Source organism: Lepisosteus oculatus, chromosome 10 (assembly GCF_040954835.1).
Source record: "Lepisosteus oculatus isolate fLepOcu1 chromosome 10, fLepOcu1.hap2, whole genome shotgun sequence".
Lineage (NCBI taxonomy): Eukaryota > Metazoa > Chordata > Actinopteri > Semionotiformes > Lepisosteidae > Lepisosteus > Lepisosteus oculatus.
In genome coordinates, this window is record NC_090705.1 from 26860344 (window position 1) to 26932432 (window position 72089).

Here is a 72089-nt window from a genome sequence, read left to right on the forward strand (position 1 = left end):
TTGTCTTCATAAATGCCACAAGCCAATAGAGGCAGGGAGACTCATGTTTTCATGGCATTACTGTAAGAGGATAAGAGACAAGGAGACTTGTTCTGCCACTGGGGTGATCTGCACAGTTGGGCTTTGCAGTAAACACTGCCTTTAGGCAGTCTGATGCAGCTCATAAACATAAATCTGAAATGTCATGTTCCACCTGCTGATACTTCTATGCAATAAGATGGAGGGAAATTGTTTTAATATGATTTTTTTATAGTGGCTTCTTTAATCTGTTATTGATTTTTCAATAATAGAAATATATGAAATGTGCAATTATGTATTGAACTTGAGTTCTGCAATTGTGAATGGTTTATGTTAAACTTCCAAACACTTAAATTGTAACTGATATTTTATACAGTATTATTAGAAATAAATACTTCATGAAATCTCATTCAGACCCTTAATGAAGTGGAAAAATAAGGTTATGGACAATAAGTTGCATTAAAATAAAAAATCATTGACCTGTTTGTAGGTTAAAACCATACATTTTTATTACATACACACATGATTTGAAATTATAAATCATTTCTTTATGTCTTACCTCACGGCAACATACTGTACCCTGCACCCTTAGTGAAGAGTAGAGCTGCTAGACAGACATTTACCATCTGGTATATCCAAACTGGTGCAGTTAGGTGCGCACCCCAACTCCATCTCTACAAACATGCTTAAGAGAAGGAAATTAATGCAATGTGTGAGCATTAAGCATTGAGTAATTATTGAAGCTTACGATACTTTACGATACTGACCTTTATGACTTAAATCACAGGATATTATGCAGATATTACATACAGTATATATACAAATGTACTAAAATCAGGACCATTTCCACCAACTTAATTTAAAAAAACAGTTTACATGCCAACCAAAAAAACGAAAAAGTATTCCAAAAGTATCACCATCTTTAACTCTAAATTTTATGTTAGATTGAAAAATAAAGTCTTTACTGTACACCACCATGTATATTTCCAAATCATTGCCAATTCAAATTTTGCTCCATTTATACGGTATGCCCCTGTGCCTTTATTAATAATGTAGCACTTTCTAGCAATCAGAAATTATTACTTTCCATGCAGGGCCTTCATTAACATAACAAAATGTGATGTGGTAATGACCTCTACCAGTACTTTTTCCTGATTGTTCTTACTGTGAAACCTTGACAACTGCACCATGGTAGGGGTTGCATTATGGTAAAGGTGGAATTAGTTTGGGTGTAACAAATAAAACTAATCCCTATTAATTGGATGGAATATGCATCACTCTCAACATTGCGGCAAGCTTGCAGGCATCTGGAAAGATTCAGGGGTCAATGATCTTCCTACCTACTATCCCTACAAAACCAAATGTGGACCAGCATTGGGGGAATTCGGGGTCACAGTCATCTAAAGATAAGACCCAGACATCTCTAAGTCTAGATTACAGACTTCCACCTGTGCCAAGAGCAAGCCTTGATCTGGGATTCTGAACCATTTCTGTTCAGTGTTTTCTGGATGATGCAGACTATTTTTTGAGAAGACATGGCCATAATTCTTCAATGAATTTGGTTCACGGGCTTTAACTGGCATTCTGTCTGGTTTCCCATGATAAAGCTGGAAAGGACCGACTGATAAGAATCTAAACTTAAAGGAACATCTTACTCAAGTTCTTAAATCCTAGGGCTTACTTGTCAGATATTGTAAGGAATTTCAAGTTTTAAAACCCAGTCTACAACACTGTTAATCAACTTAACTCACCACCCTTAATTGAAATTGTGATCTTATACACTTAACTATTGGCTTTGATCAGCTCAGGTTGATTTTACTGAGCTTTGAAATTTTGACTAAAAAAATGTGGAACAAGGATTTCACTAAAGATCATCAGAAGTTTCTTCTCGAGACGATAAAGATGGATGAAAACTTTTGAGGCTCACAGAGGAAAATAATTATGGAAATAGCATTGTCTTAAGATATGTAAGCATTCTGGGATTCCTGTACATAAAAGATGGTATATAAACAGTGCTGGGATTTTTCATATCTGTGCAAGAGATTACTGTTTATCGTAAAGATGTTGGGAAGGAACTCATTTTAAAAACCCTGATAAGGTTCTGTGACCTATGTAGTCCAGTAGTTATCAATCCTGTTACCAGAGTATCATTGTGTCTGCTAGCCTTTGTTCCTACTGAGCCCATGATCACAATTGCTAATTTCCTGTAACTGATCCACTTGCTTAGACTTTTACTGCACTTGGTCTTTGGTATTTTGGTTTCAAAAATACCCTATAATGCATCGTGTCCCAACATCTTCAGGTCTCTCCCTTATTTCTGACTGAATATCTCAACATTTGATCACCTGATGATAGACTAAAATCAAGTATGGAACCAGACATGGGTGAGAATTACATTGTATCGGACACCTTCTAAAGCCAGTGTTTTCCTTTCCATCAAGTCCATCCATTTTCTACCACTTTATACAATTCAGGATTGTGGGGGAGCTGGAGCCTATCTTTGCAAGCAACAAGGCACACCCTGAATGGGATGCCAGTCCATAGAAGGGCACACAGACAAACACACACAGTCACATTAGGGCCAATTTTCTCTGAACCCAATTAACTTACCAGTATGTTATTGGACTGTAGGAGGAAACCAGAGCAACCAGAGGAAATCCACTTTAACATATAGAGAAAATACAAACTCCACACAGATAATACCCCAGGAACAGAACCAGGGCCCCAACTCTGCAAGGTAACAATGCTAACCACCGTGCAACTTAAATCCGTTTGGTTATATTTCAGATAGCAAATGTAAATTAGGGTAGTCCTCAAATTGAATCAAAAACTAGTCTGCGATTAATAATGCAACTGTAGCAAAAAAGCAGCACTGATCCAGGACCTGAATTGAAAGGGAATTATTTTAGGTAAATCTTGAAACCAAGGTCTCAGTGCAGAAAACGCCTATAAATGCAAGCAGATCAATTACCACTTCTGATTAAGGGCAAAAACAAAATCAGCAGACACAGGGGTATGTGAGGACAATGACCAAGAATCACTGGTGTAGTGTGTGTATAGTTACTATACAAATGGCACTTAAAAGCAATATTTCCTGCTGTTTATTAATTTTAAAAAGTAATGCCTTAAACAAGTAACTTGCAACTGTGGTTGAGTATTTAATATAAATTAGGAATACTCAAACACAGGACCCTCCTATCAATTGCAGTGCAGCACTTTGGTAAATCCACCTTCTTAGCTACTTAAATATAATATAAATTTCAGAAAATATCTGAATTTCCCTACTTTGGAAAACAGTGACATTTACAGTAAGGCACCTGTAGGTATTTATGCGAAAGGTATTTTTCCAGGTGGCTCTTAATTATCTAAATTGAACAATTAATGGCTTAATTGAAGCAGCTTGACAACTTTTCTAAGTTATTAATGTGTAATGATTTTTTTTAATCCTATAAAACCTACTGGATAATGACCTTCCATGACTGGAGTAAGGCATCCTGAGTAATATAGGCAAAGGTAAATAGTTAACATAAGGTATTGAACAACATATAATTATTTTCACATGTTCATGAAGAATTAACAGTGAGGAGATATGTGTAACATCTGTCAGTTAAGCATGCTACAGGAAGTGTGTGAATTCAACTATAACAGACCATCTTACTTGAATAAGCAGATATTAGCAGATAACCAACTAACTTGAAGAAGTAACAATATAATACCAGTCAGTATATTTTTAGTTCTTAGTTAATAGTTCTTGTCTGATTCTGTTAATTTTCAATAACAGAGATCTTACAGAGAACAGATGTTATTTTTCATCTTATCACAGTAGATACCAACAATTGTTAATATTAAAACCCTTATTTGCAAGAAGGTGAAATTCCACCCTTACACATGGATTAATACATGTACAGTATGTATTAAGATTCTCATACAAGGCTTCATTGCCTAAGCTACCATTTTAAAATGAAAATTACTATACAAGATTGTATCTGGAGATTCTGCCTAGTACTATATTGGCTTTAACTGCTTTGCTACTCCAAGTGAACACCAGAACTAAAGCCAAGTACTCAACTTAAAACTAATTTGGTTTATTGCAAGTTTGATTTACTTAGGGGAAACTATATACACATCTTGTTCTGATATGCTTAAAATATAAATTCTCTTTCATTACCAATTTGCATTGTCATCCATATCCTGCATTACAGCTAGATTAAACAAAAAACAAAATTGGCATGGTGCAGGGACATGTTGTGGCAACAAAGTGTCCTGACATTTGTAATGCAATTTTAAATGTGAACATATTTATTCTCAAACTCCTTTTGTTGAAAGTAGGAATTCTTTGACATTTAATGACATTTCAGACTAGAATAGGTATAATAAAACCTTGATCAGGGAAAAAAAGGTCTTCAAGGTACATATTGTGTCCTTATTCAGCTAGGATGGATTTGCCACTGTTTAATAAATCCTGGTAGGTTATTAATGTTTACTTTAGTTTCTAGTCATCACAAAAACTTCAAAGGTCCTTCTTTAATCACAGTTTCAACTGCTATTTTGGTTGGCTAAGCAAAATAATCTTCCTGCATATGCTGAACTTTTTGGCATGTCATTCAGGCAGTGACATGGTTTTAATTTTAAATTAAATCAATTAACGATATTGAAAAACTCTCTATTTCTGAAGGTGCCATTTAAAAGTTATAAAAGACAGCAACATTTCAGCATACCTGTATCCGAGAATACAGATGGTTCACTTCCACTTTTTTCAACTTTAGACTCCAATGTAATGTAAGTTCATGACCACAATTTCAGAAGGGTTTATCTTATGACTTCAAGAAACATTCTGTATTGCATTAGGGTTTATCCTGTTATATGTACACATTACACATCAATAACTGAAAAAAAAAGATCTCAAGTAAACCTCTATACCAGGGGTGTTCTAACCCAGTCCTGGAGGGCAAGTGTGTTAACAGGCTTTCATTCCAATAAATCTTTTAACAAACCAAATCAGTTTGTCAGCTTAACTGGACTAATTTATCAGTTTCTCCCAGTTCAGATGCTGCTGTTTTAAATACATCTAGAACACCTACAGACACACTGGCATTCCTGGATAAGACTGGGCACCCTTGCTCAACAATCACCTTTACCTTACACAAGAAAAAAAAATATTTTCTCTCCAACAAAATGGTTTATTATTGAAGCAACATTGTCAACACTGTATTGAGGATATAAAATATTCTGACTACCTACCCTTTGGAATCCTTTTTTCTGAACACCAATCACTTACTAAGCATTCAAATGATATATTTCAGAACATTCCAGTATTTTTAGTACTCTTCAAAAGAAAAGACTGAAGAAAATGTTTACCTTTAGTTTTGGTACAAGTGCCTGAAATGTGATTTAATGTGTAGTACAATATATATCACCAATACCTCCTTTTTCTGTATTCTGTGTGCTGTGTCATGTTAATGAAAAATTTCAATTAATAAAAAACATTTAGGAATATTTTTAAATCAGAAAGAGGACTCAAAATGCAGTATCACTGTTATAAAGTAAAAACATTCATTTGTGTATGAAAATAATTCGCTCCCTTGCACACTTCCTGGAAAACCCCTTCAAGAATATATTTCAAAAGCTGTTTTAGATATTATGTTTTAAAATTACAAATGACAGTCTAAGGAAAAAAATGAACATGAGATCACACGGAGCACACAAAGCAGGACATCCAGCAGGTACGACCTTGAAATAAGAAATATGATATACTAATCTTTTAATCAGCCACAAAATAAGAAAAAACCCTTAAGGATCAATCATAATTTGGTTAACAATAAATGTTATTTTAGATATATATACTTTTATTTACCTAGTGATTTACAAGGTTCTGATTGCAAGAGAAAACAATAGATACCCAACATACAGATTGAGGAAGGAAAAATAGACTGTAATCTGTATAACATAGTTCTTCCATGCCTTAGCCTGTCCCCAAAATAATTTTATATAACAAAAACATCTAAAGAGAACAAAGGATGTTTTTTTTAAATTACAGTATATACCGGCATTTATTATACAACTTATTTGCAAGGTGAAATTCTACAACAGATTAAGTCCGTCTTCCCTCCGTGAGGGATATGTATTAAATTCTCCTACAAGAAGGCATCCTATTTCCTAAGCCACCATTTTTATTTGAAAAATTAATATACGAGATTGTATCTGGAATTTCTACCTAGTGTCATTCTGGTAAAACAGTCAAGTTGACGTAGTGCTATGAGCAGAATTAACTTAGAAAAAGAAACAACAAAAAGAAATAATACAAGCACATTTGAAAATGTAACTAAATAAGGTAAGCATTAGAGAGTTATTTTCAATCCTGAAGAGGTAGCCTGCAAGGATGCATTACTGCTGGGGGTAATAAGGCTGCTGGGGTTGCTGTGGGTAGGGATAGGGATGTTGCTGGGGTGGTTGGGCACCAGGGAAACTGCCTTGTCCTGGGCCCTGGTACATGTATGGTATGTTATACTGCCCAAAAGCATACGGATTGTAGGCCATGGGCATCTGCATGTACCTGTAAAAGAAATTTAGATGTTAAGACCTGATTTTTTACAAGAAACATAGAGTAATGATACAAAACTGGTAAAAAAAAAAAGTCAGAGTAAGAATTTTAAGTTTTGAATCTGTGTGTACTGTACCTGGTCCCTACTGGAATAAAATGCCTGAAATGTTCGGTTATTCAAAAAATGTTAGTTTTTTTTAGCAACCATAGGCTCTTTTTAGACTTCTGCAGATTTAAAACCTCTACATACTACAGGAAGAACTCTATATAAAAAATTTTGTAAAGACTCTGTAGCATCAATACTGCTTAGAAATATGTTCTGTGCAACTACTGCACATTATGATTTGCAAGAAATAAAAACTTACCCCTGGTATCCAGGGTATGTTGGGTACGGAGGACCCTGAGCCTGTGATGGGGCACCAGGAGGCACCATGGAGAGAGTGGTACTGACAGATGGTGCATCAGTGCTGGCCACCACAGTAGTTGGAAGAGGTGTGCTAGTGCTGGTGGCTGCACTGCATATTACAGGAGGAGGTGGGCGCGCTGGGGGCTGGGGTTTGCTTTGCTGCAGAAGAAAGATGAGTATTTCAATTAATGTGATTATTTTTAACCTTATATACTCTTAAATGAAAAGGGTATATATACAGATAATGTCTGTGAGAGGCAAACTGTTCTTTCCAGATAGAGTTTTATACTAACATTATAGACCACATTACTGATTAAATTCAAATACAAAATTAAAAAAACTTCAGGTTCTGTGATAGGCCTAGTTACTGAAGTAACATCAGCTTGACACACATAGGTTGCACATTGCGCATTTGAGTCTTTTGAAACTTTCAATACTCTTCAAGTGACCACTACGCAAATGAAAAAACGAACAATGCACCAGCACATTACATTTTTTAGACAAAACACATTAGGCAAATGTGATGCTTAGTACCCCGCAGAACTTTAAAAGACCCTTATGTCACACGAATAAAAAATTGTTTTTAAACAAGGTACAGGTTCTACAGATGAGAGTGTCCAAACCTAATGACAATTAAAATACTCAATTAAAATATTTTGCTGTCACAGAATTGTTGGGCTGATTCTTGATATGCAGCCCAGGCAGGGCACTTACAAACACAGTTCTCGGTGCTGGAGTGGGTGCTCCAGGAGGACCAGAGGCAGTAACAGTAGGAGTGCTGGGGTTGCACTGGTATGCAGGCACAGTAGGGAAAGAGGGAGCACTGGGCTCTCGAGCAATACTCTGCTGTAACTCCCTGCAAGCAACAACCAACACTTACAAAAGACTTTAAAACACATGAAGCAGTTATCTCTTTAATTGAATACATATATAAAATATCTGAACAGTTATAGTTTTGCCATTTCTTCCATACAAGATAAATAGTACAACTGTAAATAAAGAAAATTCAGTATCCCAATTATTCTTGTGTATCCTGAAGGGAATATATTTCTACACGTCTTATTTTCTGTTTGGTAAAAGCACTTCAAATATATTTCCTGTAATTAACTGAGCCCTTAAAGAATTAACTGAAGGCTTTAGAAAAACACTATTTTTTCAACTAAATGTCTTATATTCCCAACCTAAAAACAAAAAATTCAGAAAAAAGTATTTGTTTTCAGGGTTGCAGTGTATACTTATGGATGTAAAAGTATTACAGACTGAGAGTATATCACAAAAATAAAAAATATTTTAAATGTAAAAAAAGTTTGCAGAATTCCAAAACACGTTTACATTGTGGAACAGGAGAACTTACTTGAGAAGTTCATCTCGCTCAGTTTTGCGTGCAAAAACAATGTCACTGCACTTGTTTTGGAACTTCAGGAGGATTTCAGTCAGATCATTATAAAACTAAAAGAAAACATCAATTAGAATCAAACATGATAAAATCCCTCTAAAATATTTTGATACTTTACAATTATGAATTTCACAATTTGAAACAAGTGTTTTACAGAAACTAAAGGGAAATAATGCAAGGTGACCAAACTGTTCAAAGTCTTTCTTGGAATTCTAATCTACAAAAACAAATCTTTCTACTTTTGACATATGATTCCTCTACGAAAGAATAATTATTAAAATAAGTCAAAGATTCTAATGCAAAACTAAATGCCTTTAACATTCATTAGACACTCTAGAATGTCTAAATGTTTGCAATGACTCATTACCATTTAAAGCCAGTCATTATGTCTGGTTAACTCTGTTGAGAGTTGTTAAGAAAACAACAATGATAGAAAAAAACTAAAGAAGAATGTGGACAAATCATATTCCATCAAAATTAACCAGGGCAGCTACAGCGTCATTAGTTCCACCTGACAAGCTGAAATTCCCAACCTTGGTGCCTTCTTTCAGATTGTTGGAGATCTCAACATAGCTGTCATGAGCAGAGGCCAGTTTCTTCAGCACTTCCTCTCTTTCCTTGGCATCTGTGTTTGACTGCTTCATTGCAGAAAACTCCTGGTGAGATGTCTATCAAAGACAATCAAAGACAAATTAATTCTCTTTGGAATGTTCAACAGATTTTATTGACAAACTGATAATAAGCTTAATGGCACAAGAGAAAAATTACTATACAAAAGCAGCTAAACATCATCCTGGAGTTTTATCCATAAAGCTGGGACAACAAGCACACATTTTTTCTGGTAAGGCTATAGTGAAATGTTAGCTTCAATCGAGCAGTTCTGTGTTTTACAGCTTCTGCACAATGAATTGATATCCTGTAGCCAAACAACATTTTCCATTTCTGTTTATTTATGCAATATAACAGAAAATCCTAAGGATTCAATCAACTGGGAAGTCCAAAAGCCATCCAAGTTCTTAGCTCAAAGTATACTAGCTCAGCAAAAGTAACAATATACAACACTCCCAGCACTATTTTTTTAAGATGATTACTGACCTGTATATTTCCTAGAATCTCCTCTTGGGTCTTCAAACTCTGCTGCACCTTCTGGGTGTATCCACCATAGATGTTATCAAGCTCTGTTACAGAGATAGCCTCCTCGTTAAGGGCACCATCCTGAGCCAGTGCAGTCAGAAACTTACTGGTCATGTCAAACTGGACTGACTTGACGTCATTCTCCAACTGCTCCCTCTCCCTTTTCACCTCATCAAGTTTGCTCAATTGAGACCGGAGTACTCCTACAACCTGAAATCAACATAGTTCCTACATTAAAAGAAGAATATTAGGACATAGAATTTTTATTAGCATGTCACTTACTGGTGTTACGTTTAAATAACAATGAGACCAGATGACATGGAATGCAAATCTTTTTGCTAGGATTTACGCAATTTCCAAGTAAGCCAGATGAAGTTTTCCAGGGCCAAAATTTCTCCTTAAAATAAAATCTACTATAGTGAACTTGGGAATCTAGACAATTTTCAAAAACATCCTATGTATGTGGGTTTGCACAGAAAAGCTAAAGTACTGAATTCCCCCCAAAATAATTTTATCATATAAACTCAAAACAATAGGAATTAAGTAATGTTCTTTAGGTTATATCGCCTTAACATTTCTGTAAATGCAAGCTCTGCAGATCTCAGGTTCTTGAACGCTAATTTTTAAGCTGATTTTAAATTCTATTAATTACAAATATAGAGGAAAAGGACTGAGCTGTTAATTTGATTATTCCTTTTAAGAATTCTTTCAAGAGTTTGGGTTGAATGAAAACAAATACACACTGTCCCTTGAGGTCAGTGTTATTTTGAAGAAAGTGTTCAATTTAACAAATCTCAACTTCTCAGTAGTAAAGTGATGTTATTTATGAGTTTAGTTTGACCTACCAGCCTTCTGTGCTTTCCTGTGTTGTTGCTATAGCATTTAAGCTGTATCGTGTTGCAGAAAGCCCTTTGATTAGGATGGTACTATTATAAGTGCTTACCAGCATACATATTTCTCTCCATGGAACTGACACCAGGACAGACACTGTTAGAACCTGACAAGAGCTCAGGTTATTTAGCAGCTTAAAGTTCGATAAGACCTTTTAGCCATCTGCACATTTTCTCCAGTTAGGTGCCTGCTTTTTTTTTTATCATATCAGCTCACCTCGCTGCCCTGCAGGGTTTTTGCTGGATTGGCAGAGGGAATTGCAGCATTGAGTTCAGGCTCGGGCTTGCAGAGAAGGGCAATCATATCACAGTGGGTGTGATAACGTTCTCTGACCACTTTGTCTGCCTGCACAGCTTTATCCAAAACATTGCGGAAATTTGATCCCTCTATGAATGAAGAAGAGATAGAAAAAACATGGTTGTTACAGCATACTATGAAGCAGACATACAAAAAGTACCAACTATAAAGGACATGACTAAAACCTGCCCACTCTCTTCCTAAATAAGCATACCACACAAAAAAGTGATAGCACAAAGACAGAAATAAGGTACAGATGCAGCCATTCAAAATGCGCGGTACAAACCCGCGGAACGGTAAACTACCCACAAGCCACCGCAGGGCACCGCAGTAAGTGATTGGCTGGCCAAAATGACCGACAGAGGCACTCGTGGTGCATTGGTTGGTAGTGAAAAGATTTAATTATTTAATGTCTTTACTGTGCACATTTTAATCCGCTTAGTTTTGAATATTTATATGGAATTTTACCACTAAAGTGAAATTTTAGTAGCCGAGCATAAAAAGAAGGGGAGCATAACGCATCTGAAGGTCATAAACGATATTAATTTAGGAACATAAACATGTATGTACTGTATGTACGTAAACTGTACTGTGTATGGCTGGTCTTGGTAGTTTAGAGAAAAAATACACACCAGTCTTCCATTTCTCCCTAAACATTTTAAGCATAAAAGTTTTATGAAACGGTACCCAAATATACGATTGCTGTATAGAATGAATTTTAATTTTAAAAAATCATTTAACACGAAAATTAAGCTGTTTACATCTTGCTGCCCAACGCAGAAACACAGCCACTAACTAGCAAAGAGAGGACATTAGCTAGCCAATATGATTAAGAAATAAATGATTATTTTGTTTATTTCTTTTGCACATTTATTTGAACATTTCCATTGATTGTACAAGCACTTGGAAACTGTCCAATCCCTAGTTCATCAGGCATTTTCTTTTACGCTGCGGGCATTCTCCCGGTCTGGCGCCAGTCTGTGTCTTCTAGGATATAATGCCAGCGAACTCTTGTTTTTATGTCCACTATAACAGACAATCTCCTTTGCTTTTAACCAAGCTTTTAATAATTTCCTAAAATGAAAATGATTTACTTTATTTCCCTCACGGGATCAATAAAAGTATCTATCATCAATCTAAACTATGGGACAGAATTCTGGGGTCTCCCCATACCAGAGATTATGGTAGGGCTTCAGAACGGTGATTGGCTGACACCATCTGACACCCCTCTGATTGGAGAAAAAAAGACATGCTGGTTTGCTATACATACTGTACCAGGAAGAGGATTTCTTTCTATTCGAAACGTGTATTTTAAAAGTTTAAGAAGTAAAAACCTTACAGCGTATACAGATTTCTAAACTGATCAGGATCGTTATCTTTGTCTTATGCATAATAATGTTCACAGCTCTGTCCAGAAAATTAATAATAAACTTTATTTTATATAGTGTTTTAAACGAATAAGTAATTAGATTGCTCATAAACCTAATCACTTATTCCACATAAACACAGCGTAATTGCTCTCTGAAAATGCTTTTTTTTTATTTAGGCTCAGATTTCAACTATAGATCGTATTATTTAAACTTTCTTGGAAAAATGTATTTTGTGTAAACCATGTTTGCTATTAATTCATTTAGGGCTAGAATATGTTCATTGTCTTCCAATGAAAGAAGGGTTCCTTTCACCGTAGTCGAGTTGACATTAGAAGCTTGCCACGCCCGGACTGTTACACCAACGCATTAGCATGTAAAAGCGATTTCATTCAGGAGCCTAGCTTTCTGAACTAGTAAGTACTGTACTTACTGGGTTTTTGAACGGGGGAGGTGTCTTTCGCTGGAAATCTCGCCCCCTTCTACTTTGAAAATACCTGTGAAACAGGTTTAATTCGTCACAGCCAGCACTCCCGCAGAGAGGGGGGTTGTATTTGCAGTGCATCGGTAATACAGTAGATGGGAAAGCCAGAGCCGACTGCTACGCTGCCACGTGTTATGCTCTTCGTTAATGTCTAAGCCGGAACACATCTCATTTTGTATTTCTTTTTTAAAAAAATCGTTTGCCCAGCCTAACAGTATTGCTGTTATTGTTTTTAACCTGTAAAGCGCTTTAATATACAATAAAGTTCATTATTATTACTATTGTTAATTTGCTGGACAGGGAGGTGAACATTATTACACAGAAGACAAAGACAGCGATTTACGTTGCATTGTGCATTGTGCTGCTGTAATACAGTTTTAAATAATTAAAAGTCTAAACAGTATCAGCTTTATTTATGGGTTTTAAATAAAGGCGATTTAAACGTGATTTAAATCAATATAAATGTTTATATTGTAACGCATAGGTGACTATTCATCGTTATTAAAATGACTTAAATTCGATCATGTTGTGATATTTAGAAATATACATTTGTTTGGTGCGAGTGAAGTTTTATTTAAGCTCTGAGCCATACTGATTCTTATGGAAGCCAGTTTCCACCAGGGAGTAAAAAAAAACATTATGGTATTCTCTCCGATGCAGTGCAGTTAAAAACATATCTCTGATGCTGTTCCTAAATGAATATCGTTTATGACCATCAGACGCTTTATGCTCCTTTTCTTTTTTCCAGTGGATTGAACAGGGAGAGGCATTTCATGATGTACTTTTCACTGATGAAACAACAGTGGCTCTGGAACAGTTTTCAACCATGTCGTTTTATAAAAAGGGGAGATATGTAGGCGTTACTGAAGCTAAAAGTTAAGCCTTTGTCACTAATGTAACCACTAAATAAAGACATACAGAAATCCCTACGTTACAGACTGTTTATGGCTGGTATTGGTAGTTCAAAGAAAAAATACACACCAGTATTCCACTTTCTCCCTAAACATTTTAAGCATCAGAGTCTTACATGTGGTTATTTCGGAAACGTTTGTACGTGCTCCTTCTGACCATGTTACTGTTTACTGTTACTGACCATATTAAGTTTAAGTGCCTGTGGGCACTTTTCCTGTCCGTGGAGGGTGGACTGTCTTTCATTAGAAGGTTAGTCTGTTCTACTCTGAGAATGTAGAGGGGGTGGAAAGTGCCCGCGGTCATTTAATTAGTATTAAAATTCGCACTGATTCCCTTGCGAAGATACGGACATAGGAATATTCGTGCGTGGTCAAAAAAATGGCATAAAAACGACAAAGTGAAGGCTGTGAAAACATTCACAATGTACTTTATACACAAAGCAAGTGTTCTCACAACTCTAGGAGGTTTCGTGAAAATGCTACAGGTGTGCCAAAATCATTTTTTTTTTAATTCAAGTTGACTTTACCGCGGTTTTCATTTTCAGATTGTGAATCAAAAAGTAATTTAATTAAACACGCGATTGCGATTTTAATCAATTACTGTATTGATTGAAACACACATTCTGTACAGATACAGTACAGTCACATTCTCCTGTCATCCAGTGGTGTAAAACGAATTAGCAGGTGACTGAGATAATGCACCGCCCACTGAATGGAATGTTCTCATTTGTTCTAAATTGTAAAAAGAGGTGATAATTCTTAATAATTCTGTCGCATTAATTAACCTCTTCAGTTTATTCCGCCAGACAGTACATGAATATAATTATATCGTTATTAATTTGTTTAGATACGCAATTCCATATTATATTCCCTGTTAATCAAATTCTAAAAGTATGCATTTGTTAGATAACAAGCGAATTCACAGAAAAGGTTAAAAGACTATCACTTCTCACAACGTATATAATCCTAATATAAGTCTAAACAGTATCAGTTTTATTTACGGGTTGCAATTTTTAAAAAGTCCAAAACCGCACTCAAAATGCAATTTAGAGCTTTCTGGCAAGAGGAGACACCCAAATTAATAATGTAACATGCCACTGTTTGTGCATGAACAAGGTTATACTGCTATTTAGATGCCTTAGATCTGCCTGTCTTAGATACGCGATGCCTGTCTGTCCTGGCTGCTCTCTCTCTCGCGCTCGCTCTCTCTTTAGATACGCGATTCCATATTATATTCCCTTTCAATTAAATTCTAAAAGTATGCTTGTTGACTCCGGTCTCACGTTAGTTAAAGACTTCGATGCTTAAAATGTTTAGGGAGAAATGGAATACTGGTGTGTATGTTTTCTTTAAAGTACCGAGACCAGCCATATACTGTATGTTTAAGTTCCAAAATTAATATCGTTTATGGCCTTCACACGCGTTACAGTATGCTCCTATTCTTTTTATGCTCAGGTACTAAGATTTCCCTTCAGTGGTAAAATTCCATATAAATATTCAATACTTAAACGGGCACAGTTAAGATATTAAATATACATATACATACTGTATACAGTACAGTTTGCATACGGTAATATGTTTATGTTCCTAAATCAATCTCTTTTATGAGCACGTGAAAGGCATGGTGAATTGATTCTCAAAAATTACTGTACTTTGCATGATTGGAAACAAATGCATGATTGCGAAATGCTGTGGTGTTACTTTTACAAAGACAGTCAATGAAAAAAAGAATGTGGACCAGGGCAATACTTTGATTTTACAGCTTCTCCAAGGTCATTCATTATTAATACTATTAGTAATATCTTCGTTAGACTTTGATGGCGACAGCTCAAACATGAGAGGTTGAGCTTTATTAGCTCCACCTTGCGGAAATTCCGGATACTATTATTTTACTTGCGGTATTATAGGAGAATTTACGGTAACTCACGGCAGAGTGCGTAAAGCGCACCGCAAAATAATGCAGTATCGCCCGCTCGTTTTGAATGGCTGCATCTGTATGGCAAAATAAGTGACCAATAGTTTGAACTTATAAACAAAGAAAAGGTAGAACTTTGAATACTAAAGATAATGTTTTTATATAAATATACTGACATATAATTTATATTTTATTAATACAAATAACATAATATCTTCATATTTTGTTTGACAATTGTTTTATCCACTTCTCTCTGTGATGAGGCAAGTATATTTTAAAAATATAGAAGAAACCAATGTATTTGATTCTGAGCAAGCACATACACACCTGTTCTCAGGGGCTTGTAGAGGTCATTAGAAGGGGTCCTCTGCCAGCGCTGACTGAATTTTGTTCTGAGTTCGGTATCTGTTGCCTCTTCTTCATCCAATATTTTCAGTGACTATAAAAATATACACATCGCTTATTGTTGATGTTCTTTTATTGAAATGTCTTACAGCAACATAATACTTTCACATAATATTTAAGAATAAAAAATAATTCTTAAGAAGATTTAAGCTTGGAGGCTTCTGAACCTCCAATGCAAAAAAAAAAGATTTTCAAACATTAAAAAATAAATGGTGCATACCATGATGAAAGTCTTGGTGTTAACTGAAACATCATAAATGGCTTCAGTGTGGAACAAAACAATCACATCGGTCTAAGTAAGGAGAGCACTACTGTTCGGCTCTACCTAATTTGATGCTCATTGTTAGTATGGTAATATTTCTTTACTTCATCCATTGTTGCATACTGTGTGGCCAACTAATCTCCCCAGTGTAATGTTGTCGACTGTTAGTTTGTCTATTAACTATTAACACAGTTCAAGTTGGATTTTTCTTGTTTCTTTCTCTATTCCCATTACTTTGCTATGGAAAGCATCTCTCAAGTCTGACCTTCTACAAAAGGCGAGTATGAATGCTTTCTCTTAATTTTTCCCCTACTTCAGGCATTCTCCACTCCTGTACTGTTTAGCTGTCTAAAAGGACATTTACTGTTTTCACCTAGTGAGTCTACTGGTCTATGATTTTCTTTCACTTTTCCTTTGCTCTATTAGCTTCTGATTTTAATAAGGCACTCATTGTCAGCATTTCTATATGCCCTTTTGCCTCATGTAAATGTCATTGTTTTGTATAACTACAGAACTCAGCTGGCTATCCCTCTTGCCATGCTGCTTTGTCACTATTTAAATCAATTAATGTGTACATTTACTTTTCCAACAACATGTTTGTAAAATTTAACAACTTTAATCTGTGGTATCTATCTTTTTATTGTTTAATCTTCATATTTAATCTTTATTATTTTTATTAAAGTAAAAGGTTAAATCCATCTTTTCACTAGATCCTTAACACCTCAAAAATATTCATATCTCCTTATTTTCATTACTTCTCTTACTACCTGGTACTACTAGAAAAGCTGCATAATCCTCTCATTCTCTCTCCACAGATTTTTCTTTACCATACTACTTAACTGTTCAAGCAAAAACAGCTCCAGAAATTATTTCTTAAAGTGGGATGTTAGAAAGTACAGGGATAAATTAAAGTAAATGGAGGATATAAATATGCTTCTGAAGTGTAAAAAAGGGAAGTGACCTCATCCAAGATCTCTCTGTTCCTCTGCAGCAGCTCAGGAAGGTCCTTGATGAGTCTGTCAATGCTCTGCAGTCCTCCCTGCTGGATGATGGCTCTGGACTTTTCCAGGATAGACTGTGGAACACTGTCTCCAGACAGGTCCTCTAGAGCAGCTGGCAGGTTCAATGAGGCCAGCACACTACAAGGAGAGACATTCCATTACAGCTGGGTCTGACCTACATACACTATATACACTCTATGACCTACATGCACTCTGTGGTGCATAACAACCTTCTCAATGTAGTCTTCACTGACTGATTTTCTAATTGCCTTTCTGTCACACACCATTAACCATTTCTGTTTAAGATAGTATCGTAATAAGAAAATATATGTACTGGTCAGCTTTCTAGAATGGTCATATATAGCCACAATGCAAGCAGCGAGTCATGTGGAAGTGTATCTTGTATGGTTTGTTTCACTATATAAAAGAGCACTGTAAATGTCGTCTTTGAAGTCTTGTGTCCAAACGCAAGACTTCCATATGCCTATGAAATAAAGACGACTTTCAACAAAAACTCTCAGCCGATGACCTTTTTTTGGTACAACAATTTTGGCACTGTGAGCAGGGTACTCTCAGTGACAGAACTCTGACGGAGCAGTGAAGGGGAAAAGCAAGGCGCTGCTACTTTGAAGAGATTAGGACTCCTCTTTATAAAAGTCCCTTCTCCACGGCTTCGAATGGAATTTCCTGAACTGCAGTGAGTACAAAGAATGTAAAGAGCTGAGGTGTGTGTGTGTGTACACATCTGGAAAGTCCTAGGCAAAACCTTTATTTATCGGGTCGAGATAGAGGAATTGTTTTTGATAGCATTCCGCCCATCTAGTGTGGTTAACCCAGGACTGAGGCACCTGGTGAGTCTAGATGCCAGTAAGTGCTATAGGCTGTGTTACGACCCCAAGTGTCTAGGGGTAACATGTTTACATGGCACACTCGAGTCTGTCTCTTGCAGTCAGTAGTTTTTCAACTATCATGTTTGGTCCAGAAAAACGTGCTGAAAGGGCAGAACCAGGAATGGGCAGAAGAACTAAAACTTTGTCACCAGGGTTAAATATGCGGGCAACAGCTTTCTCGTCATGACACCGCTTAATGCCTTTCTGTACTACTCCTAATGTCTCCCTTGCTAGTGAACAAGCATTATGAAGGCGCTCTCAGAATTTACTTACATATGTTAGTACATTTGTTTTAGGATTTTCTCCAATGTTTAACATTTTCTCTTTTAACACTTTTAATGGACCTCTAACAGTATGTCCAAATACAAGTTCTGCGGGACTAAAACCCATAGATTCTTGGACCGCAAATAATATCAATGGAATGCCTTCATCCCAATCTTTTCCTGTTTCATAAAAGTACTTTCCTAACATAGATTTCATTGTTTGATGAAATCTTTCAAGAGCTCCCTGACTTTCAGGATGGTAGGCACTTGACACCCAATGTGTGATATCTGAAGACTGCAATACTTTTGCAAAAAGTCTAGATAAAAAATGCGTGCCTCTTTACAAAATTGAACAACGTCAGACTTCAAACTAGGCCAAAAGAAATGTCTAAGGATTCGATCGTATGTTTTCATGATTCCCAAATAACCCGATAATTGGTGATCATGGGGGAGAGCAAGTATTTGTTTACGATAGCCTAATGGCATCACTATCTGAAATACTACATTCCAGTCCAGGTCTACTGTAGTATTGGAACACCATTTTCACATAAGCAACCTGTCTTCCATGAAATTAGCAGTTTTCTTTTCTTTAGCCTCCTCAAGTCTAATTACAGAAGAGAAACATTTAGCTAAAGAAGGATCCACTTTCTGAGCAGCTACTAACTGTTCCCGAGATAATTTCCCCTTTATTTCATTATTCAGAAAACTGAATCCTACATCTTATCTTTTTGCTGAGGACTGTTTCTTGTCCTCATGTACTAAAAAAGATTCAGACAAACCTACTAAGTCACTTAGTTTCTTTGATTGAGCACGAGTAACTACACATGCGGGAAATGCATCAGGAAATGTTTCTACTAGTTCATCACGAGCATGAGCTTCCAGTTCATCCATTATTTCTAACACTGGCTTAACCTTTCCACCAGCCAGGTCATTTCCCAGTATAAAGCTTACCCCTTTAACGGGTAGCGAAGGACGTACCCCAACTTTAACAAATCCAGTAACTAAACCACATTGTAAATGTACACAGTGTAAAGGCACTTTCATAAAACACATTTCGATGCCTTGAACTAATACATTCGAACCACAAAAAGACTGATCAGACAAGGGCAGTGCATCCGCAACAAAAAACGACTGGGCTGCTCCAGTATCTCTTAATATTTGAATTGGTTTCTGATCTTTTTGTTTACCCTCTAGCAAAACCAATCCTTCTATAATAAATGGTTCATAACTAGGGTCAGGGAGATTGTTTTCGCTAGACAAAGGAATAGCAGAACGGGAAATGGTCTTAACAAACCCAGCACTCTTAGGATGTTGCTGTTGCTGCTGCTGCTTACGTTTTAGGGCCAAACAATCTGCAATTATATGACCTCTCCTGTGACAATAGAAACATTCACACTCCTCTTTAGGAGTTGAGGAACTAGTTTTTACTGGGGAAGACTGAGACTGGGAACTGGGAGTAGACAAAGTCTTCTCAGCACGCGCAGACATGAAAACATTTTTGTGTGTGAGCACAAACTCATCTGCCAAAACAGCGGCTTGCGATAAATTAGTTATTTTTTGCTCATTCAAATACACAACAATGCGTTCGGGCAAACATTCTTAAATTGTTCTATGAGCATTAACTCACGCAATGAGTTAAAGTCACTCACTTAACTGGCTACAACCCATTTATCAAAGAGAGTGCCCTTCTCTCTAGCAAATTCAACAAATGTCTGGTCTGACACTTTACGATGATTTCGGAAGCATTGTCAATAAGCCTCAGGGACTAATTCATAAGCCCGTAAGATTGCAGTATTGTAATGCAAACTTTCTTCCAGAGAAAGTGTAGAACAAACTTCCTGAGCTTGCCCACTACTCTACACTGCAAAAGCAGTGACCAAACCTCTTTAGGCCAACGAAGTGATGTGGAAATTCGCTCGAATGCGCCAAAGTACGAATCAACTTCCGTCTCACCAAAACAGAGGAACTAAAGCAATGTGCTTACTTACATCGAAGGTGGTAGAGAGTGGAACTTGCAAAGGAGACATGCTAGAGGCCTGGGAGTGGGTCGAATGCACAGCAGGAGCATTCCTTCTTGCTTCTAGCTCAAACTGTTGGAGCTTAACCTCTTTCTCCGCCTCGATCTCCATCTTACGAATTGCACGGCGCAATTCAAATTCTGCCTGGCGTACTTGGGCTTTTTCCTGCGCCTCCATGTGCAAGCGGGCCAAATGAACTTTTAGACGAGTCTCGCTTTTTGACCCAGTGGAGACCAGAGAGACCGGTTCAAAGGGAGGTAATGTGGCCTTGACCTCAGCCTCCGCTTAGTCTTCAGCCACCCCCTGCACCTCGTCCTGTTCTTCTACAACCATAGCAAGGTTTAGCACCAGCCCCAGGAGAAACGGCATCCTTGCTCGCTAGTGCAAAGATCTCTAACTCCACCAACCTATCCATCACAGCTCTCTTGATGTCCCTTTTAAGAGCTTGCGTCGAAACCTGAATCCGGAAGTGATCAGCAATTTGGTGCAATTCGTCCTTCCTACACCTATCCAGCTACTCAAAGGAAGGTTCCTCCACAAACTTTCGCAAATCAAAAGTAGCCATAACAACAGTACCTTGCCAAAACACAATCCACAAATTAAAATCCTGTACCAGTCCTAAAATGCACAAAAGTACCAACACCAAAGTTCTGCAACCAAAAAAAAAAATCTTTAGGATGGGAATTTGAAATCCCAGATGAGCCCCCAATAATGTTACAATCCCAAGTGTCTAGGGGTATCGGGGTGTAACATTTAGGATAATTATTTTGGAAGCAGGTGGGTTTTGGTGAGGGACTCGGAAGCGTGATAAGGGTAAGGAACTAGAGTGGTGCCAAAGAAAAGAAAATAACAAACAAAATGGAGCTGGCTAGGAAAGTGAGGGAAAGCTAACTTGACTGCAAAAGAAAACCCGAAACACACGGTCTTCGGCGTCTTCAACACCTTAACTAACCTCCCCTGACCACCCACAACCATACAAGACAAATGGCACTCATCCCTACTAAACTAGTGTTTATTAATACAAAGTCAACTAAGTGTGTAAAGTGTACCCAACAACCTAAACTAACCTTAGAGACAAAAGTTCACACAAAAACACAAGTGAACCAGGAATACAAATAAGGGAAAACGAGAGTAATCAACAGGAACAGGGTAGAAAGAACACAAAAGTTGAAGTTGAACATATAACACGTTAGGGCAAGGTAATGACAAAACAAGGATAAACACACAAACAAATGAAAGAGCAAAGAAACTAACAGAAAACCAACAAAACAACAAAGCCAAAGCAATAACCAAAAGCGAAGCAAAGCGATAACCAAAACCAAACGGGACCGAAGTCAAACGAAAGGCCTCTCCTGGCTGAAAACCTCCATGTTATATGCTGAATAAGATGTGTTCTGATTGGCTGAGAGCTAACTGATGATGTCATACTGAAAGTGTGGTGTAATGGTGGGCCAATGGGGAAGGGAGAACAATCAAGGGTCAGCAGTGTGGACATAACAGAATAAAAACACACACTGGGACGTAACAGGCTGTGTTCTTTATAGTCAGCCAAGGTTTCAGGTGTTGTATATGGCCAACGATGGCAACTTGGTCTGTACTTGCAGGGGAGCCGGGGATGGTAACTTGGTTTGTTAAAGTTAAGGATAAGAACTTGTTCTGCATGTTTCAGTTGTTTAGCCAGAAGGCTTGGCACTCGTGGGAGGTGAAAGTTAGACAGAATGGGTCGTTGTGAGGACAAATTAGTAGAGGTCTTTAACTGGATGTCAGAAAGAAAGAAACTTGGTGAACGCGAAAAAAAATAAAAAATAAAAATTGATAATCAGACGGTATATGGTCTAAACAAGAATGTAGGAAAATGTATGAACACTGGAGTTAGAACAGGCAAACAGAAATTAGTTTAGTTTTAGGGAAACATTTGAGGGCTTGACAAAATATTATTGAAAAAACAGAATGGGACAAGAGTCAGAAGTCCCTGACAGAAAAACTTAAAGCAATGGCTGAGAGAAATGCGATCTTATTCACTAATAACGAGAAAACCGAGAAATATCTCAGAGATTGTGGCGAGGAATTTATAAACCTAAAAAAAAAAAAGAGCTGGAAAAATGTAATGTATAAATGTATAGTGCCTAAGCTATATTCAGATCTAAAACCCTTGCAGGGCAAAAATGAGGACTAGGATAAATACCCAGATTGGCCTTATCCCGATGGGGAATTTGATTGGGGTGACGCATGGTTTGATCGGGACAGAGGCGGATCTGAACAAAAATATATTCGCGGGAAGAAGGGATAAGGTAGATAAGGGATTACAAGAATCACCTTTCACAACAGGACGTATCCTGTTAGCAGTAGTCAGAAGACAGGGGAGGGGGTAAAATATATAAACCCAAGCCTGAGGATACAGATTGCTGGGCTAAGGAGCTACCTCACCCTAAGGCAGGAATGCAGCAAACATGGGAGTACTCTACAGGAATTAAAATATACATATAGTATTAAATCTATAGAGGCAGCTAGGATTCAAACGAGGGTAGGAGAAAAGCGAGACAGAGCGTTGCGAACATATGTAGCAAGAAAAAAATGAAGAACAGGGGTGGAGCATGGTGTGGAAGTTTCTGAAAGCACACTACCCCACCCAGAACAGACTGGAAGAAAGTTATAGCATGTCAACAGAAAGAGAGTGAGGATGTGTCAGATTTCATAGAGAGGTTTGTTATGCTGTGGCTTGAATACTCAGGCTTAGCAAATAATGAAGAGGTTAACAAAGATACATTCGTAGTAATAAAACAGATTCATCTGAATGGGCTGAAACCAGATAATAGCTAAGATGCTACAGTTGCGCTTTCCTGATATCACAGAGGACAATATGAAGTTTGAGCAACTGAGTAGAGAAGCGAGGAAAGTGGAGCGGGATATGTACTGTACGCTAAAGTATGTGCATTTCAGATGGGTCAGCAGAGCGACGGGGGCCAAATCAAGCAGGATAAGTTACCAAATAAATCTATGTGCAATTACTGTAAGAAACCGGGGCGTCTTTGGAGAAATCGTAAGTAAAAGGCTTGATTTCACAGTTAAAAATCCCAAAAAACTAGGAATCCACCTTGTAGCCTCCCTAAGCTTATCTCAGGATTTAAATACAAAAGAACTATTCTTATATTGTGCAGTAAATGGTGTCCAGGTTCCCCTGTTGTGCGACACAGGAGCACGATTGTCTTGTTCATCGACTTAATCAGCAAAAGGTGCGATATAAAATTTTCCAATGGGCACCAGGAGGCTACAGGGATAATGGAGACAAAGGGTTTGTTTAAAAAAGACTCAAGCTGTTAAAATATGTATGGAAAGAACTGTACAGTTTCATATATAGATGTGGGTGGGAGATACCTGTTGATGATATTCTGATTGTTTCCCTGACGAGGGAATCCATAAGGCCGAGCTACTTCAAGTGTTAAGATCTTCTGACAAAGAAAGGACATAATGCCAGTTATAAAGGACAAAGCTGTTTGAAAACTGTGATCTATGAGACAAAAGATTCGCAAAGGAAAAAGGGAACTCACTGAGGATAGATCTCAAGCTATTCGAGGGTCTCTAGTACCAAAGAATGTGAAGGAATTGCAATTATTTATGGGTTTGTATAATTTTTACACATCCTGTCTAGATTCCTCCTCAGTTTAATTGGTGACTTGGGGGTAGTGCAGTCTAAGGACAAAATTGCCTTGACCCCTGCAGCAGAAACCGCTTTTAATTATCTAAAACAAGCTCTTTTGCAGGAAATGGCCATTGGATGGATTCCCTCAGACGGATCAACTGTGAAAGAAATGAGTTCTGGGTGCTGCGCTGGCGCAGGAGCATGGTGGAAGGCACTACCTGGTGGGTTATTCAGGACCCCTCAATGCAGTGGCTAAGGGGTAGGGGCCATGTTTAAGGGCTGTGCAGGCTAAGTGACAGGCTGTACAAGCTATGAATAATCTAGGTGTTAGACCAGCAGGCCGAGCTCAAGGCGCTCAAAGATGTTTGTAAATATGCTAAAGATAAAATTGTAACTCTTTATACGGACTCGCTGTATGTTTTTGGAGTCTGTCATTACTTTGGGAAATTGGGGGAAAAAATAGGACTTTCCGACAGCTACCGGGACTCTGGACAAAAACTCTAAGCTAGTGTCAGAGTTATTGGAAACTCTGTCTCTTCCAAAACAAGTAGCTGTGGTAAAATGAAAAGGTCATAACAAGGAAGACTCCTCGGTGACCAAGGGAATTGCTTTAGCAGACACAGACGCCAGGCAAGCCGCCATGAAATATGGGTGGCCAAATCAGGAACCAGAGATATATTTTATATCATTCGCCTTTCAGTAGAGTCAAATTAAGGAGCTTCAGAAAGAAGCCCCGAAAGAGGAAAAATGGTAATGGTTGGAGAAAAACATAAGGTCGGGGGAAAATGGTTTGTGGGGGTGCCAAAAAGACTGGCCGTTTGGCATGCCCAAAGTAATTGATGCCTTTTATTGTGAGGCAAATACACTTTGTGGGACACCCTGGTGAGAAGCAAATGGTTCAATGGTTCGTACAGAATTGGGCAGGAGTTGGCTTTGCCATATACGCCAGGGAACACACTTCACTGGAAAAGTGTGTCAAGCTGTGTTAAAGAGATGAACAGAACTCTGAAAAATAAGCTCACACACTATCACAAAGAGGAATTCAATGGATGGATGCGCTGGCACCTGTGTTGCGCAGTATCAGGGCAGGCATGAATTGTTCTATCAGTTTAAGTCCTTTTGAGGTGATCACAGGACATCCCATGAGGCTACCAGCCTTACCTAAAGGAACTTTGAGCCTATTAACTGATTGTTTGTTGCAGTATTGACAACACCTGACAGAAGCAGTACAAGGTGCCAGGAAGCAGGTGTCGGAAGCCTGGGGACCACCCACTGAGGAAAGACATGACAGGGATTCCAGGAGAGTGGGTTTGGATAAAAAATATCCCATCTCAGACACTACAACCACATTGGGAGGGCTGCTTCCAAATGCTCTTGACTACCAGCAGTTAAAATAGAAGGATGGGACCGGTGGATTCACGCACCTCATTGTCGATGTGCACCACAACATACAGGAGATTGATGAAATGTTTATAATGCTGTGCTTAATAAGTGTAACTAGGGGGGGGGGTGTCTTGTAACCTCATGCACAGTACCGCTCAGACACTGGAGAGCATGACGTTAATACATTCTTGGATCTCTCTTACCAGCTGGCTCGAGACTTTAACAAGAGTTCATGATGGGTGTGTTTAGCCCCAAGTATATAAGAGGGGGGTTTCCTCTCATGCCCATGCCTTACAATTTATCGGACTCTTAGGGGGCTTTGTTGATACTGGACAATATAAGTAATAAGATGGTGGGGGTGTAAGGGACCACGATGTTACAAACACCAACTTCTCCAGCTTTTATTTGCCTACTGTTCAACTGAACGATAACTGGTGGAATTGAAAGAAAAATGCATACTCTTGGCTACCTACTAAATGGAAGGGGAGTTGTTATTTAGGCTTTGGGGTACCATATGAGCGAATACAGACACACAGCCAATTCTCTCTAAATCACTCCAGAATATATCCTAGGGCTATTACCGAGACAGAACGTTTCTTTGCTATAGCATTTCCAGTTCTGCTGTGAATTTACACTTTCGCTTTGGCATGGTGTTTGAGGGTAGGAAAACAAGAAAAAATAGGGAGCCTTTCGAGGGAATGTTTCTGCACTGCACAGACAGAGTAAAGATTGATATTGACTCCCGAATTCACTCTCTCATGACATAATCATACACGTACAGGATAAAAACTGAACAACAACATAGGTCACGATACAACTAGAGAAGTTACGAAATTCTCTCTCTAACTATATTTATAACTTTTGTTAATTATTCTTTATGGTGAAAAATATGGGATCGAAATCCCAGACATTTCTATATATTTGAAAATTCCCCCCGGACGGAGATACAAGGATCAAAATAGAAGAAATGGCCGTGAAAATCCGGATGTATGGTAACCCTAATGGTCACCGACACTAGCTTTTCTGTTGAACCTGACAGATAGCACTGCTAGTGTTAGCAAGTGTTGTAAACAAGGCGGTACACACATATAATTCTTATGTTGCGCTTATGTTGGTCATTGAGATTTTCTATGGTTCCTATGGGAAAATGACTTGTAGGTGGTACTTGGTTCAAAATGTTTGAGAACCACTGATCTAGGAGACCAACATTAATGACATCTCACCATGATCAACTAGGAGGTCCAAGCCTATAGTTTCTTACTTTTCATAAATTGTTGTTATATCTATGAATTCACTAACCTGTGAGAATCTATCAGTTATATTTAAAATATTTAATATTGATGGAGCTTGTTTTATAGCATAATATTGAATTTTTGTTGTAAAAACTTGTTAAATATCGTTACAGCTTTGGGTCACTTGAGAAGTGTCTCTTAGATTTTAAAGAGTTTGTGACACTGGGAAGAGTAAACACTTCTAGCTTCAAAGCATTGAGGATGTTTGCCAAGGTCTGGAGGGGTCCTGTGAGCAGAAACAATAGTTTATCTTGGTATGCCTAAGCAAGTTGTGGATTAATGACTGCAAAGGAGCAGGGAAGAAAGACAGGAGTACAGCTCAGCAAATGGGGGAGGAGCTTTCAATTCAGCCCTGTCATGGGACCTGACGGAGAGGGCTCTGCAACCTGTACACCGAGAAAGCCAAGGCTTTCCTGTTCAAGGCAAAAAAGGAGCATTATGCCAGAAAAAGAGGGTCATCCACAGCCTGAGATGGAAGTGCTGGACGAGAGAGACAAAGTAGAAGCAGTACCCGCTTTCTACAAAAAGCTCTTTTCAGAAGAGCAGAAAGAAGTGGAGGCAGGTGACACTTTTCTGAAGGGGCTGAAGGCAAGAGAACCGGAGGAGGTGAGAGAGGACTTGGAGGATCCGATCACGGCAGAGGAGCTGAAGGCGACACTTTGGTCCATGGAGAATGGCAAGGTGCCAAGACCCGACGGACTCCCCTAGGAATTCTACACCTGCTTCTGGAACACCCTGGGGGCAGATCTGGTGGAAGTTTCCCTTTTGCCGGGGGAAGCTCGGAGACACCACGAGGGAAAGCGTCATCTCCCTGCTCTTCAAGGGAGGCAACGTCACAGACCTCAAGAACCGGAGGCCAATCACGATGCTTTGCGTGGATGTCAAGATCCTGTCCAAGCTACTGACCAGCAGACTGAGGACCGCCCTGCCCCACATCATTAACAGCAACCAGACATGTGGGGTGGAAGGGCGATCCGTCAGCTGGAACCTCCAGCTCACCAGAGACGCCATCACTTGGGCCAAGGACCAGATAGTGCTCATGATGGTGGTCAGCCTGGATCAGGAGAAAGCCTTCTACAGAGTAAACCACAGCTATGTGTTCAGAGTGCTGGGATGCTTCGGCTTCGGAGAGAGTTTCAGCCGCTGGATAAAGATACTGTTCTCTGACGTGGGCAGCAGGGTCAACGTAAATAGAAACTTGAGGCATTCCCCAGGAATCCAGATTCTGTGTTTTTAGGGAACTTGGGTTTCCTGGTACCTCAGTTAGAAACATCTTTTCTGATTAGAATGAATTTTATGAATAGGGATATAGACTCCCATTTATTTTGTGGCATCCGGTGTGCAGAGAGAGAGAGGCTTAACTGTAGGTCGCTTTAGTTAGAAGGCAGCTCATCTCTTGTGTAGACTCTGTAGGCATATTAAGAGTTTAGTGCTTAGTAGCAATCTGGGGTTTTCTGGATGACCAGAATGTTAGGCCTCTGAAATGCCTTGCCTGTAAATACTGTATATAATGTAACTTTGTGTTGTATGTTTTGTGTAGTTTATTTTAATATATATTTGTTTTAACCAAGTGTGCCTGGATTATTACTGCTCTCAACAAAGCTGTGCCAGAGAATAAAGAATTTACGTGCCTCTAGTTCACATAAAAGTTAGGGGTTATGAATAATTATTTCACTGATTGACTAAACCGCTCAGTCAATTTCTGATTTTCACCAGTTTCGTAAATCACCCCCCCCCCCCCGTAACAATATTTAGGTTATTTATTATATTATCATCTTTTGTTTTTACACTAGTATATCAAACTACTTATATCCACTTTAGCAATTCATTTCTTGACACTTTATTATGAAGTTACTTGAACTCTTATCATTTAAAGACAGTGATAATCTTTTTTGCATTCAAGCATTCAAATTAATAAATGCATTCACATAATACACTACCTCTTATGATTTTATAGTAGTAGCCATGGACATTTGTCTTTTTCTGCTCCACAAGAATACAAATTTAACAACTTTCAATGGAAAAAGCATCCTGGTTATATTTATATTCGTGATTAGAAGAGTTAAGTTTTACACCTCCTTTCTCAAACACGCAGGAGCAAACTTTGCACTGAAGTTGGCTGCACATTCGCAAGCCTATGGCTTGTATACTTCTGACGGCATTTGAGTACTAACTCACAGTAAGCACTTAAAACCAGCTAGAAATAAGGAATTGATTTACATTGGCAGTGATACTACTAATCTAAACACTCTTAACTCACTACCAATTAAAAAAGGTGTATAGATTTACTCACAAGTCTGCCTGCCCTAGATTTCCATATTAGGTGCTTAAAGTATTTTGTGGATAAATTATATTGTTGTCATGTATTGCGGACTGATGATCTGACATTTGTTATAACTATTGCAGATAAACAGATAAAACAACCAAACATGTTCTGTAGAGTTCATATTACAGTATAAAATGTAAAATAATGGGATGCTTTACTTTATTCCTTCTATACTTGCAAATGTAATATTTCACAGACTCCTCGAATCACATTGAATTACTATATATATTGTGCTCAGTCATTTGAATTTTGACTCAGCAAAACTCTTAATTCTTGCCATGTCACCTTTCAGGAATGTTTCTGACGTGAATCTGATTTCTTTAGTATGAGTTATTTCAGAATCTCTTACCCATTGCAAAGGTTTGTCGCTTCTCTCATTTGCCCTATCAGCCTGTTCACGATCTCCGACTTCCTCTGGCTATATGTGCTCACTGCTTGCTGCACTGCCATGGGGACCATTTTCTCAAACAGGTCTGGAAAAGCAAAGCAACAGGAAACAGTCAAACATAATGTGTGTTCTTCTGGGAACCCACATCCATTCTCCAATTGAACCAAGACTACAAAATGAAAGTATAACACCGGTGGGAAACAAGAAATGCTGAATGGAAAACAGAAGGCATCAATATTGGTGGCTTTCAAAACAGCATTAAATGACACAATACACCACAACCAGGGAATTACTAAGAATGTTTAAAGCAACTAGCATTCTTATTACATTTCAATTATTTTAAGGGTTAATGATTTAAAAACATCTCTAGAAATGTTAGTTGTCTTATTTTTATTGTATTTGGGTACCACATATCTTCAAGAACTGAAGGCACCCCTTGGACTACATTGTACAGTGCTAATTTAGGTTTCAAAATATTTATGTCCTTTAGTACAAACCAAGAGACTTTACAAACTATATTCAAAAGCTGTCAGATGTAAAAATGCAGAATTTGCTAATGTATGGAATCCCTTTGATTCTTCTCTGAAGATATGGTAAAAAAACAGAAGGATATTAAATAATAGTGACATTTTTGTCAGATATTTATTGTGGACAAGGAATTTATAAAAGTTAAATAACAGCACACCCAAAATGATCCAGGAATACCAAGCAAGGTCACACGGCTTCCATAATGTGCACAATTTGGTGATGGAGAAATGAACATGCAAAGGCAAAAAAGGACAGAAAAATAGAAAAACTAATATTCAGAAAGGTTTAAAAATGGAGTGAGTTCTTAGAGCACAACACACTACAAATACCTAGATAATGAATGTTACATAATTTAGCACACCTTTAAACTGATGCTGAAAATAAAAAAACCTTGGGTCACAAACAGAAATCCATCTAAACGAAACAATGATACGCCAATTAAATCTTATCAGATTTAGACATTTGGATAATTCTGCGAATATTAATCAAATCCCATCCCTAAAGAAGGTCTGATTTTAAATTTTGTTCCTTCAGCATTCATTCATTCAAATTTAGGGGTTATTAAACTCTAATTGCTCTAATCTGGTCTCTCCTGCTTTATGATTTCTGTATTTTACCTCACTTTTATATGTCCCCTTTTAAAGCATACCAGTGACATGAGTCCGAAGCTGGGGTAGGTGGAACATCATGTCTGAACTCATTTGAGGTATGCTTAACAGATCAGGCAAGCCTTCAGGAGTGGAAACACTTCAACACCTCCTCTATCTAGATATTTCGGCCCATACCAATGGTGTGTGGAGTTCCCATAGAGAACACCCCCCAACAGTAATGTCTTATACAGGTGGGTGGACTGGAACAACTAAAGTACAGGGTTGCTCAAGGATACAACAGCAGTGTCAGCAGCAGGCATGGAAAACCACAACCTGTCAGTTAGGAGTCCAAATGCGTAGCTCCAATGCAATTCAACTATCCCCCCTTTTTAAGATAAGAAGGTACTTAAGTCCATATAGTTTGTATAAAGACTTCCTCGCAGAAAAGAATATAAAAATTTTCATACCGGTGAATTTCTGACACATGGGCACATTGATTGCTGTGGCCTTCACCAAAGCAGCTTTGCCAATACTGTCCAGATCCTTCAGATCTGGAACACGATCATGATAGATGAAGTCGTTGTCTTTTTTTGCTGCAGTTAGAGCACGTGAGATTTTATCCGAGAGATCTTTTACATTGACATATTCATCATAGCGCGAGGCCACAGTCTTTACCAAATCCGCTGCATGCTGAAACAAAAAAATTATTAAACAAATCACTTTTGATCAATTCCAACAAAAACCAATAACGCTGTAAATATTTAAAATTATGAACTTAGATAATTAGATTGTCTTTACTTGAGGTTGTGATAAAGATAAAACTGCATCAAAAGGGATTTAACTAGATGACCTAGCAGTTTTAGCAGTTTTTAAATAGACTGAGATATGGGAATTGTTCTAGCTCAGTGGTTCTCAAAGTGTGGTCCGGGAGTGTGTGCCAGGTTGCTTTCTTAAAGCAAGTCTATGCTGTTTAAGTCAGAGGAAAGAATACTGTAGTGTCTGCTATGAAGGGGCTCCCCCTAGGAGCACTGTTAAGAACTACAAAAAAGTGGGAGGAGGGACTTGTGTGATGGTTCTAGATATCAGGGTTTCACCAGCTGTTAAGGGAACTGTGTGTGTCAGTAATGGGGCGAGTCGTGGGCTTGGCTAGCTTAAGGGTCTGCCGAAAGGGCAAAGTTTCCATTAATTGTCCTTGGCTGTACCCTTCTGTTGCCTTTGTGTTTTAATGAAGCTTAAATTATAGCCGACCACCTCGCCTCTTCATTCTCCCCATCAGCACCCATCACTTCAGTGTTTTAGTTTTATGCACCACGAATGAAATGAAAACTGTCATTTTTGTAAAGTGCTTCACAATCGATGCAGATAAAGTAATCTGTGTTTTTCTTCAGTTGTGCTGACTAGCTTGCCAAACTTCTCCCACATGGCTCTTTTGTCCCTCTTATTTTTATCTCACTGTTCTGGAGTTGTGTCCTGATCTTCTCTAACGAGGTTGCCATTATGTTTTTTTCTTTGTAATACACTGTTGTCTGTTTGCAAACATTTAAGTTTGGGGCTTAAATATGATAAAACATCAATTTTAAAACTTCAAATCACTTTAATTTAAGACACAAATGATCGGTTTGCAATATTTTGTTTTTGGTCATATATCAACCAGCACCTGCTAAACCCGATCTAAATCTTTTTTTTTTTTAACCTGAGTCAACCCACGCATCACTAATCGTCATGATTGCGTGGTTACGCTGTTTACATTTTGATATGCGAGTGTGGTTCGACCGTTGCACTTATTTTTGTTTGTACCGTTTTGTTCTTACTTTTGAATATCTTAATTTGAGTTTGAAAGTTCAAAGTGTAATTTAAAGAAGCAGGTCAAAACAGAAGGGTCATTATGGATCACGGGCTCAAATCTGGGACTCTGAAACGCAAATATAGCGACGATAGTGACAGTGCAAGTGCGAGTAAGATGCAGAATAGAAGTGAAAATGTGAGTGAGGTAATTTGTGCACCATACTAGCAGTGCTGTAATTCTAATTCCAACAGCTTGATAAATGTGATGTGCAAGGAAGCAGAAGTGTGGTTGATGTGATTTCTTCTGGACATGAGACTTGTCCAGCTTGGATCCAGATATCACTTCTCAGATTGCTCAACAAAAGCAGCTCATTTCACACCTCTCTGCACCCATTGTGACTTCACACCTCTTGATTGGCCTCTCTTTCTGTCCCCTGCTCCTACCTCTCACTCCTCGTCCCTCCTAACCTTTGTTCTCCCGCTACTTTACCTTTGCCTACTGCCCTATCTCTCTCACACCTGAAGAAGGCTCCATGGCCGTAACGTTGTGTTCTCTTTTTTTTCAGCATGGAATAAACCTATTACTTGTTCCTTTACAACCTGCACATGCTGACGCAGCTACCCACCTGAACTACTACCGCCTACAGCTGCTGCGACCCACTATGCCTTCCTCCAAATCTTTTTCTAGATCTCTTCATCATACCTTCTCTTCCTCCCTGGGCCACTTGCCCACTTCTCTCACTAAACCAGCATTCCATCTCTTCACAGTTATCTGTTCCAAGACCAGGCTTTCTAACCACCTTCTATTCTATAAGAAATTTGAGAACTACTGTTCTAACCAATCAATTTCCTTTGGCCTTTCTTATGATCCTCAATCAACCATAACCCACCTGCCACTGAATCTGCATTTAGTTTCTAACATTTTGATGTGGAAGTGAAAGAAAGTGTACGGATGCAAAGCTTGCCAAGTTATAAAAAGCAGGTAATTATAACATTTATCAATAAGTTCATCATAGACCCAGTATATTCAGTTCTGCTTTCTGGTTACTTTGTTGCTTATAGTTAAACTGTTAAACTATAGAACGCAAAAAGCAATATAAATTATTTGAGCCAGAAGCTGCATTAGCGTTCGGGATGGAAAGGAACAAGCAAAGTTTACATTTCTACTTTTCAGTATGCAAAAATGTAAGAGTAATTTGTAAAATGTCTGTCATTCATATTGCATAAAACATATATCCATCCATTTTGTAAACCGTATTATACCATTCATGACCTGTCTCCATATCACTGTAATCTGAATACATAAACAACCCCAGTTGTCCCTAGACAACACCACACAAGGAACTTTTAAGGCACTAGAGAGGAAAATATACTGAGAGACACAAAACCCCCAAGAGTTTATAATAACTATGAATTTCATGAGAAAACAAAGCAGGAAAGAACGTTGTACAATTACAATAACTTTGGTACATCTTTATACTTAATACTATTTTGGACTAAAGTACTGAATTAAGACACAAGATGTAAAAAGGGTTAAATTAGACTTCTAAGCAACAGGGGTTTATGGCAGGAAAGGGGGTTAACTGACAAGGATTCCAGATGCGAGCTAGGAACCCCCTGGAGGCGTAATCTTAAACTGACCATTTGGCCAGGGTCTCTTAACTTAATACCATGACCCCCCCTTACCATAACACCGAATGACGTCTGAAGCAGCAGAAGGACTATATAACCTAAAAGTTTGTACCGGCACATCGAACAATACTTCGGTTTTGTTGTTTCTTGCGGGAAACAAGACTTCGGCTTTATTGTTCCTTGCATGCATTATAGGCATCTGTTTAACTTCATCTCGGGATCCAGAACCTTATTCTTTCTGTTACAACAATTTTGGCGTAGACGGCGGATGCTCCAGAAGGCACAGAACTTCCCATCGGCAGGAGAGACGGTCAGCGCTCACATTACTAAGAGGTAAGGACTCTTCTTTTTAAAAAAAAGTCCCGACTCTCTCTGACCGATTGGGAAGTCTCTGCTCCCTGCGAGAATCGCCCGAGATGACGGAGTAAACGCGAGTTCCTGAATTCCTCTGACCCGGGGAAGACACCGGTGTATGTAATGGGTGGTTTGCTGTAAGCCAAGAAGTTGGTCTGGCAGGCGGTGATTCGCGGTATTGTGTACAGGTGTTCGAAACTGGTGTATGCCTTAATTGCGCGTGGAGTTTTTTAACGGCTTTTGGACCTTTACCGCGAAATTCAGGGCCTTAATTGCACCCAGGGTTCTGAAGCCGTGTGGTGCATTAAATGCACGTAATTCTGGACTGGTGTCGGCCTTAATTGCGCCCGGAGTTCTGAGGCTCAGGATCGGTGTGGGCCTTAATTCCGCCCGGGGTTCTGAAGCTGAGTGGTCCATTAAATGCACCTATAATCCAGGATTGGTGTGGGAAAAGTGTAAGTTGACGGAAAAGAAGGATAAAAATATGGGAAAAGCTGAGTTTGTCAAAGGGAGTTTGGGGCGAAGATGCCTGTAAAGAAAGCATATGCGTATTGATTGGCAAAAGCACAAGCATGTAGCTCCCACCCTGGTGCATGGCCGCCACCAGTGGTGGCAGATACATGAGAGAAAAAAAAAGAAATTGGGATGTGACTTCTTAAAAGTGTGTTTACGGGGAAAAACAAAAACCAGAAAGAAAAGATACTTTACTCGCTACGAAAGAGTATGACAAAAGCGAAAAGAGGCAGTACAGGAGAATCAGAAACTAAAAGAAGAATTAGTTCCTGGTCACACAGCACTAGTTAATGTGTTATATCCTGCTCTCCCATAGGGGAACAGACAGCCAGGAAATGAAAATAATTGGGATCAATTCCCATAGTGACCATATGGAGACGGGGAGTGGGATGACACCTGGTACGAGTGTGATAGAGACGGAACAGGGACTCCCTTCTTAAAGGGAGGGTGCCCGCAGACCTGTACTCTCACCCAAAGTGGGAAAGGACTTGATGTAGCGGGGGCTGGTGCTGTTGATGACAGCGTCACTCTAACTGTCTCGCACCCCGTCGAGGGGGTCCGCACTCGCACCTACCTTCCTCGATTCCCCCATACGATCAAATCCAAAACCGGAAGATATTGACCGATGGGCTAAAGTACCGCATCCGAAATTAGGAATGCAGCGAACCTGGAGTGCGCTTCAAGAATTAAAAGGATTCATGTAGAAGTGAAACAAGAATAAAGCACATTGTAGTACGAAGAGAAAAATATATTCTCGATGTGTATGTGTGTTTTATGAATTTGTGTGCTGGCATGAATGTGTGTAACTGTGAGTTTTGGTATACTAAATGACGGTGTGAGTGTGTTTAGCCAGCGGGACTGGCTAGAGACGTAACTGAAGAGACGATGAAAATCAACTTAAGGATATTGGAAAATATAAGAGCGTCTGAAACGTATAAGTACAGTACAGGTGGACGTAAAAGGAGTTAGATAAACAGTTTTTGTATGTATATACAATTACTTTTAATAGTGGAAACAATTTGGATTTATTCGAATGTCTCGAAACCAGACATGCTGAAACGCTGTAGGTTTAGAATCGAGACTGGGGAGTATAAACAGTCTTGTGAGAAGATCTGTTTACCGAACGATTAGATCCTGTAAATCCCTTGTAGCCTCCCTAAGTCTGTCCCAGTCCAGTGGATAAAAAAATACTGTTAATGGGGTCTTGGTTTCTCTGTTAGGGGATACTGGAGCACTACTGTCATGCTTGTTTCACTCCTCTGTTCAACAGTGTGCTATAGAGTAATGTACGTGGGGAGACGGCAGGAGGCCACAGTATTTGGGCAGCAAGTTTTACTTGCCGAGTACCAGATTTTAACATTCATGTGCACGTATCACGCGAATGTGGGTGGTTTTATCCCAGATCTAATGGGCTGGAATATTATGCATTACAAAGAATGACTATCCAGACCAGGGTGTCACGTGGCTTCAACTGACTGTGATCACTCAGTATGCTGATGGTATTCTGAGTGCTTCCCCTGATGAGGAAACCCACAAGTCTGAGTTGCTTCAGGTTTAGAGTGTCTAATAGAAGCAGTTATGATAAGGCCCTTTTGTGTCTAGCATTGTGTAATTTTAACAGGGCCTGGGTGCAATGTTTTTACAGGGTGAGCACAACTTTTAACAGATCTGCTTAAGGGGGGAGTGCAGTACAAGGACAAGATTGCCTTGGTTCCAGCAGCAAAAGCCGCCTGTAATAATTTGAAACAAGCTCTCTTACAGCTGCTGAAACTGGGGTTTCCTCAGATGGATCAACCATTCCTTTGTATGTAAGTGTGGAAAAAGGGTTCTGGGCAGCTGTGCTGACGCAGGAGCATGGAGGTAGGCACTATTATATCATTAGATGCTGTAGCCAAAAGGTGGGAGACCGTGAAAGTATTACATTTTCTTAAATTGTTTACTGATGGGTCCTCTCTGATGCATGAGGGAGAACAGAGAACAGGCTAAGCTGTTACAACAGAATTCAAGGCGCTAACAATCGGAAAAATGCCCCTCCACTGCCTCAGCGCAGCAAGCCAGTTAAGAGCACTGATGGAAGATTGTAAAAAGAAAGATGTTAAAGGGTTACTGTATATGTATATAATGTATGTATTTGTTGCACGTAGGCCACAATTCTGGATGCCTATGGAGAAATAGGATCCTCTCACAACGGCAGGGACTCCAGTTAAGAATACTTGGCTTGTCTCTGAACTGATTTGTAGTTTTACAGCTGCCGACGGAAGCAGCTTGAGTAAGGTGTAAATAACACAACACAATAAATAAAGAATTCCAGTAACTCAAGGAAACAACCATGCAGATGCAGATGCCAGACGAGCGGCACTGGGAGAGAGGGAGTCTGAGACCCCTGTGAAACCTCTATTGGGGAAAAGGGAGAATTCAGGTTGAGGCCTTTAATAGATGTTTAATAGTGGTTAGAAAAAATGTGTAAAGAATGTGGGGTTGTATGATGATGGGGTGTAGGCTGGCGCATACCCAAGTATATGACAAAGATGATCCTGTGGTACGGACTGCCCTGCCCCTTGGATGCTGATCTAGGGGCATACTACACTGGGAAGGTGTGCCAGGCTGTAATTGCCTCACTAGGGGTAAGTTGGAAGTCACATTGGCCCCATCACCTACAGTCTGAAAGACCAACTAAGGAAATATCAACTGAAGGAACACCGTGGGTAGATGCTCTACCTGCGGTCCTGTGCGATTTGCGGGCTGGAGCAAACGGAACTGTGAGACTGAACCCATTTGAGATCATCACAGGCAGCCAAAAAAACTCCCTGGTGGCCAAGTTTGGCTAACGGACTGTTGAATTAACTAACTCTCTATTACAGTATTGTAGGTTTGTTAACTGAAGCGATGCACAGGACTCGTGAACAGGTGCTGGACGATTAGGGACCTCCAGTAGAGGGGAGACACGACCAGATACCTTGCGAGGTGGTGTAGGTGAAGAAGAGATACCCTGCCAGACGTTGCAATCCTGCTGGGAAGGACCATATCAAGTGCCTAACTAACTACTGACTGCCATCTGAGTGACAAGATGAGATCGCTGGATCCCCGCATCGCACTTTCACTGACCCACGGCACCAGAGACTGAGTGAACAGAAAGAAGGATGTTGTTACCGTTTCTGTGTCTGATGCTTCCTAAGACCAACAGTGTGCTTGTTAGGCCTGAGGAGCATTACTGGGGATATGGTATCAATACATTCCGGGTGTTGGCATATCTATCAGCCAAAAAATGATAATCAGAGTTGGGTCAATATTGCTATTCCAAGATCTTGACAATAGATCTCCACATGGCTGAGGTCTGCGTTTGGTTCCTGGGGTAGGACTTTATGCATTTGTAGGATTAGGGTTGTTTGATATGTATAATTGTAACTATCACTTATACAAAAACATCAATAACATCTTGTTGTAACCGTGGAAGGCACAATGTCATGGTAATGCATGCCTGTACATCTAAAAAGGAAAGATCTGCCCTGACATTGTATGTGTAAAAATAGACAGTCCTGACGTATGCCATATTTTATAAGGGGGGAATGAAGTAAGAGACAAGATGTAAAAATGGTTAACTTAAGTCAGTTCTGCCTGAAAATTAGACTTCTAAGCAACAGGGGTTTATGGCAGGAAAGGGGGTTAACTGATAAGGATTCCAGATGGGAGCTAGGAACCCCCTAAGGGCGTAATCTTAAACTGACCATTTGGCCTTATCTCTTATCAAGCCAAATACCATGACCCCCCCTTACCATAACACCGAATGACATCCGAAGCAGTAAGGAAGGACTATATAACCTAAAAGTTTGTACCGGCACATTGAACAATACTTCGGTTTTGTTGTTTCTTGCGGGAAACAAGACTTCGGCTTTATTGTTCCTAGCAAGCAATAAACTCAACTGTTTAACTTCATCTCGGGATCCAGAACCTTATTCTTTCTGTTACAACAGTACTAAATAAAAGCTTTAAAGGAAAAGCAAAAATTTGCTACAACCTATTAATTAATTGGTGGACTGCTGGTTAAATTTAATATGCCCATGCCACAATTTCCAGTGTACTTACCTGTAGTCTGGCAATTTCCTCCCCAAATTTCTTCTGCTGCTTTGCTAGAATGGACTGGTGATATTCAGCATTAGCCTGCATGATGCAGTGCTTTGCAGCCAGGATTGGCAGCACCTCCTGGAAATAAAAATACTGACCAGGGTCCAACCACAAACAACCACAGACAACATGGGATGCAGGAGAAGGATAAAGGGGAAAAGAAAAGAAAAGGAAATGAGAATTAACAGTTATAATGTTTAGATAGGTTAAATCATTAGGAGTAAAAACCAGAAGGAGATAAATCATTGGCTGGAATTGCAGACAGAAAGGTTAAATTGCCCGTTTTTCAGTCAATCACTTCCAAGTGTTTTTTCAAAGGAAGCAACAGAAACATTAATTTGAATAATTCAATAATTTTGCAGTGACAAATTGCATCACAGCAAAACTAAGAGATTGGATTAGAATAGATTTTATATCCGATATTAAGATACAACAAATTATAAACTAATGATTTGAAAGCATTTTCAAGGACTAGTTTAGGCAAACAAAACTGTCATTCAAGCCAATGTCACCTTTGCCCAAAGACTTTTAGAAAGGGAATGTTCATGCATTAATAAATCCAGTGTAATACTACACCTGTTTTAGAATATTAGAGGCCATTCATGTTTTTTTTTCTTTCTTGTCAGTGTTAAAAAGATTAATACCTTTAAGACTTGAAAATACTGTTATGAAAATATACAGATATATTAAATGTTTGTTTAATGCAAAAAATTGTTTAATTTGTTGTACCCTGTACAGACAGCGATGACACTATTTGTCATGTGTACTGCTAGTTAATGCATCAATTTGAAAAAATATATATTTTGCAAATGATACACGTTTTTCAAGAAAAAAATTAAATGACCTGAAATATTTCCTATTATGATTTTATTAAGTTCATGAAAAAATAGACAGTAAAAGATATCACTGAAATGCCCGTCCACCAGAATAAAAGAGCACCAGGTCTCCTCTCCAGCTACTCTGTAGCTTTCACTTTAGTCAACAGTCAACTCTCCATATTGAAACATTATTGTTTACTCTGCACTAACACTACAAAAGACCAAAGAGCAATTCCCCAGAATGTTACATGAGGTAACTTGTTGAATAGAAACTGAAAGGGATTAGCAAAAGATAGCAAAGACAAGTTCAACTAGAGTATACTGAATGTAAAGGTATAGTCAAACCAATGCTATTTCATTTTTTTAGTCAAATGTTTATCTAATAATATCAAACAGAAAATGCTGTGTGCTTATGTTTCAGCCTCCATACCAGCAAAACTGGCAAACATTTGTAATTTACTGTCATACTATTTAGCATGTATACCCAGATTAGACACTTGTCCTATTTTAGATTATTTAAACATACAGTCAATATCTAGTTTACCAATATCTGTGAGGAATTCTGAGAGCTTGAATATGATCATTTCATATGATCATGTATGCAGTGTTCTTGGTTCAAGACTTAAAGGATTCACCTCATTTAGCATGTCATAATAGGACACTCCTTCAAACGTGGGAATGTTTTTCATTGCTTACAGACATTTTTTGGGACCACAATTTACACATTCATTCAATAGTTAAGATCCTATAAACATGGTAAATATCTAGGACCTAATTTCCGAAACATTTAATGGATTTAAAAACAAAAAAGAACAAGACATGTTCAAAATAGCTACTTTCACACTGAAGCACTGTTGTTTAACTGTTTTGGTATAAAGAGTTATGTTGGTCATAATTTTTGTCAGGCTAAATAATGGATTTTGTAATGGCCCACTAAATAATAGTGTACATTAATTAAATGAGTGTACATGATCCTTTCCGATGTGATATGACATGGAAGCTTAAATGCACAGCTACGTACCTTGGGTAAATTCTCCTTGTACTGGCATTGCTTAAATGCATCTCCGTAAAACTCCGCTGCTTGATTGGCAAGTTTTGCTATAATAGCATCTTTCATTTTATCTGCAAAACAATCACAAAAAAAGAGAATACAAATCAGAAGTGCCCATAGGCTTTTGGCCCAGTCAACTCATTTGGTTGCTAGTAGACGTGTGACCAGAGGATCTCATATAGCCATTTTGTGGAACACAGCAGATTTAGTTTTAACAGTATGGCCAAGCCCCGAGTCCTACAACTCTTTGTGTAAAAGTGTCCCCTGTATCTCCCTGTAGCTTTCACTTCAGTCAACAGTATGAGCTATCTTTAGACTTCACAATGAAGTTAGTAAATTAGTAAATTCAGTAAGGCAGTAGATAACGCATAAGTCCTCCTGATTATTTCAGTGTGTACTCTTTAGAAGTCCAATGGGTTGATTCTGCCAGTACCTTTGAGGATTTTGAGTGCTTGAATAAGATCTCTTTGCAGTGTACTTTCAGATTAAAGACTAAAAGGATTCATTTCATTTAGCACAACAGGACATTCCTTCAAGCTAAGGAATGTTTCTGACTACTTTTACTTTTCGAACTGATTCCAAAGCAGTATTTTTTATAGGGTTAAAATCCGATTTTTAATACAGTGCAAAATGTTATACAATTCCCTCAAAAGACACAGACTCAACATCCCCTCATTTAATTTGTTTACTTTTATCAACTTTTTACTGCATACCCTACCATTTTTATTAGAATAGAATCGTGTAACTAAGCAGCTAAAATATCACAGGTTGACATTTTGGAAACATTTTGACATCCATTTCTTTTTAAAAAACTTTTATTGACCTTGCAGTGGTAATGAACAAAGCAATGCACCCAATGGTTCAAAGCGCGATCAGAGTATTACTTTTGGTTTGTTTCTTATATAGTGAATATATAAAAACAGTCCACTTTTATATCTTGTTGCTGGCTACGGTGTGAATTTATGTATCTGGATAAATAAAGCGATGGTTTTGTAATTAAGGATTTTCTCACGAAATTCTTAAAGTTAAACAAAAAAGGGAAGAAGGGTTATTTTTACAATTGCCACTCTGAGATTCTGACTGATTTGATTCCCCTGTCACAAACCTGTCTCATACAGTGATATAGACGTGAGTAATGTCATCCCCATTAAAAAATATGCTTATCGCACAAATCCTGCAAATCCTGCTAAACTAGAAGCATTGCAGAAGGTGATAAACTGTATATTATTTACTGGAGCGCAGTTGAGTTCAAGGAATGAAGTCTGTGTAGCCCCCGTTTATTGGTACCAAACATTGATGAGACGTCACGGTTTTGTACAGATTACAGAAAAGTGATCGCTGAAACTCCACCAGACTTCGTATGTACTGTTTACATACGAACCATATTCAAGGACTTTGCTTGAGCTTGCGCTGTTCCCTGTAACAGGGTTACTCCGTGGAAATTAGACACAAGATTATTGAAGTAAGACACAAGATGTAAAAAGGGTTAACTAAAGTCAGTTCTGCCTGAAAATTAGACTTCTAAGCAACAGGGGTTTATGGCAGGAAAGGGGGTTAACTGATAAGGATTCCAGATGCGAGCTAGGAACCCCCTGGGGGCGTAATCTTAAACTGACCATTTGGCCAGGGTCTCTTAACTGGCCAAATACCATGACCACCCCCCCCCCCCCCCCTTACCATAACACCAAATGACATCCGAAGCAGTAAGGAAGGACTATATAACCTAAAAGTTTGTACTGGCACATCGAACAATACTTCGGTTTTGTTGTTTCTTGCAGGAAACAAGAGTTCGGCTTTATTGTTCCTTGCATGCAATAAACTCATCTGTTTAACTTCATCTCGGGATCCAGAACCTTATTCTTTCTGTTACAACAGTATTATTGGACAATGTTTTGTGGCTCTGGCAGAATTTCTCTGTAAACTGAAGAGTTATAGAGAAGACATTGTGCATCGCCTCTTTTTACACTTGTAAGAACATTCCAATTTTAATGCAACACGGAAGATATTATTAATAACCTTTTAAATCTGAAGCTGTTTAAGAAAATGCTTTCAGAGAAAACTGTTTCAGGTGAGAAGAATACAGAGCCCCAATTCAATTGCAGCCTAAACCTTTCCCCGCACACCTTGCCCCCGCAGCAATTGGAATATACACAAAGGTGTTTCGCAGACATAGGGATAGTACGTAATTCTGGCTTTTTTTTTTACAAGATGTGGAAGAAGTGCAACAAATTATTTTTTTCTAATGCTTTTAAAAAAACAGAAGCTGTAGAACAGTCTTTATGGTTAGTGGACAATGCGCTATTTTGTCAGCAACCTCCTGATCTGCTTAACACCTGTAGAAAACATTATTTTATTTCTGTACAAAATGCATGTTGTGTTTACAAAATTAAAGTGTTTAAAATGTTTAATTAAGAAGTAAAAAGAACTTACACAAAGACTCTAAGCTGTTTGCGTGAAAGGAAAACCACCCGTTCTTCGTGCACAAAAAGTGTTTTTAACTGATTTATATATATTTTTTTTCATGTTGATTTAAGCATCCTTCTTTCAGTTGGATTGCATGATTAGCACGAAACAACTCGGGGTTATTATTATGATTTCTCTATTATAGAATCCCTCAACTCATTCAGTTGTGATTATTTTGGAAATATTTTGACACGTTCCTTTTAACCACATTGCTGTCTATACTGTTGCAATAGACAATGAAACTCTTGGAGTTTGTAATGTCGGGCGCTCTGAATGAGTTAAAACTTTGATGCGGTAAAATAAATGTATTTCCCACAAGCTATACTGTAGTGGCTTTTAAACTATACAACATCACGCAGCATGCATGTGGCACATCTTTGTTCAAATTTTTAAAACTACTGTATAGAAAAACAAGTCTTAAGAAAAAATAGGACATTTGATTGCTGGTTCCGTTATGTTAAAGAGCAACAATGACAACAGAGCATGCTACTGAAAATTCAATCCCATCCACCAGAACTGGGAGAACTGTCTATTCTACGTGACAAACACAGCGTGGTGTAACACCTAGCCTCATCTTCATGAGAAGTACAGAACTGCGTTACATAAAGTGGCTGCAATGGAATATACTCGTAGGTAAAAGTTAATTCCAAGCGGGAAAGAAAAGACTCAACGTGTCTCCTCTATAAATCTTCAGCTTACAGACTGTCCAAGGTCATTTATTATTAATAATATCTTCCATATTGCATAAAACTGGAATGTTTTTTACAAGTGTAAATCCACCTATTTTCTAACCGCTTTATCCAGGACAGGTAACAATTTCACGAATACTATTTGGTAATAGTGATATTTAGAAATATAAAAAAATTCAATATAGTGTCCATAATATTTACCATTTTAGTTTTTCAAAGAAATGTTTAATTGTTACAAGAAAGCTCATGCAGGGGAGCTGGGTTCGAACCCCCGACATCCAGCATGCGAAACACACGTCAAAGGCATTACACCAACGCACCACTTGACAACTTAAGCAATAACTGAAAAGGTCAGGCAAAATGTTTCCAAGTAATCGCAGGTGAATGAATCAAATTGATGCAGATGCTTACAAAGAAAGTGGACTACATTAATAATTTGAGCTATATGAAAATAAATAAATCCTTAAATATCATTATTAATTTCTTTAGATACGCAATTCCATATTATATTCCCCATTAATCAAATTCTAAAAAGCATTCTTTTTTTACTACGATAATGAGCACAAATATTCATAGAAAATGTTAAAACATTTTAACTTTTTAGGAAATATATAAACTTAAAGTCAGAATGAGCGTGTAAAACCTTTTCCAAAATAACCACAGTATGTAACCAAATGGAAGACTTTGATGCTTAAAATGTTTAGGAATAAAGTCAAATACTAGTATGTATTTTTTATTCAAAAATACCAATATCAGCCATATACAGTTTACATAATGTTTATATTTCTAAATTAATATTATTTATGACATTCAGAAACGTAATGCTCCTGTTATTTTTGTGCTCAGCTACCAAAATTTCCATTTAGTTGTAAAATTCCATATTAATATTCAATATTAAGCGGATTTAAACATGCACATTAAAGAGATTAAATGAAGCAACTGGTTCACTAACAACCAATGCACCACGAGTGCCACCTGTCGATCATTTTGGCCAGTCAATTACGTACTGCAGTATTCCGCACTATTCTGCAGATAATTTCACGCAGTATGGGGTTTTACCATGCATTTTGAATGGCTGCATCTGTATGTTTGTATGCTTCTCAACCATTCAAATTGGTACTACTTTATTTATTTCTAATCCGAAATCTAGAGTTTCTCTACAGTGTATGAAACATGCAACTACCAATCACTGTTCCCATATCTTACTTATTATATTCTGCAGCTGTTAACTTTTTAACTTAAGTTAACTTTAACATTAACTTTTTTAACTTATTAAGCTGCACTGATTAACTTTATATTTCCCATTTCCTTTCGCTTATTTACAATTGCTCTGGATCACCATACACTGTTCTTCAGGGGCAGCAGGTCAGTATGGATAAATTAAATTCTTCATTTACAGCAGGAGATCAAGAAATTGCGTTCCTGCAGTAAGCTGTGCTGCCAGGATGCCAGGATCAGGATTAACAATCAGGTGAGGGCAGCAGTAGAATGTTTTGCAATGACTCACTTTAAAAAAAAAGTGAAACATACATTATGTAAGAATATAAAATTACAATAAAATCACTGTTGACATACCTGATGTGGCTTTGAGGAAAAAAACCTCTTGTGCCTGGGCCAGCATGATATGACTGAGGGTCCCCACAGTGTCTGGAGATATGTCCATGGTGGGCTCACGGTTCAGAGCAGACAGCACTGTGTCTTTGATGTGGGAATATGCTCCACTGGCCAGCTAATTTAATTAAGAAGAGAGAAAACAAAATTAATTGTTCCTTAAGTTCTTATCTACCACTAACATGTCAGACATTGTCTCCAATTGTTTTCTGTGAACTAAGAGCACCTTTTGCATTTAAAATAATTAAAATGTTATCATGATGTGTTTCTATTATCTGGTTATAAACAACATTTTTCTCAACAAATCATTTGCTGGACTTAGATCACAGCTCATTTAAAATTGCAACTGCTTTCAATTTGTGAAAAGTGTTAAAGACACTCTTAGCATATCTAGTGATCTTAAAACCACTGACTCAGATTTTATCAAGTTATCAAGACTGAGCATTAATAATAAACTTTATTTTATATAGCGCCTTTAAAGGAGGCTTCTCAAAGCGCTTTACAGAACGACAACAACAATAAACAAAAAGAATACACAAGATAAAACACAATTACAATATACATAGGAGACCGTGGATGGTGGTACTAAGAAAAGCAGAGGGGTGAAAAATGGAACCAGTTAAGTAAAGGTTTTTCTAAAGAAGAAGGTTTTGAGTCTGGATTTGAAGGAGTTTAGAGAAGGTGACTCTCTGATATCCTTGGGCAAAGAGTTCCAGAGCTTGGGGGCATAACAGGAGAAGGCCCTGTCACCCATACAATGTAGACGGGCTTGGGGGACAGTAAGGAGACCAGAATTAGAAGAGTGAAGGTTGTGAGGTGGGGAGTAGGGCGATAATAGTTCAGACAGGTACTGAGGTGCCAAACCATGCAGAGCCTTGCAGGTGAGCATGAGGATATTAAAGTCCACACGGAATTTGACAGGAAGCCAGTGCAAGAACTCCAGGATAGGAGTAATGTGATCATTTGCACTAGACCTGGTCAAGATTCTGGTTGCTGAATTTTGGACATACTGCAGTGTTCAAAGTAGATTTAGATACCCCAGCGAGTAGAGCATTACAGTAGTCAATTCGAGAGAACAAATGTGTTGATCAGCTATTCAGCCACAGTTAGTGATAACATAGGGTGTAGTCTAGTGATATTTCTGAGGTGAAAAAAGGTGCTTTGACAATATGCTGCACATGTGGGTCGAAATTTAAGCCAGAATCAAATAAAACTCCAAGGCCTTTAAATTTAGATTGAAGCTCAAGAACAGAACCATCTACAGATAGGGTTACAGGATTGGCTTTACGAAGCTGATGGGGGTGCCAATAAGCATGACTTCAGTCTTGTCGCAGTTAAGATGAAGGAAATTTTGAATCATCCAAATTCTTATGTCCGAGACGCAATCAGATAGAAGCCACATCAGTGTCAGGTTTGGTATGGATGTATATTTGAGTATCGTCAGCATAGAAAATGATAGCTGAGGCCATGTGATCTTAAAAGCTGACCAAGTGGAAACATGTAAATGCTGAAGAGCAAGGGGCCCAGTATTGAGCCCTGAGGAACACCAGACTTAACAAGTCCAATTTCAGACCTTTACTCATTAAGAGAGACAAAGTGACAGCGATCAGTGAGGTAAGATTTGAGCAGTGTCAGAAACTCCAAACACAGTCTCAAGACAAAAAAGTAAGATGTCATGGTCAACAGTGTCAAAAGCAGCACTGAGATCAAGTAGGATGAGTATAGAAAGAGAACGAGAATCAGAAGCTATTAGAAGATCGTTAGTGACTTTGATCAGGGCAGTTTCTGTGCTGTGAAGTATTGGAGGGGTTCAAAAAGCCAGATTGGAGGGGTTCAAAAAGGTTGATGAGATGGTTATGTAACTGAAGTGTGACAGCACGTTCTAGAATTTTTGCAAGAAAGGGTAAGTTGGAGATGGGGCGAAAATTGTTAAGGTTGTCGAGAGCCATGTAAGGCTTTTTTGGCACGGGGGCAATGCCAGCAGTTTGGAGGACCGTTGGTAAAGTGCTCTAAAAGCACTGTTGGTACATTAACTCTAAAAGCTTTAAAATGAACTGAAAAATATCTCTAAAGACCATTATAACAACAGAAAAGTTTAGACAAGAATGAAAAAAAGATGGATGAGGTGTGTAGCGGTAATGCTTATTAATAAGACAGAATTAAGTGTTGCTATGCCTTTCCCAGTGAAGCCTCTCTTTCATCTATGTGGTCAAAGCCACAGAGAAGCCATTCATGTGCTTACTAATTTAGGAATGTTTGTCCTCCTGATAAGGAATAGCTCCCAGGATAGGGATGCAACCAGCGCTATCATGATGAATGGCCATTCTTTGCGCCTGGGTGTCTAGAAAGACTCTAAGCACATCTGGATTGCGGTTCTAGATTCGGAGGTCATGGCCAGTCATTCCTCAAGTTGACCAACCAATCAGAAACCTGCAGCGCGTGGTAACCCCACATGTCTGGCAAATTTTTGACCAATCACCAGCCGTATTGTTCCCCGTTAAAAAGTGATAATAGACTTTAGAATTGCTCCTCCGCCCGCTCTCACACTCTCTCTCCAACTTAATCACGTGACTGCCAGCATTGTTATCCGTGTGCGGGACTTGCAACTTTGTTCCAAGAACCGAGCCAGAGGAAATCCGTACGTAGAGATGGAATTCTGCCTGGGGTCAAGCCTGCAGCACAGAACTCGTGAACGCTAGCAGACCACCGTTGTGGTAAATAAAGTATCTGAATACTTTATTTAGAAGTAGCCACTATGCCATGAGCAAACCAAGTTCTCCTTCCCTCAGTCTCCCCCACGACTCGGACTTACACCAGGACTGGTTGGGCACAGAGCTAGAACCGTGCGGATTGGATTGGCCGCTGCAACAGAGCCTGCCAGCTGTTACTTTGTGTCTGTTCTGGGAGATATCAATCCGTACTGGATAAATAAATCCAGTATTCTACATTGCCGATTAGGCATTCAATTGCATCTTAACACAGGTTGATATTAATTTAACTCATATAAGCAATGCATTAACTTTTAAGTATCTAATGTAGAATCTGTATTAATGAGACTGATTAACGAGATAGTATATCGAATGGTATACTAAATGCATATTTCCCTGTTTTGTAGCTCTTCCTTATTATATATATCTTATATCTTGGCAACCCTCACAATAAGATCTGCCATTTGTATCCAAGCAGACTGTTATGTTTTTATATGCACAATTTGATGTATTAATAAATGTATTTTGTGTATTTGAACCCATGTGTGTGTATTGCTGATTGTTCTAATGACTGATTCCCTAATAGCTATAAAGAACCACCTCGCAATTTACCTTTACAATTAATAAATTGTCGCAGTAAATTCACAAAACTCCTACAAGTGTGAAGATCCTGATATTTCTAAATATCAAACAAGATAATTAACATATAGATTATGAGGGCAAAAACTGCATACTTCCTGCTAGTTAAGAGAATTCTGAAAGCCTAGTATCATTTCTATATTGTGCTCTCCTGTTTTATCTAATTATTCAAATCTAAATAAAAAATAAAGTTTTTATTATTTATTTATTCAGTCTATTATTAAACTTATCCAAAAATAATTATATAAGCCATTTTGTTCTAAAACACAAAACGCATCATTTAGATTACATGACAGAGAATTATTTAGCTTTTAAGAAATAGTAATGCATCCCAACCATATCTTTACCTCAGACAAATAAAGACAGAGCCTGTGAAAGCTGTAGCTACTACTTAATAGAGCTGTAAGGAATGAGCAATAAGATTTATTTATACCTGCTTGAAAATAATAGTAAAAATATCCCAGACATGTCAGAAAAAAAAACATTTTACATTTTTAAAAGACTATGATGTTTTAAAAACTTCATACTGAAATTTAAGGAAAGAGTGTTGCATTTAGATTGTAGTTCTTGTGCCGACATCTGCCTTAGTTTTATCTAAGAAGAAACAGAAAAGGTTCTACCATTTCAAAGTCATATGTACTTTGTACACTATGCCCTAATTTGCAAACTTTACCTTTACTCAGCATATTACGTTAATACATAGACACAGCCTGAATTTTAATAAAGAAGCAGAGGTGCTTATAAGTTGTATAATTATGTCACTGTGCCAAAAAATATAATTAGTGTATTATTGAGCCTTAGACTCAGATTTCTATTAGAACAAAAGTTACTGGCAGAAAAATACTCATTAGAACTGTCAGAATTGCAGCCATGAAACAAATCACCAGAAACTGGTTAAAGCCAGACAGACCTCGAGTTCAGATGTGGAAGGTCTTTACAAATGAAATATATCTCAATGAGAAAACTATTAAGTGTTTCAGCTTTTTCATAAAAAGAAACCAGGGTGTAAGGTTTGACAAGGCTGCTGGCTAGCTTTCTGAGGGACTGGTTATGGTTATATACCCATACATCTGTCAAACACTTCTGCAACTAAAATGAAATCTACTGAAAATGGGTTTAAGACTACAAAAAACAGTCAATGTGGATTTTTAAAATGAAACACTTGAAACTTACCATAAGGTAGAGAAAGATAAGTGTTCCTAAATTACATTTATACTTGTCATAATTAATAATAGTTCAGGTGGGTAGCTGCGTTAGCATGCGTAGGCTGCAAAGGAACAAGTAATAGGTTTATTCCATGCTGGAAAAAAGAAGAAGAAAGAAAAAACAACGTTTCGGCCGTGGAGCCTTCGTGGAGTCACACCTGAAGAAGGCTCCACGGCCGAAACGTTGTGTTTTCTTTCTTCTTCTTTTTTCCAGCATGGAATAAACCTATTACTTGTTCCATAATTAATTATAGTTTATAATTGTAATAATAAATAAATAGACTCTGATAGTGACCAAAAGTAACAGTAGTATACTTTTCAAATAATAATCATCTGAAATAACATTATAGGGCTATCGAAGAATACAATCCCATAGATTTCTATACTAACCCTCATGATTAGATAAAGAAATAATAATTTAATCTTAAAGGTAAGGGCTGACAAAACTGATTGGAAAGATCTGATAAATACGTAACTATAACAGCCTTTACCAGGTTCTATGAGTAACCCCATAGTAAGGTATACAGAATATTAGCTTTTACAAATAAGTAACCCAACACAAATCATTAATGCTGAACTGAAAACAACTTATTTAACCTAAACCAAAGAATATCAAATGTAAGTTGTCATTCACATGAGACATCATCTGAAAAGCTTAATAAAAATCCTTGTTATTTTATCATAATAGAAAATATTTTTTTTACCTGATAAAACTTTGCAGCTGCCTTTAGTCCTTCATCATTGTCAAGGTTCTGCTCTGAGGCAATCTGGCTGGCCAGTGCACCAATATTGAATAAAACACAGCTCTTCTCATATCCCAAGCTGGCCAGTGCTGTAGAAGAAAAAATATTTTTAAAGCTACAAAAAGTGCATTCCAATCCCAGTTTCACATTTTTCAAAACAGGTGCATTGGAATGGTCTTTCTCTATATAATATTCTGTTCAGTGTAGCTTTCTTGACTTCAGTGAACTTGGTCCACTCCACACCTTTAAATTATAATTTCTCATATTGCCACACTAGCCCGGTTTCAGACAATTAAAAAATTAAAACCATACAGTTTTAACACAATAATAATAATGACTAAGGGTCACATCATGACTGCAGGTTGAATGATTAGCTGTTCAAAGTTACATTTTACAATCATGGCCTGGGCAGAGGGGGACTTGAGCACATTGCATAGGTAGGAAACAGTAGTAGCACAATATGTTCCCATTCTCTTTTGCTTAATGGTTTCCCTCAATTTATCAATTTAATTGGCATACTACTCTAAGGGTAGTTTTGTGTTATATTTAAATCGACAAAAATGGATGCCATTATCTTGGCCATTAACAGTCAAACATAATGCCATCTTGGGTATTAAGGTCCCCTGATGATTCCAGAAAATGAACTTGTTTGGTCACAGGATCCCAACGGACAATCCATGTCTCATCAGCCATGAGAGCTGTTTGTTGGATCCTCATGGAAGATATCTGGGAGCTGACATTCAATTTATAGATGCCTCTTAGATCTGAGGCTTTGGGGCTGAATCTTCCCGTGACCTTAAATATATCATGGATGATCACTAAAATACATCAACCTTTGCCATTACCTTGTTCTATAAACTTACTGACTCACCTTTAATGTGAAGTTTTGACTCTATAACACAGGATTAAGACAAAAGATCTAATACCTTCTTTACAGTACAACAGGCATCCTAATATACTACTCTTGATACTTCTATATACAATATTCAGGACATTTACATGATTTTAGCACTGATTTCAAATGGTAATCTACAAGCACTAATTAATAATCAAAAGCTGAAGAGCTTTACCCTTGAGCCACATATGCAAAATATGGTAAAAACTTAATTCTTCCATCTCAGAAATATTACCAGACTACGTCCTATGTTGTCTCTGACTGTAGTAGAAAAGCTGGTTAACGCATTTGTCTTTTGCCAAATTATTGCAAAGCCCTTCTCACTGTGTATCCAAATGCACATTGAAACTTCAGTACGTCCACAATTTAGCAGTTTCTGACCAGTTTGCGTTCAAGTGATCACATTACTCCTATCCCGATGTCCTTGCACTTCCTATCAGGTTTCGTGCGGATTTCAAAACCCTCATGCTCACCTTTAAGGGTCTACATGGCTCTTTAAGACTTGACACCTCAGTACTTATAATAATAATAATAATAATAATAATAATTACACTTACATAGCACTTTTCTGGACACTCCATTCAAAGCACTTTACAGGTAATGGGGACTCCCCTCCACCACCACCAATGTGCAGCATCCACCTGGATGATGCGACAGCAGCCATAGTGCACCAGACATCAGCTACGATGCGCCAGCCACATTATCTGCCTACTTTCCACCTTACAATCTTCATTCATCTTATTCTCCTCCTGCTTGTCGCCTAAGCTGGCCCACACTCTATGGGTAATGGGGCCTTCCCCTGCTACGCCTCAAAGCTCTGTAATGCTATCCTCAAGAATATCAGAGAGTCACCTACCCTGAGCACATTTAAATCCAATCTCAAAACCTTCTTCTTCATAAAGGGCTTTATGTAATTAGTGTCTGTTGCTTGCATCTTCTCCTACATTTATAATCCCCTGTGTTTCTTTGTGCTAATTTTATCTTCTATCTTTGTTACCGTTTTCATGTTGTTGTTTTTTTACTTTTCCTGTAAAAGCTTTCAAAGGACCAAAATAAAATAAAGTTTATTATAACACCTTTCCTGTCAATGGTTTCTTTCAAAACAGACATACCTTAAATACAAGCAGTGATAACACTTGTAAAGGGCAAAAAGAAAGAGGACCAATAATAGACATTTAGTTTCTCATTGGTTTTTACATTCTAAGAAAACTGTTGCTGTGCAGCTTACTTGGCATTTATTAATCCAGTTGTAGAATCCATGGTGAATTCTGCACATGCACAGTATAATTTGCATTCTGTTACATATGATACAACATAGAAAAACATACCAAGCTTGACTGAACCACCAAAAAGGGATCCTTTATCAAATGCATCTTTCCATGTGAAAGTCAAACACAACTGAAAAACAGAAAAGTAAAGAACATTTAAAATTTAATCAACCTTACATTCTCTCACAATCTAAAACATTTATGCACATTCAAGGGTAGGCATTTTTATTTTTTAAGGCATTTGGAAATTAACATATAGACTGTCATCATGCTGGACTTCACTAAATCTGGCAAAAAGAAAAAGGTGGCTGATATTCAACACTACTTACATAAATACATACATTAATGAAATACTCAATATTCATACCTGATTCTCAGAGAAGGGAAACTTGGGTTCAATAGCACACAGCTGATCATAGTATCTGAAAAAAGTAAGTTTAGAAACTTAAACATTACACAAACTTATTTAACAATGTTCAATTTTTAATTATTGTATTAAAAAGACTTCTAGAACAGTGGTTCGGTGATGGAACCCTTTTCTGTCTAAGCTAATATTGCGGATCCCCAGCAACCTTTTTTCTTACTTTTCAGGATTATCTATGGTGGTGTTCTGCAAAAAACATTCTAGGAATGCTATTCAGAGGCAATTTAGCCAATTATTAAGGAAGAAACTATTGATTGCTTTTGTTTTAATTGTAAGCATTGTATGAGCCCACTGAGTTTATTTCAGTCATTTATTAATCAGATGAGGCTAGCAGCCATATCACCCTGCAACTCACAACTGGCAGCTCACTAAAGCTAAGCAGGGCTGAGGCTGGTCAGTACCTGGTTGAGAGACCTCATGGGAAAACCTGCAGTTGCTGCTGGAAGTGGTGTAAGTGGAACCAGCAGGGGTGCCCACCCTGCGGTCTGTGTGGGTCCTAATGCAGGGCAGGGACACAATACAGTAGTGGGCGCAGTCTTTTGGATGAGATGTTAAACCGAGGTCCTGACTCTCAGTGGTCATTAAAGATCCCCAGGCATTTCTCAAGAAGAGTAAGGAGTTATCACAGTATCAGCCCTTACTGTGGCCTCCAAATTATCCCCATGTATGACTGGCATGTAGGTGCCCTGCAATGGAGTGGCACCCTGTGCAGGGTGTACCCTGCCTTGCACTCATTGCTTGCCACGTATGTTCTGGCTTCACCATGACCCTCACCAGGAAAAGCAGAAGTGAAAATGGATGGATTAATCACATGATAACTTGTCTACAATTAGCTCCCCAACAGTTCAATAAAGCTTAATCACTGAAATACTTGTTGAGAATAAAAGAATCAAAGTTCTAACTGCCAGTTCAACCAAGTTAGAAGAAAACCAGAAGGGTTTCATTCTGGTTTGAAAAAAAATATTTTTTGCATTGTTGACATAGGGGAAAAAAACTAATGTATTTATAGAACCAGACGAAACTACCAGGAAAAGCTGGTAGCAAAATGACTAAGTAAAACACCGTGAGACAATACATGAGGTTTTTTTAAAAAAGAGTACTGATAATTTTTAATCAATATTTACTTCAAACCAGCAGAAACAGAACAATCTCAGTGTGATAAGTGAGTTTGCCTCTTACTTCTACAATTTGTTTATATTTGGAGTTATGGATGCGAGTTGCAGTCCATTGTTCAACTCAATATCCAATCTGTTGTGATGTTGTGGACACATATGACAAAATCCGGTTTCACACAGCTAGGTGGTCAAAAACGGGAGACGAACAGAGCCTCCTCTGATAATACTGGATATTTGTTTTTGGTGCTGCACCAAAACTCTGCCAACTGCACTTCATTAAAAGCTGTTTGTAAGGAAGAGTCTGAAATCAGGTCAATGAAATTCTTATATTCTTATGACGTGACATCTCGATTTATTTTTGTTTTTCACATTTTTTTTTTTTACTCTCTTGGTTGCAGTAATTTCTAAGCGATCTTTGTACCTAGTAACATGGTATTTTCTCTCATTCCGAGAGTTTTTGAGATTTTCCGGATTGCGAAATGGCAAACATTTTTATCTCCAAACAATGTAGAAGAACAGATGGAAGAGGAAATTTCATCGGACACCTTTGAGGTACCTTCTGGCTCTAGCAGCAAAAGTACATTAATGTATTCAGAGAGTGAAGATGACGTTTCAGAAGATATGCCTGATTTTTCTGACTTCTTGGAGCCATGCAAAACCATTGTAACTCACATTTTTTAGTGATAGCAATTTTTAATTTTTCTTGTAGCCTATGTGAGAGCTCACGGAACCCCTGTGGACGTCCCGCACAAAAGTCATTGTTACAACATTATTGAGTGTTAATGTGCTTTAAACACTAGAAGAAATAATATTCAAAATATGATTTTGTGACACAAAACTTTACAATATCCAGTTGCTATCTAATAATTTCAATTAACTTAATGTGTGTATGTATATGGGGGGGTCAAGAGACTGATAGACACTGAATGCTCTTCAGAGATCGGCGTTTTGTTGTTCTTATCTACACCAGTGCACAGGGTTCAGAATTATCAGGGCGCCATCCCTGTGGAACTGACATTATGTGCACCTGCAAGGCAAATAGTGCCAGTGAGAAATGTGTCTGCTAAGCCATAAAGCTAAGTGTATAACAACAAAACAATTGATAAATTAAGCAATAAAGAACATGCTCAGAGAAATCTCCTGATGTAATACTAATGTCCATATAAGTCATGTGTAAGTGTCACAAGGGACTCGTTTCTCATGTTGTCACTTTTTTTTTTCTGTATCAGCAAAATGCTATCAATATCTACTCCAACTTTTGTCATTTTGTGCGAAACACTGGATGTTGAGCACATTTTGCTGCACAGGGACAAGTTCAGTAGAGACCTGGGTACAGCAGCCATATTTCACATTTCTAACCCCACCCCTCCTTTTATCTTTGAAGAACAGATTGATCACATCACGAATAACTGCCTCAGCTATCATAAATATATGAGCATCAGGAGCTATATATCTGTAGCATTAACCTAAGCAGTGAGCAAGAAACACCCATGCAAAATTAATTTTCACCAGTGGACAAAATCTGAAACGTTTTCATTCAGTTAAGGTCATTTCAGAGTACAAAAGTAAAAAGTCTCAATACAATTACTCACAAGTAAATGATAGTATAGGGTATTGGCAGAGAAAAACTGAACAGTTGTCACACAAATAGAAAACACTGTTTGAAATCCAAATTCCTGAACTCTACTCTTATCGCTTCTGGTAAGACATAGGTAAATCTTGCATTTGTTGTTTTTTATGTTATGCTTTATATATTTAAAGCGCAGGAATAAAAATAGTGTGTGAATCCTCATTTTACAGGAGTCTAGGACTACCCAACGTTATGCACTCTTCAGTACATAACTGAAATACACAAAGGTACTGGTATATAATACAGGCTAATTTTCCAGTCAAAACAACTAACTTCCTTATTGTCACTAAACAATTCTCTCCACAATTAACAAATACTGGAAAAACATGAATTTTCCTTTGTTTCCATACCTTGGCTATTGCAGTTACTCCTATGGCACAGGCCTATAAGTTCAACATAATAAAATTAAGTCTTAAAAAACTAAGACAAGTATTTGCTTCTTAAACCTAAATAAACTTGAGATTAGGTAGAGGTGTAAAACATGAGCCATGCCTTAGAAGAAATCACTGTTGCTCTTATAGCTGCCTTGATTTCTTCTTTCTTCCCTCAATCACGTTATGTCAATGTGAGGGCTTCCTTTTTTCTTGCGTCAAACCACTTTGTTCTCAACCCTTCCTCTTTTCGAGATATTTGTTGCCTATATTATATGTATATATAGGCAATATAGGCATTTCTACCAGGATTTGTTAAAGTTGCATTTTTACACATCTACAGATTTAAGGAAAAAGAGTTCTGGGATGAGGAGCCCTGTTAAAGCCAACAACACACACATAAGTATGTGTAAAAACCTGGAACTCCAAATGTAATTTATTGAAATACTTATATACTGTATGAATAATACTTGTATGGTAAAAGATCAGCATATCTGCATGGATATGGTAACATGGTAATGTAGAACAGTATTCTAAATGCATACTCATCCAATTAAATAATGCATCCTCATGCAAAATGGAAACATGTTTTACATTCTGCGTCTGCATAAGTTATAAATTGAAGAATTGATATTGAAGCTGCTTTATTTGCATTCTTCAAACAGTAATAGCTCATCTTGAGCTACGTAGCAAAATTTTTTTCAGAAGTTTTTTTCAGAATGTCAGTTTTACTGTCCTACAGACATTAAACTGCAGAAATAATTTTTCACTAAAGTTATTATGTTCAACATTTACTTAATAACATTAACTTAAGGAAACTCTCTAAATACTGTTCAAATGTCTTGAGCTATTACACATGCAAACTCCCCCAGATTTACATTAGTACCTGTTTAAATACAAGATAAAAACTAGCTTGTAGCTTCTGGTGAGAGTCTCTGTAGGGAAAGATCATCAGAATATGTATCAAATCAGTTATATATATATTTTATATATAGCCATCATCTTACTTCAGCCAATACACCTGACCAATGACTGAATGCATTAGATATGCCTTAATATTCCCTTCCCTGGACAGTGTAGTGCCATAGCATCTTAAACAGGTTCTGAAACTTAGTAACAACATTTTTATGTATTATAAGATCTTGTCTATCAAAACAAAATCTTAATATAAAGATTTAATAAATAAGTCATATTTCTTTACCAACACAAAAGTAGACTGTGCTTAAAATGAGATTAAATAAACTACTGTATGTAACATCATTTAAAGAAAAACTAAAAAACTATACAACATTACTGGAGACAAACAGAAAAACTACTTATATCAATGATCTGAAACAAGTGTCAGCATGCAAAACTTCTTCTGCAAAGAAGTACTACTCAAAAATAAAACAGCTTGGTTTGTTCAATGTTACATAAAAGACCAATATGCACTAGTAAAAGGTGAGTGAATAGGATTCGATTGGTATATTGACAGTGCAGAGCATATCACTCATAATGTCATAACTCGGTGAGTTCTTGTGGTTACAGTGTTGAATGACACAGAGGAAAAGACATTGTTCCTGGTCTGACTCCATTACGTAGCTTATTGAATTTCTGGAACCGTTTTCCTTCGTTATGTAAAATTGCTGAGTCACAGACGAAGAAAGAATACTGTTCATACTGTATGATACGCCTAATGGATCACTACCTTTAATTAACTGTGTTTTGCAGTTGAAAAGCCAGATTCTGTCTATGTTGTATATCAACGATTCCGAAAAATGTAATGGGAATGGTTAAACGTACAGGTGGAGCAGGAACAATATTCGTGACGTCACCAGAGAACACCAACAAAAGTGAAGTTTTAGAGATGTGACTCAGAGACGTTTGAATGAAAGAGTTTATACATTTCGGAACAATGAAGACTTCAGTGAAGGAGAAAAAAAGCGTACAAAAATTATACAGTGGAGAAAAAGTTCGAACTTTATTGGCCTAGAACTGTACGCAGGTAACTTTCCGTTGCGATAAACGATTACATCAATCCCCTTAAATAAAAAAAAATAATAATGTATTAACTACCTTATTGTTTAACTTGATATTATTTTTAACTCCAACTTTAAGCGCAGACAACAGTTAATTTACTTTTGTTGCCGCCTGAAGGAAGATAGCGGCATGAAATCAACTCCTTAATAAATAATGTCACACAAAAGGCAAATGAAGAAAAGACTTACGTATTTTATTACATTTTAATTGCGTAGCTAGCCTGAATTTAAACAGTACACTCATACAACAGAACTCACCTCAGCAAGATCTCCAGCGAGCTTTCATGTTTGTCCAGCGGCCTCCCCAAAGCTGTTTTGCGCAACTTGTTCAGCTCTTCCACACCGCGGATATATTCCGCCTGCTCCTCCCCAGCGGAGTATGTGGAGCTGATAAATTTAGACAGAGGTTTCACTAGGTCCACCTCCGATGATTTCTTTAACGGGACAGAAATAAACGACGCCATTCTTGGGCTAGAGAAAGGAGGAATCTGTCGAACAACAACAACACCACCACCACCAGTACCAACACTTCCTGGGTGTCGACGCAATGACGGGTGGGCGCGCGCTGAGGGAGTGGAGGAAGTGAGTCAGGGAAAAAGTGACGGCGTGTAATACAAGGGCAGCATTACAATATAAGCATTGTTGTGATGATAAGTACTTTAAATCTTATTTTTAAAGAACTCTAGAGAATCCGTTTGAAAATATTGTTTCTTAGAGATTGCTTTCGCTTGTTCAGGATTTATTGCGCACACTCTCTCGCTTAATAAACAAAACAAAAATGAAATCACCGTAATTGAGAGCATTTGATAGAGTAACCACCAGAAGGAGCTCTTGTTAAATGCGTAACAGTTTCTGTTACATTACGTTTTTAAATGATGCCCTCATTTTCGTAATATATTCATAATCATTTTAAGATCTGTGTATACTATGGTGTAACAGATTACAAAAGTCATAATCAAAACGTTATTAATAGTGAAGTCAGAAACTAAAGATAATACATTTCAAATGGAAAATTGGTTTGCTCTATAATTTCCCTACGGGATTAATAAAGTATTATCTATAAAAATCTTATGTAAAAATTAAATCGGTATCTGCAATACAGATCCTGTGGTTTAATAAATTCAAAGCTACAGACCACGAATTATGTATTAAATAATACATTCAAAATGGATAATCCTTGCAGGAAAAATCTAAAGCTAAATTTGTAAAATAAATATTACAATGTTTTTACAATGAATATTTAACATTAATGTAATTCTAACCTGGAGACCACCATAAAAATACCTCAAACTATATGATGTCCAAATTCAGTGGGTTCCAAAGCTAAGTTGAATTAGTCAAAATATTACTCCAATGTCAATTTAACATTGTAAGAGCATACTTTCTTATTAATATCCTAGTATTTTAGTTATAAAGTAATATGAAATAAAATCAAAACTAGTTATGAGACAAAAACATAATTAAAATAATTTGGGGATTTTTGGCTTTGGATTTAGGGTCCTTTGGCTTCATTCAAAAACTTGCTGAATGAGTTCCTCGGATCAATTAGCAGCGATCAAAGAAACAGGCTAGATGAGCTGGATGTACTCGTCTCATTTTAAACATGCATTTACATCTACTTTTTTTTTCTTTGAATGTGTGCCTTTATTGTCCCCTAGCTGAAAATGTTAATGTGAAAACTATTTAAGGGTCTCATTTTTTATGTCATTTATTATATATGGTTCCACTGTAGTTTTGTTCTTCTGTGATATTTTATTGAGACCTCGTATTTGGGATAGAAATGAAAAATTATCATTTCTAGCCCAAGAGCAGGAAACATTTATCCATCCCATGCCAACCTTGGAATTAAAGATACACTTCCTTGACTTTTTACCATCTTAAGTTAAACATCTGAAATACAATGGTAGCACTAATTTAAATGCATACTATTTGAATAGAAATTGTATAGAGTTAGACTGTTACGTTCCACATCCTTCCTCTAGAGGGCACTCCTACCCCTTTCGGTTATGATTAATTTCTATATTATTTCCTGGTGCGTCTCGTTCGCTTATTGGTTAAAAGCTTAGCGTCTCTACAGTTCCGGGTTCAGTATTGGATGATGGACGCCCCAAGACTTATTTTCCGGGATCTCCGGAAGCAGGGACTTCAAATATTCAATTCATATTATTCAAATAATATTTTGATCTAAGTTAGTTTTAGGGTTAGAGTTAGAGTTACATTAAATACAAGGAAATCTATCAATTTGAATAGGGTTGATCTTTAAATTTGATTCATACGAGTTTTAATGTCTTTTATTTGGCAAAGATATACCATAGGTCCTAAAACCACAGTTTAGATGTATATCAAACTTGGAAGGAAAACCCAAGACTTCACACTCACTTAATTTAAGGACCTGACAATCATAGTACTAAATTTAACTGTAGCTTAATGGCATTTCAAACTTTCAAACAATGACCTTTGGTCCATCCAAATCCTAACCCTTGTTTTGATGGAATCTCAAACACATAAAATTAAAGGTTCTATGTAACAGCTACATACAGTACAGTATGGAACTAAGTACACAGCTATGTGGTATTCTGTTCCTACTTCGAGAAGTCTGAGCAGTTTATGATAGAATTCATGTTAGGCCTCAAAAATGACAACATCAAATCTGGCTCAAGCTAGCATTTTAAACTAAGGTCAATCCAGACCTTCTACTCTCCTAAATTAATCATTTACTGTACATAAGAACATAAAGCAATGTAGGTTACTTCATGTAGAACATAAGGTAATGTACTATATGTGCACAAAATTACTTTTAAGGATCACACAATTTAAGTGGCTTCTGTCTGTGTATAATCAAATTAGATTACAGATTGCAGAATAAATATATTTACTAAAAGTAATTTACCTCAGTCAGGTACTGAACTTCAAGCACAGATTTAACCGTGAAGACCAGGGATCTTTCAAAACAGTTCAGGAATAAAGCTGTATAAAGGCACATAATCAGTAGAAAAGTATCAAAACATTTCAGAACACCTTAATATCTATTTAAGTATGGTGAAGTTAATTATTAAAAAGTGGAAGGCAGCCATACACTACCTAGATCAGGCTGTCCCTCCAAACTAAACGGCCAGGAAAGGAAGAAAGAGGTTAGGGATCCTCTTGTGAGACCCCTTAGAGTTACATTTTTGTGGCTAAGATGGGAGAAAATATAAGTAGGTCAATAATATCCTGGTCACTCCTCAAAGGGCCTTGAATGGAGCTGAAAGAAACATACTGTATCTCAAATAATGCTTTGGGGTTTGCAACAGGATCTATGCAATACTGCAAACATGTGGCAAAGGGTGTTGTAGTTACACAACACAACATTTTGTACCATAAATGTAAAGCAGTACATTTGATGCAAACCCTACATAGTCCATCATTCAGTCTACACTATGCTTATTGGTACCTGGATGAGAGACCTCCGGGGAAAAACTAAGGCTGCTGCTGGAAGAGGTGTTCGTTGGGCCAGCAGGGGGTGCTCAACCTGCGGTCCATGTGGGTCCTAATGCCCCAGTATAGTGACGGGGACACTATACTGTAAACAGGCACAGTCCTTCCGAGGTCCTGACTCTCTGTGGTCATTAAAAATCCCAGGGTGTTTCTTGAAAAGAGTAGGGGTGTAACCCTGGTGTCCTGGCCAAATTTCCCATTGGCCCTTACCAATCATGGCCTCCTAATAATCCCCATCTATGAATTGGCCTCATTACTCTGCTCTCCTCCCCACTGATAGCTAATGTGTGGTGAGCGTTCTGGCGCACTGGTGGATGCTGCACATTGGAGGTGGTGGAGGGGAGTACCCATTATCTGTAAAGCGCTTTGAGTGGAGTGTCCAGAAAAGCGCTATATAAGTGGAAGCAATTAATTATTGTCAAGCAAATCTTAAGAGGACGTTTCAGACCTAAATCTGGGCCAAAGCTTCACCTTTCAGCAGGATAATGATTCAAAGCACTAGGCCAGAGCAAGAGTGGAGTGACTTAAGAGAAAGTAAATGAATGCCCTTGTGTGGCCTGTCAAAATCCCAACTTAATTCCTATTTGGAATCTAAGGAAAAACATGAAAACTGCTGTCAGTAAGCAATCACCAAGCAACTTGAGAGACCCTGAGAAAATCTGCCAAGAAGAACTGGTAGAAATTGAACCAAGCTGGTGTGCAAAGCTTGCGGAGACTCACCCAGAAAGTGAAAGTAATTGCTGTTAAAGAGTTAGGAACTGAGCTCATAACAATATTATTTTTCTGTTGAAGAATTTTAAGATGCCATTATTGACTCCAAAATGTGAAGCACATAATAATATGTGTCATAATTATATATTTGCAAGACAAATATTTTAAGTACCTTAAAGTAGATAGTACCTTATGTTTTGTAACTGGATTGAGGCAGAAGAGTTTATTGCATCTTTTTATCTGTTTTTCTCGTTATTGCAAATCAAAGATATAGTATCCTTTTCTCCTTTGATTACACCTATACCTTAATGACAAGGCCATGCTGAAGTTAGGCAAGGGTTTCAGTAAAAGTTTAAAAAGTGCATTTCATTCATATTGAGTTATCCGTAGCCATATTTTCCTTATTTCAATATCAATACCATAATTCAGCCATGATTCATATGTCTTCAAAAGCGTATACAGTATATATGATTGTTTTTTCAGTTTGAATGAGTTACGATGTTTCAATATGGGAGGCAAATTATTAATTTCCCTTATGGACAGCAAGCAGTCAGCAAGCAAGCAGTAATAAAACTAGCACAAAACTATTATACAGGCTCTTGGGAGACTGAGAGCCTGGAATTGCTTAAGATCTGGAGCTCTGCTGCAAAGTGTACTGTCCTTACCAGCTGTACTGTACAGTAATAGGCATCTACTGTATATGGAAATCCTAAAAGATCTGGGGTTCAACAGATTAGTTATTACAGATTAAAGGTGAATCAAATCAGGTTGATAATGGAGCAAGTTAAACCCCCCATAATTTCATAATTTCTGAGGCGAATTCTAGACAACTTGGGAAATATAAAACTGTTTTTTCTTTATTAAAAGAGCTTAATTCATTAGCAGACTGTGATAATAATAAGAATAACAACCTTTGAATCAAACCCTTTTCTCCTACAAGAGAACATGTTGCATGTTGTGTTGAAAATATTAACTCTCAGACCAAAGGAGTATGGAAAATCTATTTTCATAACTACAGGTGTTGTTGAAGTAACTTAATTGGATTTTAACCCAGAAGCTTCACTTGGAGCGATTATGACTCAGTAAATTTCCTCCCAATGTCAATTTTACAATGTTATAACTAATGCAGCATAATAGCTGTATACTAAGATCATTTCCAGCCTTTATAGTTTACGTGTCATATAGGTTTATGAATAGCCAGCTATTTATAAAATAACAGGTCTCTTGACATCTGTTGCCAACTGAATGTCTTATTTAGCCTTTTAACCCTTGTTTATGCCGGCCCTTATGCACTACATCAGTCCTTTCTTTTAGCCCATGGCTATAAGCCCGTGAAGTTACAGGACATAAGGCCTTCCACATGCAGCTGTCCATTTTTTTTATCTGACGTTTTGGGTAATTTATACTGTTTTTACTTCCTCAGAGCCTCAAATATTCCGTACTGTAAGGGCCCATGGGAGGTATGTCCCAGTCCTCATTATAGTTATGCTACTGCAATTGAAGTGATTATTGGTGAGACCCTAGTTTCTCTTTCCCCATTATAAGAACATTGTAAGAACAACTGACTTAGAAATCATTAAAGATCACGTTTTCATGACAACAAATTATATAACAGAAACCAGTACTGTGGCTCCCAAGACAGCCATCTTCACAATTTCCCTCCCGATGAGCCAAACTGTGTATTCCATTTCCTAGTTTTATTTGTATTTTATCTTTCATGATATACTCTCCAACGTCTTTCAGTGTATCTTCCTAGATACAACTGCTGCTCCTTGATTTATTTTAGACGAACATCAGCTGCACTGGCTAAACGCACTCCAGTCTGAACATATCTACTAACACACTAGCACATTAGAGCTCCTAACATATTTTCTTCTTTAGGTTCATTTTGATTCATTGTTAAAATTCACTAATTTGGTGGCTTCTTTCTTAACTGCTGAAGTTTTGCAAAACTGCTCATGTTTCACAGCATAATACTGTAATCCATTTCTTTCTCCAATCAGTCTTTGTATTGTTTGGGATCCCAACACTGACCCCTGCCAAACTTTATCACTTCATGCCTTAGCCTTCCTTCTCCATGTGGATCCCATTAAGGTTGCCAAACATTTTTCATCATTTTTGTTTGAATTTATCATGCTTAATAGTTTCTTTAACTATCCAGTTTTCTGTGTAACCATGGTGTTAAGCTCACTTTTAAAATTATGTCATAATAAATGACATGAAAGAAGCACCCAAACAGTTTAGAATCTGTTAAAATGGAAGTCCCAGCAATATAAGCTCACCTTCCAGTTTCATAGGAGCTTTTGCTGAAGTACAATGCAACACGGCAGAGCCTTTACACACACAATAACATATAGAGAATGATAGCTGAATAGTCTGGGTTTCACCACCTTCAAACATGAATCAACAAAAAATCTTAAGGACATAAAAGTTTTAGAAAATAAGGTTGAAGGAGAATTTATTAAATCACTTTTAATGTCATATTCAGAAGGTACACCATCCAAGATTGAAATCTAAAATTATTTTTTCCCTCAGGATTGCCACCCATTCAATATTTAGCTGAAAGACAGACTGTACTTTCTACATAATGTCATTGTCATGGTACAAGTATGAGTTGTACATGTATGGTAAATGTCCTCTTTACAGTGCTTTTAAGTAGATATTTCCCTGTTTCATAAATCTGATAATTTATTAACAAATCTAGAGGACAATACTTTTTAGGTATAATCTAAACACAAAGTTGTGACTCCAAGTAGGATTGGAATGGAATACAATAAACTACACATAAGGTATGCAGCTATACAAAAGTCTTTGGAATATAACACACAATGAGGAATTACAATGTACTGTACACTGCCTTGCAAACGTAATCACCCTTTGCAATGTTTCCACATTCTGTTGCTGTCTGGGCTTGCTATCACAATGCTTTCAAATAAGATTTTATGTTAAGAATACATACTATACTATGGTAAAGTTTGACAGTTATAGTCCATTAAATAACTCCAATGAACCTGTCAAAACTGGAGCAATTCTACTAGGAAGAATAGTGAAAATTATATCATCCTACTGTGCAATGCTGGCAGCAGTCATTTCTACCAAAGATGCTTCCACAAAGTACTAACTTATGGGGTTTAGTACAAAATTCACTCAAAATATCTTCTTTCCAGATTTTGTTGAAATTCAGCTTCCTTCACTATAAGAGTACAGCAGGTTTAGATAACATGGCGGCCTTATGTGAATCACATTTAACTTACCTGCCCAGTATGATAGATGGGGACAAAGTCTAGTCAAGAGCTGAAAAAGGAGCTAAGATTTAGTTTTTTTGTTTGTTTGGTTTGGTTTCTGGCGTCTGTTTTGATTTTCCCTCGCTGTAAAATAAAGAGCACTATTTTCTCAAACTTTACAGCTGTTTATGTACAGTATGTGTCTGCTGTCCTGGACCCAACAATTTTAATAATAGGTTGTCATCACTGTTCATTACTTAAAATTAATCAGAATGTGAAAATATTGAAAGGAGCAGTACACTTTTGCAAATATTCTGCATGTGAAACATCAACAAGGTGTATCCAGTATACAGCAAATATATTTTGATTTATATATTTGTGGCTGGTGTTTGTCTTTATTCAGAGAAATGATGTGTGTGATGCAGTCAATTAATTACACTTTTGCCTAGCATCTCAGGCTTGACAGATCATTGGATAAGGTGTGGGTGTGGTTCTTCAAACCCCGAATTTCTTCCTCCTTATCAAAAATCTGCGAAAAAAAATTAGATATAATTTTCTAATGAGGGCCAAATAGCTAGCTTTAAGAAAATCCTAATGATAAGAGATCATTACTGAAATGCTGGTTCTTAATAATAAAGCAACAGCTTTACTCCTTTAAAAATGTACATCACAGCATACAGTACTTCACATCTTATCTGGGGAAACAAAAAAAGTCTTATACCTGCTTTACTGCATACCAAATCTCTGTTTTGCTAAGGAAACAACGTGCAAGTAATTATTCTTGCCTGATTTTAATAAATAACCCTTAAACCTAAAACTATTAATATAAATGTCAAATTATGAGGACTCTTACATGAAAACATTTTTAAATATTGCCTCATTCCACAGTTCTGGAAAACTTCAAATATACTAAATGTATTAGAAAAGGGAAAATGAAAAAAAACTGGGTGAACCTGTTTATTAAGCTGGGATATGTAATCCACGAGTTGTACTTTCTCGCCGCGGATTTCTGCATTTTCTGTGTGAATCTTGGAGTACTTTCCTTCCAGTTCTGAAAGCAGGCTGCCGAGAGAAGCCCTTTTCTCCTGTGCTGAGCTTTTCACTTGCTCCAGATCATGTAGCTATAACAGAATTACGTGTCAGATCCTATTAAAACGCTTCTCTTTCTTTGAACAAAAATACGAAAAGGCAATATAGATAGCTGTATCAGAACCTTAAGAATTCTAGATACTCAGAACAGAATATAGTGACAAACATCATGGCACCCAGTGACAAATAATGTAAGCTTGAAGTGTCCAGAGTTCAGAGTCTGTTAAACAGGAAAGGGTAAAGATATAGTTTCACCATACAGTTTCATTATCATCTTGAATGAGGAACAATGACTTTTGCAAGGACTTTATACAGTACATTCAATAAAATGGAGAGGATCACAGTTTTCGCTATCTTCAAACAGTGTGGATTTTAAGTGTTGGTGTTACACATAGACTCAGAATGCAATGAAAAACTCTGAACATTCTGCTAAACACGAATTCCAAACAAGTACTTAATGGTAAACGTCCATTGAATAGATTCAAAAAGATTTTGGCAAGTAGAAAGGAATTCCACCTTAATAAGGTAAAGGATTACTATTACCTCTGCCATAGACTGCAAAACTTTCATCTTCTCCTCATTCACTGATCGTTTCCAGTTGGCTAGCTCCCACTCCAGCTGTCTCTCCTGGTCTTTCAATGATGCAAGTTCTGTAATGCTGCTAGATTTGCGCATATTGTCTTCATTCCTAAGCGCATGGAACTGCATAAATAAGCAAAGTGGTGACCACTTAAATGCATGCCTCTGCATAATTACTGCTGATTAGTATTCATACATATGATTTGTTTTTTTTTTATGTATTTGAAAACCCCTCACACAATGTTTTGTGTTTAATATGGTTATTGGTGTACAAATTTGATTTTTATCATCAAACATGATCTTCACTGCCTAAGTAATACTGTATGTGTTTTGCCATTTTACTTTAATTCACCATGTTTCTTTTTTTCTTAATACTCCCAAATAAAAGAGTACCAAATACCATAATGTCATGGAAAGATTGATTAAGGGAACATATTTACGGATTGGTTATTGGGCCTTGCCTAAAACAGTTCTAAAAATATAAAAGTTTAATTTGTAGCATTGGACAGGGCAAAGTCATTTTTGTCATGAATAAAGTATAGACAACATGATAATCACATTTACTCACACCCCTGTAGTTAGTATTTTGTAAATCATCTTCTGGCACGAATAACACAAACAAGATACCTGTGTTATGAGATTCTGGCACTTTTAAAACTAGATTTCTGACTATCCCTCCTAGTATTGCCTTACAGTGAGACTTACTGTTGTCTCACAAAGCACTTGCCACTGGTGGCAAGATGCATCTGTATCCTTTTTCTGCCAGGGTTGACATAAAACTAGTAACCTTAAATATCATAATAATTGACATGAAAGTAGAAAATGGTAGATTCAGTTTTTTGTGGATTCTTTTAAAAATTTCAATTTATGGAGATCAAGCTCTACCCTGATGATACATACTACTACTCAATGTAATAATTAATACTTATAGTTCAGGTGGGTAGCTGTGTCAATATGCGTAGGCTGCAAAGGAACAAGTAATAGGTTTATTCCATGCTGAAAAGAAAAGAAAGAAAACACAACTTATCGTCCATGGAGCCTTCTGAGAAAGACAGGGCAGTAAGCAAAGGTAATGTAGCGGGAGAACAAAAGCTGGGAGAAAGGAGAAGCGAGGGGCGGGAGCAGGGGACAGAAAGAGAGGTGTGAAATGAAACCTACAACAAATAGAGAGAATTTAGAAGAAAAGTAGTCCGTCATTAAAGAGAAGGGGGAAGGTGTGATCCTAGCTGCAGGATAATTTTAGTTTCTGTAGTCTTTCTGATGCATAAGTTTGGAAAACCATCTTTGAGAACACAGACGGAGAGATTAGTGTGATCTTAGCCATCAGAGGTGAAATGAGAAACAATGGAGTTGGAGAGATCTTTAAACTTCACAGCCCTAACATGTTCTCTGAAACGGTCTCCGAGTCTCCTTCCTGTTTCTCCAATGTAGATGGCTGGGCATTTATCGCAAGAGATACAGTAAGGTTGCTGGAGGTACAAGATACAATCTGGGTGATCTGGAATTGTCCTGAGGGGCCTTGAATGAGTGTTGTGTTAGATATGTACTTGCAGGTGATACAGCGAGCTCTGTTGCAAGGGAAAGTGCCTGGTGTGGATGGTTGCTGAGGGCGGTCAAGGGAGCTATGAACAAAAAGGTTATGCAGATTAGGTGGTCGGCGATATGAGATGATAAAACAGTCAGAAAAAAGGGCCCCAATGGAGGAATCATTCTGTAGGATGGAAAAGTGGATAGGAAGTGTGTTGGGGTGGTAGTGAAGCACCAAAGGAATGTGGTTGTTGCGGCAGAAGTTCGTGATTGAGTTGATGGTCCGAGGGGTGTTTTTGGCTCAGGCAAGGGCACTGTCAATAACACTGCTGGGGTATCCTCTGTTGATGAAAAAGGAGTACATTTTGAAGGCTTGGTTCTGGAAATCGATTAATTAATACTTATGGCATATAACATTTGTTTGTAAAAGGAAGACACACTAGGTGGTTGTTTGTTATAGAAAATAGCAGATGTTGTGAACTTCTGACCCCTACCTTTTCAAGCTGCTTGGATACTTCTGTTATTTGTGAAAGGAGCTGTGCATTTTCTTTGGTTAGTCGTCTACAGTTTTCTGCCAGTTTACTCTTCACATAGTCATCCTCTTCTCCCGAGAGCTGCCTTTCTGTCAGCTGCATCCTCAGGTGTCGTATCTCCTCACTGAAAAGCAAGATTATTGTTTTCAGCTTTCCTGTGGACTGAAAACAATATTTTTCCCCAGAATGACAATACATTTTATGTGATTTATTGTAACCAGCATTTGTGCAGACTCACATTAAAAAAATCAAAGGTATCTGCCATTCAATTGTAATGATTCATAGCCGTTCAGGGACGCCAAATATGTAATGTTGCCATAGCCAAAATGTAATGTAGTGGCTCTCTGAAGGCACCAGTTCTGTAGGGTTTGGGCATTTACTGAGACAATTATTAATTGTAGCAGTAAATCACAAAATTGATTCTTTTGATGGCTTTAGAATCCAACCTTGCGATATAACTCAAACAACGCACACACACAGGTACTAATACACTAATACAGTATTTATTAATACATAGAATATGCGTATAAAACCTAACAGATCTTATCGAGAGGGTTATCAGAATACAAAAGGTATATATTCAGTCAGTTGCAAAGTGTTACACATATCAAGAGGACATACGTTCAGTATATCATTCATTAAGACCGTTTCGTAAATGTACTTGGTTATAACTTCTACATCAGATACTCAAAACAAGTACATAACTCTTAAGAATTAAATTGATATCAACTGGTTGGGATAACAATTGAATTCTCGAGCTGTAATGCATTGAAGTTGAATACTCATCCAATCTCTGGGGATTCAGATCTCCTGCGGGCACAAAGAAACAGTTGCAGGCTGTTGCTGTCCAATCCGCGCTCTCTGGCTGCGTGCCAGGCTGTGCTGTGCGGCTTGCGACGGTGCGCTGCAGATGCTCGCTGACCGGCTAGTTAGTGTTGGCTTTAACTAGCAAAGTTTGTGCACAGGAGAAAAGATGACTGTGGGTCCCAGCAAGTCAGGAAGAGGACCGGTTCGTTCCTGGTGAAGAGCTAGTTCTGAATAGTGATTCAGCTGTCCACAGTTCTGACCTGTTCACGAGGCCTGCTGCTGGTGCTAACCTCGGGTGGATCCTCTGGTTACTCTCTGGCAACCTCCGATCTAGACTCTTAGAACAAAGGAAAGTTCTGACACTCGGACACACTGGCCGTTCCGTGGTTGTCCGGGCTGAGTCTCAAGATGGTCAGGAGGCGCGCTGCGAGAATGTCCTGCCCTTGGGAACCTTCTGCCCCTGGGCCGTCCTGCCCTGGAATTATCCTTTGAATTCCCTTTAGAACAGTCCACATAATTCTCCTGAATCTTACTGAATCTCTCAGGCTCTCTGTGTTGCCTGTTTTTATCTGGAGGAACTTCAGCTCGTTGATTGGCAGAAAGTTCCATGGGCATCAGAGTCCCACGTGGGTTACTCGGCCATACCAGTCCCTGATTGGTTGATCAAGGTGAGATATGAGTCACTTACTCCTGACACTTAGGAATGCAGTCCAGATGTCCATCTGGCACTCCCTAGACAGATAGGCGCCAATGGATGACCATTGATCATGATAGCCAGGCTTAGCTAAGTGCATCCCCCTTTGGGAGCTGTCCTTATCAAAGGAACCTTAAATCAGCCTGCATGAATAGTTTCTCTGTGGCTGCACCACAGAGATGAACAGAGAAATGGGGCCTCATTTGGGAAGCTCAGAAACACTTAATTCTTTCTTATTAATAAGCCTTGCCGCTACACAATAAAACACATGCAAGATAAAAAGTTAATATTTAGTGTAATGAATGGGGTGTGTTACTTGACGTTTCCTCACCGAAGCTCTTTGGCAATGTGCTCTTGAATGGAGCCTGTGCTTGTAAGATGTTTCTCCTCCAGACAGTAGAGAGAAGCCTGTGCTTCCAGCAGCTCTGCTCGCTTCTTTGCCAGCTCTGCTTCTGTGCTCTGCTGATGCTGCACCTTCCATTTCAGCTGAAAATATAAGTACGGGATTCAAGCAAAGACACATCTCTTGACAAGACATCTGAAGGGACCACAATACACCAACAGGAACCAAGCCTTATTCAGATTAGGTTTGTTTTTAAGATTTTGCGATGTATACAAAAAACACTGTCTGAAAAAAAAATGTATATGACAAACATTAAGCAAAATGGATTTGTGAATACACTGTATAACAAATTTTTAATTTAAGAAAATGTTAACACCATGCACATAATATATTCTTTCCTATTTGTTTTTCACAAAGATGTATAGAAAAAAGTCAACCTGGGCTTCCAAAAGCCTGATCTTTTCCTCTTTCTCTTTGACAGTAATTGATGTTCTCTCCAGCTCTCTTTTCATATTTAATAGCTCCTTGGTCTTGTGGTCCAAATCTTGGCTAGTAACCTCTTTCAGTTTCTTTAGTTGTTCCAGCTCCACGGTCAATAGCAATTTGTTTCTGAAGTTAGTATCTAAGGAAAAATATGCAATGAAGCATTTTATAATACACAAAGTATAAACTCCTATGGATAAAATACTGTTTTCAGAAAGCTGT

General features: G+C 37.9%; 2 protein-coding genes across 3 annotated transcripts in view; both read right to left on the reverse strand.

Annotated features, from left to right (window-relative positions):
- Nucleotides 1–501: 501 nt before the first annotated feature.
- On the reverse strand, nt 502–58969 carry pdcd6ip (programmed cell death 6 interacting protein). 2 transcript variants are annotated; one of them, XM_006635700.3, is made up of 18 exons: nt 58659–58969; nt 53210–53264; nt 52903–52972; nt 50641–50768; nt 45349–45502; nt 40592–40692; nt 38714–38830; nt 30814–31036; nt 29190–29313; nt 16989–17166; nt 15688–15799; nt 10603–10772; nt 9457–9705; nt 8895–9029; nt 8320–8414; nt 7680–7821; nt 6925–7124; nt 502–6571 (listed from the first exon to the last, which is right to left on the reverse strand). In XM_006635700.3, the coding sequence occupies exons 1-18, from the start codon at nt 58862–58864 to the stop codon at nt 6403–6405; spliced, it is 2628 nt and encodes an 875-aa protein (XP_006635763.2). In that variant the 5' UTR covers nt 58865–58969; the 3' UTR covers nt 502–6402. The 2 variants fall into 2 exon arrangements, with proteins under 2 accessions (XP_006635763.2, XP_006635761.2); XM_006635698.3 differs by having other exon boundaries at nt 38714–38845.
- A 6060-nt stretch (nt 58970–65029) lies between these two features.
- Nucleotides 65030–72089, reverse strand: part of LOC107078604 (coiled-coil domain-containing protein 18-like) — a 22007-nt gene continuing 14947 nt past the window's right edge. Inside the window, exons 7-12 of the mRNA XM_015357256.2 lie at nt 71822–72006; nt 71373–71527; nt 69502–69664; nt 67445–67603; nt 66766–66933; nt 65030–66341 (exon numbers count right to left, since the gene is read on the reverse strand). Coding sequence (XP_015212742.1) covers nt 66258–66341; nt 66766–66933; nt 67445–67603; nt 69502–69664; nt 71373–71527; nt 71822–72006 — 914 coding nt within the window. The 3' untranslated portion in view covers nt 65030–66257. The remainder of the gene's footprint in view (nt 66342–66765; nt 66934–67444; nt 67604–69501; nt 69665–71372; nt 71528–71821; nt 72007–72089) is intronic.

Coding starts and splice junctions, on each gene's coding strand:
- pdcd6ip (XM_006635698.3), bottom strand. CDS start 58,864: ATGGCGTCGTTTATTTCTGTCCCGTTAAAGAAATCATCGGAGGTGGAC. Junction 50,769..52,902: donor TGGTGGTTCAGTCAAGCTTG/GTATGTTTTTCT, acceptor TTTCTTCTACAG/CACTGGCCAGCTTGGGATAT. Junction 8,415..8,894: donor ATCTGAAAGAAGGCACCAAG/GTTGGGAATTTC, acceptor GTTTTCTTTTAG/TTTTATAATGATCTGACTGA.